Genomic DNA, 55,675 nt, shown 5'->3' with positions numbered 1-55,675 from the left:
AAAATGGTATGGTGGAATAAAAGCACCGTTATCTCCTCGAGGTTGCACACACTTTACGGTTCCAAGCTAACTTACGTTTGGAGAGTGTATTCTCACAAGTATACATTTAATCAATCGCATCCCTACCCGTATTTTACACAAAAAGACTCACTATGAAGTTCTTTTCAAAAGAAAACCCAACTATGATAATTTGTTGAGTATTTAAGTGTTTATGTTATGCTCTAAATTTAAGCCCTATCTGAGACAAATTTTTTTCAAGGTCTCGAAAATGTATTTTTATTGGATATCCATACAATCAGCGAGGATACTCTTTTTATGATCTAGACACTCATGAAAATTTTTCTAGCCAAAATGTTTTATTTTATAAAAAAGAATTTTCTTTTCTTACCCAACCTCGGCACGAGTCTACTCACATCACACCCGTCATACCAAAACCCATTGAGGATATATTCACCAATTATGCACCCATGGTAGCTGATGATCATAATGACCACCCACCACCTCCAGATCCACACATATCTCTAGAACTCGATCCCATTACACACCAAATAGCTTCATATCTGGATGCGAATACACATACCTCTCCAACTATCATTTTCAACACCCGACAATCTACAAGGGTTCGTACCCGCCCCCATACTTACTCGACTACATATGTTCATCAGCAATGGTGCAGCAACAAGTCTTATCCATGCCTCTTCGAGTAAACCTTATCCCATTCAAAATTCTCTTTATCTTTCTAAATTTTCTACTTCACACATGACCTTCCTGCCTACTGTTCTAAATGATGTTGAGCCTCGCAACTATAGCGAAGCCACTAAGAATCCTCATTGACAATATGTTATGCTCAAAGAAATCTAAGCTTTAAAAGTGAATAGCACTTGGACTGTCGTCCTACTACCACCGAGTAAACAACCTATTGGATATAAATGAGTTTAATTATAAGGTCAAGCATAAATCTGATGGGTCTATTGAGCATTATAAAGCCTGTCTAGTCATCAAAAGATATACTCAAGTTGAAGGGTTTGACTATCATGAGACGTTTGCACTGATGGCCAAACTCACCACCATGCATTGTCTACTTGCTCTTGTCTCCATTCACAATTGGATGATATACCAATTGGATGTTAAAAATACCTTTTTACATGGAGATTTTCATGAGAAAGTTTATATGAACTTGCCACTGGGATACAACCATCAAGGGGAGCATCATCATGTCTTCAAATTAAACAAATCAATTTATGGATTAAAATAATCATTCAAAAATTGATTCAATAAACTCATATCTGCATTTAAAAAGCTGGTTTTATGCAGGCATCATCTGACTACACTCGCTTTACCAAGAAAATGGGATAAAAATTATAGTAATCTTAATCTATGTAGATGACATCATTGTGGTAGGAAATGACAGCTATACCATATCTTGGATCAAACACTTTTTGAATTCAGCTTAAGGACCTGAGCCGATTAAACTATTTTCTAGTAATTGAAGTTGCTAGAGCATCATCAGAAATCTTTCTAAGCCAAAAGAAATATGTACTTGATTTATTACCTGATGCAAGACTCATGGGTGCAAAGCTGGTTGATTTTGAACGACAACATGTGAGTTAGTTTGGTTGAAAGCACTTTTAGCTGATTTTAGAATTATCCACAAAAGCCCAATGATATTGTATTGTGACAATTAATCCGCTATCCATATTGTGGCAAACCCAGTATTTCATGAGCGAACCAAACATATTAAACTAGATTGTCATCTTGTTCGTGAAAAAGTGCAATCATAGGTCATATGCACTAAATATGTTCATACAAAATTATAACTTGCAAACGTCCTCACAAAAGCTCTTGGACAAGAGCAGTTTTAAATTCTCATAAGCAAGCGGGGAGTCATAGATCTACACTCCTCAGTTTAAGAGGGAGTATCAAAATGATAAGGTTGATACAAATCAGGCAAAGTGATAAGGTGATAAGGTTGATACAGATTATGCATGATTTAAATCATGCATGGTATCTAGTAAGGATAAGATCTTCCAGATAAGATCATGCATGGTTCTAGCTTAGCCATCCTGCCTTATTTGGCAGGATCATATGTTTGTTGTAACTCTTGATATTTATCCCTATTATCAAGGGATCTGACGTGTGTATCAGCTATATAAAATGTATATTTTATATTCAATAACAACGTGAATCAATTTTATGCAAACCAGTTTCTTTAATGACAACTTATAAGAATTTATGCAACAATTTAACCATACTTTCTAAAGCCTTGATCCATCTAACCATTTACTTCACACCCCCTGATGATGCGTTAATTACTCATAATTATAATATATTTTTATTGCGTAAACACATCATTTATAGATTTAGAACCTACACTTAGATGCATTTAGATGTCATTGAGCTACGACTCAAATTTCATTCAAATCAAACTTAAAACGAGAGAGATATCACATTTTTAGTGAAACGGGTCAGACCTCGGGGCGAAATGGGTCAAATCGGATTCAAAAGGCCCATTTGGGCCTTGGATCTGGGCCAAAACTCCATGATCCACCCCACATTAGCCCAAACTCGATTTTTGCAAAATAATTGCTAAAACCCTCTCATAAGTTTTTAAAATTGAACTTTGTTTGCCCTTTCAATTTCCCTATTTGCAAAAACCTATCAGAATCTATGTTGCACTACAATAAGGTCAAAGTAGTCATTTAGCTAGTTCATTGATTTTTCATAGTTTTAGTGTTTTCTAGCATGTAGTTAATGTACTAACAATAGTTAGACTAGTTAGAGTTTATTTAATTAGTTAGCTTAGTTAAAAATTACAGTTTTAATTATCGTTTTTTTTAATTATAGTTTAATTCAGTAATTAGTGCAGAGGTGGTTGTAGATGTACTTTAGAAGTAATTATTGATTACATACTGACTGTTTACTTTTGTTGTGTTAGGTTGATAAGTTAGAAACAGATCAACAAGTGTATTTAAAATGCGAGTGTGAATGCACGTGTGGCGAAAAGATGAAATTACCCCTGGCGATCCAGAGAAGACTTAGCAATCTATTTCAGTTGATTTTCATTTTTAGCTTGTAATTCAATTAGAATTATACTGTTAACTTAGTTGTAAACATCTTTGTTATTAATAAATTGAAGTTTTAGATTCAATTTGAATGTATCCCGTTTCCTGAGGATTCGACCCGTACTCACCACATTCGTGAAAAGTCAGCTTTTATTATTTTTGGTTGACGATTTTCCAAAAGATTTCATTAAAAATAATGTTTTAAAACTAGCACTACAAAAAGATCAACCACCTCAACCAACTACATGGCATCCATATCTTTCTTTTATCACCTAGCTAGGTCCAAATTCTGTTCTTTTTTTTTTTGAGAGAGAGAAGCTAGGTCCAAATCCTGTTATAGATATAAGTCACAGCAATTTGATAAGAAATGCCCGGCTTCATCTACCGATGTCCTTCACACAAAGACGACCATCCTCTTTAGGTCAATTAAACCCTCCAAGGGCACCAAATGAATTTTTCGATTGTTCTTTCCAGACCAAATGAATCTCTGCAGTGATTTGTGTAACCGCTTCTCAACCTTGCTGGAAATATGAAAAACCTATATAAAATGTTAGCAACACTAACAAGAACAGGCATGACAAGTGTTATTCTAACGGGAAGTGAAAGAAGAATACCCGACAAAGAATTTATCTTCTCCTTAATAGAACTCCAATGTCTATCTCTGGCTATCCCATAGCGGAGTAGCAAACCAAGGTATCTTAGTGGCAGAGAACCAATAGGGCAGTTGAAAATAACTAAATCAATTGTTAGACAAATTCCCATTCACATCATTGAAAACCATCAGTTGGCTCTTGCGTCCATTAAAATTAAGACATGACATTTCAAAAAACCATTGTAGCAACAACCATAAGCTCCAAAATTTTTGCTCATCCACATGCCCAATAATGTGAGAGAACATTTTAAGGCTTGGAAAATCAATGCCAAAAGACACAACTTCCTCTTTCTACTAAGAGCTTCCATAACTATATGATGGATAGCAAGGGGGAGATCGGATCTCCCTGCCTCAAGCCCCTGTGTATATTGAAATATGTACCTCGTTTGCTGTTAATTGAAATTGCCATGGAGGCGGCTTGGAGAAGTTGTTGGATCTACTCACACCAAGTACTTCCGAAGACACTTTTTGCACACTTCAATAGAAACTCTCAACTGACCGTATCAAAGGCTATTTGAATGTCAAGTTTCAAATGAAATGCCTTTCTTTTTTATGAATATATGCAGTGCACTGCTTCATGAGCCAACACAAGCCCTTCATGAAGCTACCTTCTTGGAATGAATGCAAAATGAGCAGGTGATATGTTCTTCTTGTTCATCACTCTTTTCGATCTTGAAGACAACAATTTGGTTATTATTTTGAAGACTGATCCCAAAAGTAAGATTGGCCTGAAGTTGTCAATAGAGCTTTGTGATCCATCTTTCAGGATAACTGTGATGGAGAGACAAAGTTCTTTAGGGACCCTGATATTTATATGAAATTCAGTAACAACTTGAAGCGGGTCACTCTTGCAACAATCCCAAATGCATCTAAAAAATTCAGCTGGGAAACCATTGATGCCAGGAGTCTTTCTGGAGGGTAATGACCAAAGGATGACTCTAATATCTTCTTCTTCGAATGGTCTGATCTGCCATTGGTATAAATCGGGATCAATTGAATTAATTTTCATACCATTGATGTCAAAAGACGATGGAGTTTGCTGCTAAAATCTTGATTTGAAGATAACTGAGACTATTCCAATGAGGTCCGAGCCTTGAACCTTTGATTCTTGAAAAAAATAAAGGATATATGGTTGAACCTTCTCCTGGTCGATGAAAAACCATGGAAATATTTTGTATTCAAATCTCCATCATGAAGCCATTGGATGTGGGCACGCTGCCGCCATCACATCTCCTCTCTCACTCTCAATTCTGCAATATCCACCCCAATCTTTTCTTGCCTTTTAAATTTGCCAAAACCTCCAAGTTGTCTAATTTAGCTATTTGTTGCTGGATGTCCTTTATTTCTGCTTCCCAACTAGAAATTTGATCAGATTTTGCCTTGCCTTGATATCTACCCCAAAGCAATAATATTTTTTCTTACAAAACCAATCTTCCTAAGAATTCTTTGTGCAGCCCAATTTCCTGTTTGTGGCTCACAACACCTTGCTTTTAGGAGATCAATAAGGATTTTATCACTTAACCACCACCTCTCCAATCCAAAACCATTGTGTGATGCCTCTCAGCTTGAGGCCCATTGTAAGACAATTGATGCATGGTTAGAAATTTTGAAGGTTCCAACAAATGTTGTGAAAATAGTTGAGGCGAAGCGAGGCGCTCCACCAAAAACTGAGGTGAGGCCTAAAGCGTAAGCCTCAAATTCTTTTTTTTTGAAAACCTAAAAAAAAATATAAAAAATATCTAAAATTATAAATAAATAAAAAATGCTTATCTGGATCGAAATTCAATTTACATATTCAGATTATTTCTGGGTTCACTTCAGATTTGGATCAACGTTTCAAGTCAGATTCCGATTATATACAAGATGTTTCAACTTTTTACATGTGAAAACCTTGATTTTGGCCTTCTTTGATGGGTTTAGTATTTCAGATCCAGGGTTCAATCCTACATCCTTGGATCTTATTTGGATACAAACTCGGATTTAGATCTGCTTTAGAAAATTTAGATTTGGATTTGGATCTGGATCGAATATGATCTCTCATATCAAATCCATTTACACCTCTAAACTGCAATTAGCGGGGCAGTTGTGATGAGTTCGTGGAGCATGATTTATGGTGGGTCCAACTGTTAGGGCTATGGACGGTGGTGATGAAAGTTGCACACGGTGAATATATATGCAAAATCATCATCAGTGATTTAGTATTTCACCATATCCGAGCTTCTTACCACTGGGTTTTGCCACACTCAAAGAGTAAAAATAATGCAGGGAGAGCAAGGAGAGAGAGACGTAGGGAGACCGAGAGACAAACTAGAGAGAAACAGAGGAGGGAGAGAAAAAAGTGTATCTTCTTCTTCTTTGCCAAAGACCCAAGAAGACCGAGAGAGCAAGGAAGAAGATAGCCCAAAGTTCAGGCTATTTAGCCCTAAAATCGAGTCAAATGGGGGCTTTGACCCCATTTAACTCGATAAATGTGAGGCACACATCTCAAGGCAACTATGCTTCAAGCTTGTGCTTCGAGGCAAAAAAAAAAAAACCCTCGCCTTGAGGCGAGGCATGCTTTTTTCACCTTGAGGCATGTTTTTAACAACACTACGTATGTGCGTAGATGTAGGTCAAGAAAAGCCTTAGACACCAACCCAATTGCTTTCCCAAGCCATTTAAGAAGATACGACTACTTATGACCTGCCTGTATCTTCCCCTGTAGAGAGAGTCCATGATGCCTGTGGAATGTACAAACGAAATTGGTATGACAGTAGATTTAGTACCCATTATCATGCAAAAGAACAATTGACAAGACTTAAATTTTCAAATATCTTAGCATCATGTGTAACTACCAACTGTAAAAGGTTCATTTTTTTTATTACTAGTTTCCTGCCAAAGCAGGTAATCTCCTGAAGGGGTCACCGACACCCAAACTCTTACGGAGATCACCAGTGAACAAAGCAGGTTATATGTCCCCCCCCCCCGAACAGAGGAGTTAGCTACATCTCATGTTGGGGGGTCTCAAAGAGCACCACGTATGTAAGCATGTGTGTCTCGTATCCCCATGTTTGTCAGCATTAATTAGCGTTGGAGTTTGATGCGATTGCAAAGACTTAAGTACCCTCTCCTCCATTGGTACAAAAAAAATGACAATTCTTGAAAAAGAGTGGTTGTAAAGACTTAAGTGCCCCGAAGATGATTATTTAAGACCCAGTCTCTGCACTGCAGGATTATCCGAGAAAGAAATCTCCCCTGGAGGAGGCCATGAACATCAACCCTCTCACACTCTCTCTCCCTTCTATTTCTGCTTTTGTGCACATCCAGCAGAAGATCCTACATTGCTCCATCAAGCACCGACTGACCTGCATATTGACTATTGTGGAGCCTGATTCAGTGTTTTTACCCTTACAAGAGGAGGGTTTGAGGGCTCATCCCAGCGTGGGTAGCATCATTCAACTAAATGAGTTGTAGATCCTGATTCAGAGTTTTTACCCTTACAGGAGAAGGGTATGGGGGCTCCTCCTAGTGTGGGTAGCATCATTCAACTTGAAGAGTTGTGGAGTCTAATTCAGAGTTTTACCCTTACAGAAAGGGGGGTCTGAGAGCTCCTCCCAACGTGGGTAGCATCATTCAACTTGATGAGTTGTGAAGCTTGATTTAGAGTTTTTGCTCTTATAGGAGGAGGGTTTGGGGGCTCCTCCTAACGTGGGTAGCATCGTTCAACTTGATTCGTTGTAGAGCCTGATTCAGAGTTTTTGCCCTTACAGGAGAAGGGTTTGGGGGCTCCTTCCAGCATGGGTAGCATCGTTCAACTTGATTCGTTGTGGAGCCTGATTCAGAGTTTTTGCCCTTACAAGAGAAGGGTTTGGGGGCTCCTCCCAGCGTGGGTAGCATCGTTCAACTTGATTCGTTGTGGAGCCTGATTCAGAGTTTTTGCTCTTACAGGAGAAGGGTTTGGGATCTCCTCCCAGCGTGGGTAGCATCGTTCAACTTGATTTGTTGTGGAGTCTGATTCAGAGTTTTTGCCTTTACAGGAGAAGGGTTTGGGGGCTCCTCCCAGCGTGGGTCTGGTTTTTAGTTAATGGTGTTGTGCAACTCAAATAACACAAAATAATAAGGGTCTGGTTTTTAGTTAAAATAGGGAATGAAATGACAATAGAAATTGCTTAAAATTTATAAGAATAAACTAGACTTAATAACGAAGACACCACTTTTTACGGATTTGGAATATGACCTCCGGTTAGGGAGATATGACCCTGACAAGTTTGTCCTAATTCAAGTAGCGATTTACAGCGATTTGCTTACTGAATAACACTACAAATCACTATAGTGATTTGCGGAAGACACTACAAATCGCTATAGTGAGATTCAAAAATACTATAAATCGCTATAGCGATTTGTGGAAGACACTACAAATCGCTATAGTGAGATCCAAAAACACTATAAATCACTATAGCGATTTGCGGAAGACACTACAAATCGCTATAGTGAGATCCAAAAACACTATAAATCGCTATAGCGATTTGCGGAAAACACTACAAATCCCTATAATGAGATCCAAAAATATTATAAATTGCTATAGCGATTTGCGGAAGACACTACAAATCGCTATAGTGAGATCCAAAAACACTATAAATCGCTATAGCGATTTGCGGAAAACACTACAAATCGCTGTTGAAAAGCCGAATAACACTATAATTCGTTGTGGGGCTCGTTGAAGACCCGAAAATACTACAAATTGTTGTAGGAAAACTCGATAATACTACAAATCGTTGTTGGAAGGCCCCAAAAAAAATTGGTTTTGAGGGCGCTGCCCCCCGCCAGGGGCGCCCCCCCTGGACCCCCGCCCGCTGACCGCGCAGCGGGATCCGCGTTGGGGGGGAGCCCCCGGACCCCCCTCCTGTAAGGAAAAAAACTCTAAATCAGACTCCACAACTCATCAAGTTGAATGATGTTACCCACGCTGAGAGGAGCCCCCAAACCCCCTCCTGTAAGGGCAAAAACTATGAATCAAGCTCCATAACTCATCAAGTTGAACGATGCTACAGTCAGTGTGCAGGTCGGTCAGTGTTTGATGGAGCAATGTAGGATCGTCTGTTGGATGTGCACAAAAGTAGAGAGAGAAGGGAGAGAGAGTGAGAGGGTTGATGTTCATGGCCTTCTCCAGGGAGAACTCTTTGTCTCCCTTGATTTCTTCTCTAGAGAGAAAGAGAGAGTTTTACAGTGTTTTACGGAGAAAGAAGAAAAAGACTTTGAAGAGTCAACATCATTCTCGACTTTCTGGATGGAGGACATATTTGTCCTTTTTTTAAACTGTTTGTTTTTTCTTTTTTGAATAAAGGGCATTTTTGTCATTTTCTCAAACCATCACTTTATGAGAAAAATAGCAAAAAAGGGTACTGAAGTCTTTGCAACCACAGCAGACTCCAATGCTTAGTGATGTCAACATACACGGGAATACGAGTCCCATGTGCTTGTATACGTGGTGCTCATTCAAAGCCCCGAACACAGACGTGGGATTCAGTGAATCATTGGGGGGGAACATACACCACCCTCTCACCAGTGAAAGGCACCCACACACCCTATGGGAGTCAAACATAGGACGAAGGGGTGAGTACCTCCTCCCAAAGCCCGCTACCAGTCCAGCAACTTCTGGTGGGTGTTTGTAAGGGGTTGTTCTGATCTAGCATTTACCAGAAAATGTTAGATAACTGGGATATTAATGCATTCTGCTTCATATCCCCATGCACTAGTTATCCTACTTTTCTGGATAAGCGCGTTCTCGTGAACACATTCTATAGGCGCATGAAAAACCATAATAGCTCGACGAATTTTCCTGTTTCGCTCCAGTTTTCCTTACATTCTGTTCCCTCTAAACTACACAACGTGGCACATGCAGGTCTTTCTTTATCCGCAAGAAGTTGATAAGCTCCATCAATTTACAAAAGTTTGTAAGTTTCTTTATTATAGTGCTTACCATGGAGAAATTACAGAGTCAGCCAGTAATCTATGCCTAGAACTTACACCAGCATTGCATTATAGTTGTCTGTGGCTTTACATATTCAGCAATAGGCCTCAAACAAACCTCATCGCATATGACCTTTTTCTATCCTTTCCTCTTCCCCTTCACTTCATATGGATTAAAGAATCCAACCCTGAATGAAGTTATTCTCGGCAGCCACAGTCCTAGCAATATTGCTTGTGCCATCAGGAGGAACAAATTGGTGGTACCTGTTTGAAAAAATTTAATGCATGGTGTTAGGGATTCTACCAAGGTTGATCCACAAAAGGCTATGACATAATTCAAAATTTGCACAAGGCTTGCATTGTGTGAAACTTCAGTGGAGCATCTGCTTCAGGAATAAATGTTCCAACGTCTTTTTCTCCATGAGAAATGGAGAAACCACCCCCGGAGTAAGAGACCTGGCCGTGCTGGACTATGCTTGCCAATCTATGGTAGCTTCTCCGACAGTGTAAAACTGTGGAGCACACCTCTCCCCCAAGTTGTCGCCTTGCTTCAGCTATAATGTGAAGGGCTGATGCAAGATTTGAACTTAGACCACCCGTCTAGCAGGCTAGGCTCCATTGCACTACGCCAAACCCCTTTGGGGCAATGTTCCAACATCTTGGTTGGCCAATAATGATGAAGGCCAATGGGATGATAGACCATTTTCACCATAAAAGCAGTTAATTTCACTCATAAAGAATGAAGAATATAATGACAAAGAATGAAACCCTATTTGCAAGGTTGGTTCGCAGTCAATGTGGTTGGCTTGAGCAGCATTCATGTTGAGTGAGTTGTTTCCAACAACTACACCAGATTCCCATGAAGAAGATCCCGGCATGCTCCTGAACACATGTCCTTGTGATTCTAGCTGATACAAGAAGCAACAATTTTTTCACTCATTTGGGAGGTCATCAATATACAATAGAACAGTTTAGTTTATTCAGAACTTGACAGATCACAAAACCGATGAGATTATCCAGTAAAAACCTGGTTTTTTAGTTGCTTGTTCACGTCCCCAAGATGACGTTCCTAGCCAAGTTGAAGAAAAAGGCGTCCAAGTTAGTTAAAATGCAGAGTCCAAAGAGAATCCAGAAATACATGACAAAACTTGATTAAAGAATGTATCCGGGCATGCTTTTTGGATTTTAAATCCATCATTTAATTGATTGATTTGAAGTCTAGAGACAAAGTTCACATTGTACATAAAAGGACGTATGCATAGTTAATAATCTGTACATCGTGACTACAGATTTCAGAAATCAAACTTGCGGCCAGGCCGGATCAGGTGCAGTCACATCTCACAAATGCAATGTGCGGCTGCACCTAATAACCCTCCATCTGCTGTTGTAAACATTGTACATAAAAGGACGTATGCATAGTTAATAATCTGTACATCGTGACTACAGATTTCAGAAATCAAACTTGCGACCAGGCCGGATCAGGTGCAGTCACATCTCACAAATGCAATGTGCGGCTGCACCTAATAACCCTCCATCTGCTGTTGTACAGGCTGTACAACAGCAGGTGGAGGGGGTGAAAAGATCAGGTGCAATATGATGACACAAAAATTTGTGCCTTACGCACCTGATCACCCTCCATCTTCCAGATAGGGCCTGTCAGTTGTAGGACCCGAGACCTGATGGAGGGCGATCAGGTGCTTAATGAACAAATTTTGTGCCATCATATTGCACCCGATCTCGGTGGAGGGTGGAAGTCCAGCGGCACATTGCAATATTTGTGCAATGTCATTGTGCCTGATCCCAATCCACACACGACAGGTGTGGAGTAGCACTGTCGGGTGGGCCTGCCCTCCCTAACCACTATAAGGTGAAGCCAATTAGGGCTTGATCCTGGTGATTTCCTTGTCATAAAAAGAAACTAGAGTTTTTGGAATATGGGGGACCAACCATCTTTGTAACTTCATTTCAGAATTCAATCACATACCTTTTTCCTTAGCTCGTCCATTTGTTCCATCATTATCTGTGTCTGCATTGATAACAAAGGAATGATTAGAGACTACATTTCAAACCAAACTATTATGATCTAAATCCTGTTACAATGGTTTTCTCTAGACAATTCAACCTCGCAACTTGATAGGAGATTATGTAAGAATAATCATTTTTTAAATAAATGGTCTAATACATTGATTAGGAAAAACTAAAGGTTTACAATTTTGATGAAATGTTGTGACTATTGATAACCTGCATGATCGAACTTATTAGATAAGGTGAACCGTGCATTCTTGTTGATTTTCTCTTTATGTTTGATATGCATTCTGCACTTGGTTTTGGTGGCACGTTGTAATTTGTGTTAAGAAATTTGTAGTATCCATGTATACTACAAAACAGTACTTACAGTTATATATTGCATCCCATTTAAGACAGAAATGCGATGCCAGGATTCTTGGTATAAAAAAAAGAGAGAAGAAAACAAAGATGCTTGTTTCTCTTTTTGAAAGAAGAATAAATTACAGATATATGCAATGGAAACGATACCACTTTCGTGCCCCGAGGGGGGTTGACATAGTGAGATTGGGCCTTGGCCACTTACCGGCAGCTAAGGTCTGATTCCCATGACCGGGACCCCTCTGTGCAAGCCGATGGCCAACATAGGTCCTGGGGAAGGGGCCCTAGTATCGGAGTTTCATGCCTCCGGCACGATGACCGTAGGTATGGCAGGCTGAGCCAGCATGATATGGTCTTTGTGCCGGGTGCAGTTTCTCTGGGTCATAAATAAAAAGAAAAAAAAAAAACGATTCTACCTTTCTTTGCCTGGCCTGTGAGAGTGCTGTCTCAAGCTGCCTCTCCAATTGTTGCAGTTCCTTCACACTCAATGGCCCAAGATCCTCTCCCAGTAGATGCCTACAAGGAAAGATGGCATTGGACTACCCAAAGCTTGCGTGCACCACAAGAGAAATACCACTGTTTTCTATTATCCTTTACCTCTGAGAACTCTGTAGAGCTTCATATCTTGCCTTCAGCTTTGCAACTTCTTGGTACCAGTTCTGTTATCAAAGTTAACAGTACCAGATTAAAAACGCTCACTACACTATCAGAAGTCTTTTGATACCATGTAACATTCAAAACAAACGAAAGAAAAAGAAGAATAAAATTTCAAAAGCTACTGTTGCCCATGAGCTGTGGTCAACCAATGCATGAATAACACAGATATATACACACTTACACATGGATGCACAGAAAATTCTTTCTATCTTCAACGAATTTCTTTCCCTTAAAAAAATGTTTTTTTTCAACCCTGCCTATCTTCAATGAATTTCTTTCCTTGATAAAAAAAAGGTTTCTAACCTACCATTTGCTATAGCCTTTTGTTAGTTGTAGAAATAGATTTTAGGAGTGGACCACTATCTCAAGGAATAGCGTATGAATTGCTACTTACAACCATATGCATGAATAGGCATGTCTTTGGAATTATTGATAATACTATATACTAGCCTCATTGATTTTCAAATATTGCATATACTTTGTAGATTTGAGTCTACTAGCCCCATTAAGTGATTTTGATATTTAGATAGGTTTTTAAAGAATCTAAAAGCCAATGGTCCACAATACACCAAAAGTTCACAGCCAAAAAGGCAATTGTTTCATGAAAACAGTTAGACAAAAACATGTCTTCTTAGTAAGCAAATTATGACAAATGGATTTATAAAAGTTTGCTTCAGTAAATAACCTGAACCATTGTCTTTTTCGTAAGTACTGTGGTACTATAGTAGTACCCAAAATAAGCCCCACAAAGACACCAATACAGAATGAAAAATTGGCTTCAGCTTGAGCAGACTATTAAATGTTATTTAATTTGTCATTCGATGACAAAGGCATGTATTGAATAAGGACGTCTAGAATGAATTGATAAGATTTTCAATACATATACACACACGCACATATAAAATATTTAAAGAATGGGGTTTTTGTTGACATACCTGTGTTTCTCGAACAGATATATTATTATCCAGTGGATTGTAATTGCATCTCTGGTACCTCTCAATTGTTTTGCTGAGACTGTGACAAGAATAAAAAGAAAAGGAAAGTTGTACCATTACACCTTTCTATCCACAACACCATCATACAAACAAACAACTTGAGTCATGAAGGCTCTCTAAGGCAAAATGAGTTCTTTTAATTTTTCCAATAGCCATTTTCATTGATAAGCAATTGAAGGTACCAAAAATAAAATAAAAAGTCATGCCCAATCTTCATCATCCACTTACTCTTGCGGGTTATCTTCTTCTGTTCTTTCTTTTTTAAGGGAAAGCAAATAGTGTGATACTTATCTTTACATCTCAAGAATGCCAGCTGTCCCTCTACGGTGAAGGGCGATTCCTCATCACCCTTTGCTCATTTGTAACTTACTTTTCTGATACTAATTAACTTTCAGAAAAAAAAGATTGTTACCTTTTCCTCTCCATTTCACTGATATTTTATCCTCACATTGTCTTTTTCCTTATCGTGTTCGGTTTTGCTGTTCCTTCTTTAAACATCATGATACCTCATCGTTCTGTTGCTCTCGTTACTGTCTGATTTTATTAATGAATCTTCAGTTCTCTCAAAAAGAAAAAAAAGTTGATCATTATGTCGTGTTTCTTTTTTAAGGAAAAATATTCAGATTTGTATTCAGAAGGGCAAATAAAATACAGCATAAACGACGAGATCACTCCATATCAGTTTTACATATTAATATATACCAAAGTGAAGAAGAAGCGGTTCAGATAGATTTGACCACTTCAAGCGTATCCGTTGTCGAAGCTCAAGCAGGGCTACATTAGCCAAAACTCGGCTTGGCAGCACACTTTCCATGCGGCGCCTAGCATTTCTTTGCATATGTCCATGTTCGAAATGCGTAAAAGCTCCATAATCCATTGGCACTATTTTCCTTCAAAGTTTAACCGATCCGAACATGCAAGAAGGAAGTCTCAACGAACCATGTCGAAGGCCTTGGAAAGATCCAACTTGAGCAAGAATGATTTTGTACATGCTAAGTGCATGGTATGCACGACTTCATGAACTTAGACATAACCTTCGTGCAACCTCCTTCCCGAAAAAATGCAAACTGATTGGAAAACATAATCTTGTCCAAAGCTTTTTGTAATCTTGTGGCCAATATTTTGGAAACGATCTTGTAAATGGAACCACTAAGAGCAATAAGCCGAAAGTTATCCAATGAGTAACAAGACTCATCTTTAAGGATGAGAATCATCATGGATCTTCTAATGACTCTAGGTAGGGTGGCATTAGAATGAAACTCTTGCAATAGGCACCATAGGTCCTCCTTACACACATCCCACAGCACACAAAAGAACTCAATAGGAAAACCGTCTGGCCTCGATGCATTCTCAGAGGGCATGGACCATACCGCACTATGTACCTCTTGTTGTTTGAAAGGCCAAGTTAGGTCTTTCTGGGCATTATCCAAAGCCCGAATCTTCATTCGTTTCAAGTTAGGATTTTTTGATCTCACACATTTATACCTTTCCTGAAATACATTTGAAAAATGACACAAGAGAGCATCACCTTGCACTTGACCATTATCATGCATAATATAGGAAATTTGATTAACTCTTCTACGATTAGAGACAAAAGCATGCCATTCTTTTATCATGGAAGCAATATGATCATGCTTTCTCATTAAGTATTGGCCATGTTGATCGTCCCCCAACTCATCCAACTCACCCATTGCCTTCTCTAATTCTCCAAGTTGCTCCTCCCAAGATTGGAGTTCATAAAATCTGGCTTTTTCTTTTTGCTTAGGACATGATATGAGATTACGTTGCATAAAGTCAAGCTTTTGTGCAGCCTATCTCATTTCTTGTTCAGTTTGCCACCATGATGATGTCATGCCATTGAAGCCCAACTATCTTAGCCACCATAACGTAAACTGAAACCGACCCTTACCCCTTATCCAACCATTGCTCCAATTCAACACAATAGGGGCATGATCTGAAATTGTAAAGCAATCAATAGAGGAACAGACATCATGAAAAGAGTTTAGAAAGTCTCTAGATAGCATGAAGTGGTCAAGCCTATGCATAATTGGTGGGCATTGTTTGTTAGTCCATGTGTACGGTCCTCCCAGCATGTTAATGGCATGAAGATAATTAGCAAGCATGAAATCATTGAATCTTCACATGAATTTGGTAGATGGGTGCATCTGATTTGAATCATTAATCGGCAAAGTGACACGGAAGTCCCCTCCAATTATCCAAGGAAGCAAAGAACGTGATACAAGGCTGTCCATTTTCCTCCAAAATAGCCTTTTAAAAGGGCTTGTAATAGGTCCATAAAGAAAGGAGAGTAAACTTTTGAGTGGATCCGGCAATATCAATATCCATAGTAATTGAGTAGTCTCATGAGCTACATTATCAACCAAGATACAATCCTTCAACATGATCAATAGCTCTCCCCGAGCAACCCTTAGATGGTGAGAAGACGAACTTGGCTTCTCTCCGGATACCCTGAATGAATTGATCCCCCATTCGTTCCAATTTAGTTTCACAAATACAAACAATATCAAACCCTTCTTGCTTTATCCAATTTGCAAGGAAAGTTTGTTTTTTCAAACCACCCAACTCCTGTATGTTCCACATAGCAAGCTTCATTGAGAACAAATTGATGTGGCCCAAGACCATAATGTAGGACTAAAAAACCTTATGTGGCAAGTTCCATGGCCTTGCCCACAATTTCTACTTGTATTTGTTGTTCGCCTTCCGAGCAAAGATTCGTGCCCGTACATGATATAATTGCATCCAAGGAATCATTCAAGGTTGAGGTCTAATTGATTTGACCTGCACTATTTCCCGCATCATTTCCCAAACCGGGCAATGCGGTCCCACCCATCCTTGCCACATCATTTGAGCCACTACACGGGAGATTGACCCACACCTGAAACTCGCCTGATTTGGCCAAATTTGGTATTTCTTCCTATTGATTCTCTTCATAAAATAGTGCATTGGGTACCTTTTTAAAGTTCTCATCATCCAATGCTTGGTATTAGATATTGGTAAGGAATTTAACTCCATGAGTGTGCCAAAGAAAAAGAACCCTTATTGGTGATGATATGGCATCCAAGTAGGCACTGAAGGGCCTCGTGCTGGACTCCTCTTTTCCTGCTGCTTTTACATAAGACTCGAGCTTAACATATAAAAATGAATTAATACTAAGAATGTACGATATTGATGAAAAAATTACTCATAGGATACAAAACGAGAAGGATGAATCAAGGTTCTAGAGCTTCTACATTCCTGATAGAAAAGATGAAGACTCCAAATCTGGTGGTTGGATTCAGCTGACATGGGAATACGATCAGAATTGACCTCTTCTCTTCTTTCAGGATGTTCCTTCACTTGATCTATAAAAGAAATTTCAATGACATTTTCTTGTCTTCTTGAGTAGGTTTGTCAAAACCAAATCTCTCTAGGTTGGACCCGCTCTCCTTGAATCTCCACCATTTTATTCACATCTTCTTTTTCACCAAAATGAACCAAGAAGGACAAGTCAGTCTCATTTTCAAACCGGGCAATGTGGTCCCACCTATCCTTGCCACATCATTTGAGCCACTACATGAGAGATTGGCCCATAGCTAAAGCTTGCTCGATTTGGCCTCATTTGGTATTTTTTTTCATTGATTCCTTTCATAAAATAGTGCATTGGATACCCTTTTAAAGTTCTCATCATCCAATGACTAGTATTAGATATTGGTAAGGAATTTCAGGTTCATGCTAGATCCACATTAACTCCATGAGTGTGCCAAAGATAAAAAAACCTTATTGGTGATGATATGGCATCCAAGGGCCCTATGCTAGACTTCTCTTTTCCTGCTGTTTTTACATAAGACTTGGGCTCAACATATAAATGAATTAATGCTAAGAATGCACGATATTAAGAAGAAAATTACTCATAGGATACAAAACAAGGACAAATCAAAGTTCTAGATCTTCTAAGTACTTGATGGAAAGAAGGTAGGAAAGATGAAGACTCTAAAATCTGGTGGCCGGATTCAGTTGACACGAGAATAGGACCAAAATTGGCCTCTTCTCTTCTTTCTAGATGTTCCTCCACCTTAGTTGTCATGGCCGCTAGGCAGAGCCTAGGTGGTGTACCCCTAAAAAGCCTAGTCAAGGCCTAGGTGGGGTCTAGGAGGTACCCCAAATAAAAAAACAAAAAAACATACAAATACGTATAAAAAACTATAAAATTTAATAACAAACATTCATACAACATAAAATCAATCAACAATAAGCAATAGACAAAACAAAATATGTCACCTAGCACTTACAATTATATACATATATAATTGCTTAAACATATATTATTGGTAGTTCACTAATTTTTATGGAATGCTTAGTTACTAGTTCAAAGTATTTATTTTGACTAGAAAATTTATATGATAAAGTTTAATTATGTCTATCTTTGGTTTCATAGGTGCTTATATTTGTAAGAAAAATAGGAGTATTTAGAGCCACATATCCATACATCTTTCTCTCTCCCTCAAATTACTTCTGATATTTATATATTAGATTATATTCTTTCTATCTGGTTTTTAGGCAAAACAACACCTTTTGTTACTGTGTTCACAAGAAATTGGAAGGAGGAGAGATCTTAGCTCACATGCAAACATTGAGAACATTGTTATAGAGTCATTTCAATCACCATTTAAAGGGATTAAATCTACAACTTCTTATGCATTAGGGAACATTATTGTAGGGAATCTATCAAAGTACCTACCATTTATTCTTGATCAAATTGATAACCAACAAAAGAAACAATACCTTTTGCTCCATTCTTTGAAAGAGGTTGTTGTCATTATGGTATGAACAACTTTGATCCATGTAGTGAACTTGGCAACCTGAAGTTGAAAATCTTATTATCCTTTTGTTGGTTATTACAAGACAGACAATAGATATAAAGATAGAAATGTTGAGAAATTTTTTAAATTGCTCTTTACTCACTGTGAAAGTGACGAGGAAGGAGTTCACAATGTTGTGGCTGAATGTGTTGGGAAAATTGCTCTTATTGAGCCTAAGAAGCTTATACCTACATTGAACATCTTGTATCTTGGCTTGTCTAAGTCTTGAGTGGGAGTATGTGCCATACTTATCATTTTTGTAGCTTGTTTGTTTTCAGATTTTATACCATTTTAATATGAAAATGTCTCTGCTTTTTAGTTTGTCAATTGCTTTCATGTTTTAATGTTAATGTTCATCTTTCTGATACTTCTTTATCCATTCAGGTCCGAACAACAAGCCCAACTGCCTTTACTAGAGAGAGAAAAAATGAGAGAGAGGCGTATCTTTTTTCTTTTTCTTGCTGCAACAAACCAAGAGAGAAAGAGAGAACGAAAGGATGAGAGAGAGAGAGAAAATGAAAAAGGGCACCACCCTTTCCATTTTTATATTACCTTTTTGGAAAAAGGTTGACCAAATTAAAAAATAAATAGTCAAAAAAGGCTTTTCATCCTTAGCGGTACTAGCCTAGGCATCACCTAGGCGATAAAAGAGGGCCCCACTACCCAAACTCAAAAGCCTAGGCGATGGGGCTACAACTAGATTTCCTAGGCCGCCTTTGACAACAAAGTCTTCCACTTGGTCTTTAAAAGAAATTTCAATCACATTTTTTGTCTTCATGTGCAGATCTGTCCAAACCAAACTCTCTCTAAATTGAACCTGCTCCCCTTGAATCTCAAATATTTCATTCATATCTTCTTTTTCACCAAAAAAAATCAAGAAGGACAAATCAGTCTCATTGCTTATCTTTTCTTTATACTGGATGAAATATAACATATCCTCATGAAAAACAACATATTGGGATACTCACACCCTCTTTCCAACAAGATCATAACACTTATACCCTTTTTGAACATTAGCGAAACCAAGAAGGCAACACTTTACAATTTTAGGAGACAATTTATCTCTATATCTACCAGGTAATAGAACAAAATATATGCATCCAAATACTCTCATCAGATCATAATTTGGAGTTTATCTATATATTTTTTTAAAAGAAGATATACCCTTAAGCACACTTGAGGGCATACGATTTATCTGATAGATACCCAGTTGAATTGCATCTAACCAAAATACATTCGGCACTTCACTCCTAAAAAGAAGAGCTCTTGTTGTTTCCAGGATATGTCTATTCTTTCTTTCAGCCACTCTATTTTGCTCAGGAGTGTAGGGACAAGATCTTTAATGAACTATACATTTCTAGTGCAAGAAATTTTCAAATGCACAATTGACATATTCACCACCAGCTCAAAGTGTCTTAATCTTAGTACCAAACCGGTCAATCATAACACAAAAGTTCTCAAAATTTTCAAAAAGTTCACTTTTATTTTTTATAAAATATAACCAGATAAATCTTGTATAATCATCTATGAAGGTAACCAAATATGATAATGTTTTTTTTAACAAAACAGGTGAAGGACCCCATAGATCCAAATGCACTAAATCAAAAGGACTTTTTAATTTACTATTACTAGATCCGAATGACAATACATGATCCTTTGCCAACATACAACTCTTACAATCTTTAATATGATTTGATCCAATTAATTTAGGCTCACAAAACTTTCTAAAGATACCAACTTCTGCAACCTAGAGATGAAAATATCACCCAGTCTTTGGTGACACAAAATAGACTCATCTATGATAGAAACTCCTAATCTTATCTCAGGCTTCTTCTGCTCACTCATATTCATGCAATCCAGGTAGTATAAGTCTCCCTGTCTATGACCAATCCCAATCTTTTTTTCTTGATAATTAATCATGTACCACACAACCAAAAAGAGATAAAGTAACATTACATTTAAGCTTGGTACTTTGACCAACAAAAATATAATTCATAGCAAGGGATGAAATATGTTAAACTTGAGAAAAATTAATCTTAATATTGAGATAAGAATCAAAAGTGATGGAACTTACTTTTAACACAAATACAGAAGAACCATCTATAGTGCAAAAAATGATACTACAAGGCTGACAGTTGGTTAGAATAGACTCATGGGATGTCATGAATCTTCTGAGTCTATTAACCAACCGGAGGAATAACCTGAGATACTTGAAAATGTAGAAAGTTGAAAAGAGGCATGAGTAGTAGAGAAAAGGGCTACGATTGATTAGGCAGAAAGTTGCAATTACTGAATATGCTATTGCATTTTTTGTTGCACCTTTCCAACAACTGAATCTGACCATCAATCTTGCAGCTAAAAGACCAATAGACTGAGCTTCAATGTTAGAGTGATCATTTTTGGGCTTTATGCCCTCACCATCAGAAGATATTGCATAAACTTCACCTTTATTTTTCTTGAGAATTGAATATTAATTTTTATATGATCAAAATTCTTACAGTAATGACATTGAATAGAGCTCAGGTCACCTCTCATTCTAAAACTCAAATTACCTCTTCCCTCAGCTCTTCCACAACCTCTGCCACCCAGTTGTCGAGAAACCACCATGACATTGTCACTAGATGAATAGGCTCCAAGAGACTTCATCCTAGTTTCTTCTACAATCAACTCTACTATGAGTCTGGTGATAAATGGTAAATAAGAATGGTGCAAAATAACACTCCTTGTTCTATCAAACTCTGGTTTGAGCATCATAAGAAACTCAATAACCCTCTCATTTTTTTTTATGTTGGTTAATAAGTCTCAAACAAGTTTGACATGAGATACATGTCTGACACTTCACCCATTTTTCATATTTTGTTTGGCCCTCTATAAGTGCAAGGGCATCCTGGATTTTTTGCATATCTGAATAAAATTCTTCATTTGGCTTACTTTTTGGCACATACTCTTTAATTCTTGAGTGAGTTGATAATGCCTTGCCCAATTCTCTTACTTGTAGACTTGTCTGAGGTACGCTCAAGCTTCTTTGACCTTTTAAAACTTAGAGAGATTCATAGCTATTCTCTTCTCTACTGAACCCAAAATTCATGCCTTGAACCTTGTATTATTTATAACTCATTCCTCTATTCCTTTATCAAAATCTGCATTAGTGGACTTGGGTTTCACCTTCGAGCCATCCACATATCCTTCAAACCTTTTTTTACACAATTACGACGGTCATAAAGTTTGCTTAATAAGCATAGTTTGTCCCATCAAGTTTCATAGAAATAATATGTATGTCCTCTTTCTCCATACCTCACACAGTCCCTAAACTACAATATGAATTGCATATACGAATACCAATACAATAAGTAATACCAAATGTGTTGTAACAAGAAAGGGTAATTACGTAGTTCAACACAAATCCACCAGCCTGAGATACACATAATGCAATATATAACCAACCACCAGCAACTCAAGCTATAAACACCTAAACTTTAAGCCACACAAGGCAATATATAACCAATGACTAGCAGCTCAGGTAATATCAAGACTTTCAACACTTAAAATAAGAGTAGCATAACACCAAATTTCAATGCATAGTTATAACACAATCACAATACTCTTTACATAAAACCAACTTTAATAATAATAGAACTCAAAGATCACCAAACAACCCATCGGCTAACAGTCTAAGCCCAAAAACACATCATAACATCCAAAATACTCCATCAAAGACAGCCAAGTGTAAACACCTCAAATTTTTCAAGTTTACTTCTGGACACCCCTTTCACAGATGTCAACCTCTTTAGTACAGTATAGGAGTCTAACCCCTAAGTTGATTCCAATTTAGGTGTCATTTTATCCCATTTTACCAGAAAAATTATCATTTTACACCTAGGTTACCCTAGATCCTTGTCAATTAGACCAAACCAAACTCATTTTAAGCTTAGAAGAGTTAGAATATTAGTCATTTCCAGCTCCCCTGAGCTCATGATGAGTAGACCCTATTCATTTCAACTAAATGTGGTTCATTTAATGTAAAATGACCTCATTTCTAGCTCAAATTCAATCTAATTATCCCAGAGTTAGTCAATTCTAGTTGATCCTATTCTTCTGTGTTTAACTTGAGCTCATTAGAAGTTCAAGTGGTCCAACTTTAGTTTAAATTTGTTTTTCCACATTATTGGAGTGTATTTTTAGCTCAATTTAGCTCATTTCAACTAGAATTGAGTTAACCTTTGTCAGACCAGCTATGATTTAGTGTATTTGAGCTCTGGATTTAATTCATCTTAGTTCAGTTGATCATGGTTCTAGTTCAAACCCAGTATTTTGTTCACTACACCTAGTATATTCTCATTGCTTACCTCACTTTGTAGTGAATTTCTCACCATTTCACTTACAATTGTATATGTTTTCGATTATCAGGTCTAAGAGCCTAGTTGAGATAATGTCGTTTTAGTTCATCTGAGTTCACAAACCTTAGAGCCCTATTTAAACTAGTTCAAACCTTGTCTTCTAAGTGTCACTCTACTTCACTACTTCATGCCCCTGCTCAGGAGGGCAAAATCATTTATAATCTTGGTCATTTCCATTCAGAGAGGCAGTTCAGTCAATTTTTAAGCCAGGATGATTTTCAGTTTGGACTCAGATCAATTCTTTTTCCAAGACTATATTTACATCCGAGATCCAACTCATGTTTCAATTCAGACATTAGATCCAATGTTGGATCTGATGACCAATACCCATTTTCTATTCTAGACCTAGATTTTTATCCAGTTCACTATGTTATCTGTATCCAAGAGCCATCTTGTTTTCAGACCTGGATCTTTTATCCAATTTGCTTTGTTATCTATACCCAGAGTCCAATTTGTATTTTGAACCTGGATGATCTCATCATATATCCAGGGTCCAATTATTTACTATTCAGGATTCATTCTTCAATTCTTATCTAATATCCATGATCCATTTCCACCATATTATCTTGATTCAAGATCTGCTTCTATAAGCTCATCATTGATTCAGGATCCAGGTTACCCTTTTACTATCTAAGATCCATTTTAAATGTCTTATCTTTGATCCAAGATCCGCACACCATTTTTAAGTATGAATTATGCTCATTGTTTGGGATCCAGATCCATTTGTCATTTGAAACTTTAGATCCAGATCCGAATTCAAAACTTTATTCTAATTTCAAACTTGGGTTCAAAATTGATCTTTACATTTTCATTTAAACCCAGTGTTTTACATTTGATATTTCAAAATATATTTTTCAAAAATAATGTGTACCAGATCTAGATCCAGATTGGATTTTGATTTGGATTTTGTTAGGCTCGAATTTCAAAATGAATCCAGTCTACATTTGGATCCAGTCCACATTAGATGGGACCCACCCAGGTGGTGTCACTTATAGATTAATTTTTTTATTTTGTTTTATTATTTTAGACAACTTGTTGATTTAGGAGTTTGTCTTTACTTGTTTTTATCTTTTAATTTTAACCTTTTATTATTTATTTTAAAATCAAATATGGACCCCACTCAAATGGTGCCACATTTAGACTTCTAATTCTAATTCTTTTCTTTTGTTAAGTGTTTCAATTAGGTTAAAAAAAAAGTCAAAAAAAGAATCAAATATGGACTCTTCCAAGGAGGTCAATTTCTTCTATTTTGCTAATTTCTTGTTAATTAATTAAACAAATGTGGGACCCATTAGGGAGTCCCTATCCGCTTCTAATGTTTTCTATAAATTGACCCAAGGGACGTCCAACCAAGGCATGCAAGCAAGGCCTCTCTCCTTCCTCTTGATTTTCTTCTTTTCCTCCTTCTTCTATAGTTGTCGCCCCTCCTTTCTTCTTCGTCTTCTTTCTTTTTTTTTTGTTGCAGCGAAGAAGGAACCACAGGTAGCTCCTCTCCCTTTCTTTTATTTTCTTTTCTTCTATTTCTATTATTGTTATTGTTGTGTTTTCTTTCACAGCCATGAGAATGCTGGAACTCGGTTTCTCATAAACCGAGTCCCTCCTTCCAATTGGCTAGAGCAAAATAAATTCCATGCATTAGTTTTACTTTTTATTATTTATATACATTATAGATCTAGATCTACATCATCTTTGCATCCACATACAGAGTCAAGAACATTCAATCTTTTTCTTTTCTTTTATGCATGTTTAGATTAGATTTTATCTTGTTTAATAGCTTGTACTCTAAATCTTGATTTTGAGCTTCATGTTAGCATCGTTATTTTATGTATTTATTTTTATCATTTCAAGATAAATTTTTTATGAGTTATACATTTATATTTTACATGAATTTGGCCAAGTTTTATTATTTTTTGGCATCTTTTGTCTTGTTTTTAAAAATAAAAACCGAAACCTGTTTCCTGTACTGTCTAGCGGCTATTCGCAGCTTGGGTCAACTTGACAGATTCATATCTCCCTAATAAAAGATGATTTTTTAAATCCGTAAAAAGTGACTTCTTTGTCTATATGTCTAATTTATTTTTGGTGAGTTTGATAATTTTTTATAATCATTTGCTATTTTATTTTATCCAAAAACCAGAACCTATTTTTTTGCATCGTCAGACCGTTGTTCATAATCAAGGTCATCTTGTCAGAGTCATATCTCTCTAACCGGAAATGATTTTTCAAATCCGTAAAAAAAGATTTCTTTGTTGTCGTGTCTAATTTATTTTGAGAAAGTTTTTTAATTTTCCATATCTATTTGGTATCTTATTTTAACCCAAAATTGTGATAGGTACATAATATCCTGTTCTGGAACCCATTTCTAATTGTTAATTTAATATCTTTTATTTGAGTACTTATTAAGTTTATTTCTTTATTACATGATGTCTTTAGAGTTGTTAAGAGTGTTCATGTCAATTTTCAAAATTTTAGAAGGTCATTTGATATTTTATTTTGCTATTTTTCAAGAATAGATTTCTGTAGAATCTTGTTCTATAGAAATAAGAGAAGATTCAACCTTTTCTTATTTATATTATCATTTTATAAATAGTTTTTATAGTCTTAAAATTTTATTATTTTCTTGATTATGTCAGGGTGCTCTCCACCCGATTTGGTGTCGATTCAAACTCATTTAGCTTTCGAATTAGACATATTTTAAAACTCATTTCTAAAACCCTGGTTTTTAATACTGTTTTTGCAATTAGTCTAAGTTTCTGGGGGTATCTTAGTCTTTTTACCTTTAATTCTAAAATTTTATTTCATAATAAGTTTAATTTTATAGTCTATTAAATCATACATTTTCATTTAGATTATTTAAAAATTTTGATTTTATGAATGCATGGGAAAGACTTGTTTCAGATGATATCCTCAAATTTTAGATATTATTAGATAAATCCCAAAAAGCCTACATATTTCTACTAACATGTGTGCTGATTTTATAGGAAAATTCAAGACTTTATTTTTTCCTTTTTTTTATTTTATTATTCAATTTCTCAATATAAATTGCAATCAAAGACCAAAAATAGTGGAAATTTTCTTTATTTATGCATAGCTTAGGATTGCATAAGCATATAGTTTATTTTTTTGATATTAACTACTATTGATTGTCATGCATATGCACTTTTTAAATTCCACAATGGTGAAACATGAACGACACGTGCACCTTCTTTTAAGAAGTTAATAAACTTAGTAGAATTTGTATTTATGACCATAGTCAGAATACGAATAAAATTTAAGTTTATTAATCTCTTTTAAGCTACAAAAGCCTGAACATTTAAGTTATTTTCAAAATCATTACATACTTTTAAAATATTTTCCAAAAACTTTCTCTTAGAATTTAAATGAAGTATATTTAAAATATATTTGTGGTCATAGTCATAAATATATGGCAAATTTATTTCATTTGAATTATATAAAGAACAAAAACTCCCTTTTTATCAAAGGAGTTTTTATAAAATGAGAGGATTTATTAATGGTTTTTCTCACATTTTCTTCTTAAAAAGGATTCTAGCCATGCATCATTTAGACTTAGGTTGCATCATGCATGAGCCCACAAGGCCACACACCCCATTATTTGATTTATTTTCAAAATATTTTTTCAAAAAGTATTTTTGAACAATTCCAAGCATGCATCATGTTTTTAATAATTTTTTTTTCAAAATCATGTCATGTGTATTTGATTCTTTCTGCATTCTAGGATCTAGAATAGTTTTTTAGACATTTGAATAAACAAGATATATCGTTCAATCCTTGGTTTAATTACCTCTGGTTAAAGCGTCAGGAACGGTTGAACCTCATACCGACAGGTGGGTCCCCTCTCTTAAGTTTTTCCATATTTTTTAAAACGTAGGCGAGTTTTCAAAAAATGTTTTCAAAAGGTTAGTTGAATTACAAAAGTAAAATTTTGCATGATAACACCAAGACACTCTCAATATCTTTTAATAGTAAAAATGATACAACCCAAACATATATAAAGCATCCAAACCCAAGCAATCAACTTGAATGAAAATACTTCCCAAATCTAGATAAATGCATAAGCTAAAACTAGAAAATATTGAAAAATCCTTAAAAATTTCAATACCTCACCAAATCCAGTGTCATTTAGTACACAAATCTTCTAAAATACTCCTTTACTAAATCAATGACTCATCTACCACAAATCTGGTCAAGGCAAGTCTGACGTGAATCCCAAATATGACATCAACATGCTCCTCACGTCCACCAAGAATAAGCCGATGAAGATGAACAAGTACCTTCTTCAAATCTCCCTTTAGTGATGAGAACATGGTTCTGATACCATGATAAAATTTGATTCTCATGTTAGGGTTTCATAAGAGAGGCACAAGAGAGGAGTTCAGGTAAATACGAGTTTTCGTTCACTAACTGATTAAAAGGAGAGTCCCCCTTTTTTATGTAAACAAAATAGTGCAACAACGAAATAAAAGAAGTGATTAAACTACCATTATAATTATATAAAGTACATAAAACTTCATAATAAAGAGGGGTAGTATACATAGTTTAATTACATATAGTACATAAGTCTTAACATGCGATAAACTCTTCTTTTTCCCTATGGGCTGTTGTTAATGGTCTTCTTCTAGAATCAACACTCCACCCCCATCATGTTCCAACCACATTGTTGCCACTGTATGACCCCCCATGCCCAAAACCACCCAAAAAAGGTTTGGAAAACATTCTCTTCAATGTTGCTCCTCTACCCACACATCCCACCATAAGCTCGTTGAGCACCCATCACCAATTACCATGCTTATCAATTCCATAAAGACAAGCAAGACCAAGATAAGACCTTTCCAAAATCTAAACATTTTTTCAATGCATGTCATGTTCCCAATGCCATGGCCACCGCTTAACTCTGTATTTTGCCTTTTGAGATTTCAACACCAAACCCTCTTTCATGCAAACCACCCACCACCATTTCCTGAGCAGTGCTTCGTTAGCTAGACTGAGCTCCCGAATACAAAGTCCTCAAATTTTGGTTGGCATCCAAATATCTTGCCAACTAACTAGGTTACATGAATTGCCTTCCTTCCGACCCACCCAAATAAATTTTTGGAATACTTTTCGCAACCTCTTTGCAGTTTTCTTAGGCATTACAATAAGTGATCATAAGGTGTTGTGCAACCAAGGTAAGAACATGCTTCACAAGAGTAACTCTCCATGCATGCTAGAGAAAAAAACTTAGCCGACCACATGTCTAACCTCTTATTGTCCCAGTTCTCCACCCCCTGCCCAGTAATTGTCCTTAGACACCCCTAATGCAATGGTGTTCCTAGGCATTTCAAAGGTAAAGTCCCCTCTCCACACTAAAAAAAAATACACGTAGCCAATCTCCCCAGCCGCTCCTCATCATCATTAAAGACCACTACCTAACTCGTGTCCCCATTGATCTGAAGACCTGCCATTTCAGAGAAGCATGTTAAAACCAGCCAAAGTGACGGAAAGTTGGACTCTGAAGCTTCACCAAAAATAATGATATTATCAGCCAAAAACAAGTGAGTGAAGTTGACGAAGCCAAGAAGTGCTAGGCCTTTAATCAATCCCTGCTCACATGCCTCATTCATAAGACATGTAAACCCTTGCATAACCATGATGAAAAGTAACTAGGATATTGGGTCCCCTACCTGGGCCCCTTGGTGGGTTGAAGAAACTCTACTCTCTTACCATGTATGTTCACTGCAATAGAGGTAGAGGATAGTATTTCTCTAATCCATAATCTCCACTTAACCTTGAACCCCAAAATTTTAAGACATTTAAGGAGATAAGACCAACTTAGTGTATCAAATGCTTTCCTCAAGTCAATCTTAAGGAGGAATGACTTCTTCTTTGATGTATGAATAGAGTGAAGAGCTTCTTAAGCCAAAACCACATAATCATGTATTCTTCGTCTTGGTAGATAAGCACTTTGCATTGACGAGACTATAGAAGGTCGCACACACTTCATTATGTTGCCAAGAGCCTTTGTAATAAACTTAAAGGTGGTATTTAATTAACAACGAAATTGGTCTAAAGTTTGTGATCTCACTAGTACCTCATTCCTTAGGGATGAGAAGGAGAATAGATTGCCCCATCTACGAAGCAATTTTCCCTTGGTGTGGAACTCTTAAAACACTTTTAGCAAATCACTACTACATAAGTCTCAAATGGCTTTACAAAATTCAATGGAAAAGCTGTCCGGTGATTTTCCCTGAGGGCAGCTCCCCAACGACCTTTTTGATGCCATCTAGGGTAAGAGCTTCCTCCAGTTTGGAGGAGGTCGTGCCCTCTAGGCCAGGCATGTTCAGCTTGGTAAAAACAAGAATTTTTTTAAAATATCACAAAATATAGTGATAATATTGTGATATTTTTATTTTGACAATGTTTTGAAAATATCACTATTTTTCATCAATATTATCAGCCTAGCTGAAAATGACTATAATATCACAATATTTTCAAAATATCAACAATATCGGTGACAGTCATTAAAAAAGTAAAATTAGGTAAGCTTATGCAATTCCTTAATTAGCCAAAAGATCAAAAAAATATAATTCATTAGGGCTATGATTGAGAGCATGTTTTTCATATTATAGTAAACCTGATCCTCCAAATTACAAGCTTAATTAAATGAAGGTCATACATGATTCGACTCCCTTACCAAATTTAAACAGGATAAAATATCCATCTATACATGAAAACAACACATGAATCATTGACGTACATGCATAATCTCATTGCTAAATGTTTAAACTTGCAATGTTTTTCTTTTTCTAATTAGCAATATATATTTTTTTCATTTTTAATTAGCAAACTAGGGTTAGGCAGATACCTACTTGACCGTCAGATGCATCATTAAAGCTTTGCAAACAGTTGGGATCTAGAAACCACTCGGTTTGTCTTTCAAATTCTATAATAGTTTAAGGTACTGCACTTAGACAACTAAGTACATATGGTTACAAACATTTATTAACAAGCCTACACAGGAACCAAGAAAATCTAAAAATCAAATCCAAAAAGGTCAGCCTCCATAGGAAAGAGAATCCATCATCTTCCAAGAAGGCTGTTTGTGGCTGCTACAGTGTCCTTTCTCAATGACTTAACATAGCATAGCTTTTATCAAGAAGCACCTTAAGTATGTCTATCCAAGTTTCTAGCAATTGTTATGCATGTACGGTCACATGGATACATTTATAGGCACTCTATCATATATAAATACATATATAACAAAAATCAAGTCTGACAAAAACAATATTTTTTTCTTGGATTGAATTTGCAAATAGGGTCATTGACACTTATACTAGTCCTCTAAAATCGATGACCCAAAAAAGAGAGCCCCTTACAATTTTTTATTATCATGTTCGGTGAGTTGTATTCGTAGAAACTCTCTCTCTCGCTCGCGCGCACACACATATAGAGGACAAAATAAAAGGTCAAAGAACACGAGCACGCAAAGCAATGCATGCAATGTAATGTGGTTCTGCTCCATATAACCCATACCCATGTCCACGATCAAAGGTCTCACTTTCTTAGGAGTCCAGCATAGGAGGCATTGACAAAGGCACACTGAGTTCACAAAGAAGATATTATAACCATGTATAAACGCTGCCACATTGGCTAGGGCCCAATATTTATATACTGCATTGAATATGAATATTGTGGGTTGCTTTTCAGAGCTCCATAAGACTAAGTAGCATCCAAAGAAAATGGCATAGCCCTTTCAGAATAAGTCCACAATGCAATATGTTTTTAAGATAATGGAAAATCCATTTTATAGCAATTTCATGGACATTAGTTGGTACATACATATACTAACATACTTTGTCTACATTAAAAGCTATATCTGGCTTTGTCATAGTTGCATATTGCAATGACCTACACTAGAAATAGTATTGAGTCATCAAAGGTGGATCCTGAATATATTGATAGAAGAGAGGCCAAGGGCTATAGGAGAGCACATGGATTTTTCTCTATCTATAAAGGCTTGCATTAACAACTCTAAATTATATTTTTGCTAAGAAAGCATGACTCCTTGTTTTTTAAAGTGTGTTTTAATTCCAATGAGAAACTAGAGCTGGCGTAGATCTTTGAGTGCAATTTTTTCTCCTAGTTTCATGATGAGTTTTTTTTTGAGAGAAAAATAAAATTCATTCATAACTATGGCAAGAAAGACACTGTATATTTTCTTCATATTTCATTATGGTTTCTCATATCCTTGCTTATGTATATTACGAATTCATGTATGGACACTGTATATTTTCTTCATATTTCATTATGGTTTCTCATGTCCTTGCTTATGTATTTTCTTCATCTTTTGGTTAGTCTTGTTGCTTGTCTAATGCAATCAAGATTCCTGGGGATTATGGTAACAACAGGAATCTTGATTGCATTAGACAAGCAACAAGACTCTAACCCAAGATATCTGAATACGTGGCTGCACCGTGAGTTTTGAGAGTTCTTTAAAAAAAAACTCATATGAGAGAGAGAGAGAGAGCTAAATTGATGATCATGGTGATGGTGGTATATGAGAGTTGCCACCATCACCATGATCATCAATTTAGTTCTCTCCCTCTCTCATATGAGATTTACCACCACCAGCATGATCATCAATTTAGCTCCCCCCCCCCCTCTCTCTCTCTCTCATATGAGAGTGACCACCATCCCCATGATCATCAATTTAGCTCTCCCTCACTTTCATTTGAGAGTTGCCACCATCAACATGATCATCTCTCTCTCTCTTTGTACTTTTCTTGCATCAGTCTATAAATCAAAGTATTAGAGAAAAGCAGAGGATGGAACGAAGGAGAAAAGCAATGGAGGCTCCCCACCACATAGATCATGTGTATTAAAAGAGATGGAGAGAAGGAGAAAGCAAAAAGAAAAACTCACCCAGCACTCCCGAACTCATAGAGCTTCCCACGGCTTGAGAAGACGATGAGTGCAACCTCCGCATCACACAGCACGGACAGCTCGTACGCCTTCTTCAGCAGCCCGTTCCTTCTCTTCGAGAACGTCACCTGCCGGTTTATCTTGTTCTCTATCCTCTTCAACTCCACTCTCCCTCTCCCCATTTCAAAAACAACCAATAACCAACCTCACTCCTCTTCTTCTTCTTCTTCTTCTTACTCCTCCCCCGATTTCCTCGGATTTAAACAACCAAAGGGAAAGTTCTATAGCGGGGAAGATTTAGAAATAAATTCTCTGAACCCTTTTCCTTTTAATCCTGAAGCGTAGAAAATAGTAGGGAGTGACTAGATGGAGCGTCTGATAATTCACTCTACTAAAAAAAGGAACAAGGCTAACACGTCCACTAAAATAGGATTGCCTACAGAGGCCCTCCTTCTCTCGACTTAACCTAAATTGTCTATTCCGTGGCCACCACCATGTTGTTTGCTCATTTTTTCGCCTATTCCTTTCTTGCAGACACCTCCTTTTCTCCTTGCCAAATGTGAAATGGAATACCACTTGTTTATTATAATTGTTGGGGTTTCACCCTTTGCTTATTTTACCATTTTCCCAGCCTCGTCGATTTGATGGCTCCCCTACCCTCCCTTCTACCTCAAGTACTGTTTATAAATAAATAAACCAGGCTACGTGTCGACCATCGTACACACCCTTCCCTTCCCTAATGATACATCTATCCGTCCATTTCACACTTCCCCTCTTTGATATGACACCAACTCCACCTTTTTTCCCGCTTAGGTAACCTCTAATTTTCCTCTTGCACCCCTCTATTTGATCAGCAATGACATACCCATCTTCGTTTTTCGTTTCTTTTTTAGGGAAAGGAGTAAAGAAAAAAAGGAAAGATGGGGTCGCAACGCAACACAAACTAAGAAAAAAAATGGATTCCTTTTATATTAAATTTCAGGAAATGGGGTTCCTTTACTGGTCACGTGAACGTGTCGCTGTGTAAGCCTTAGGCTCAAAGAACAATTGAATCCACACACTCGCGTACACACACATCACAACCCCATTTTAGAAAGAAGCAATTAATGAGTCCCCCAAAGGTGTCAATTGAGGGTGCTATTGCCATTTGAGATGGGGAACACGGGTACTTGTGGAAATTTATCATGGGGAGGAAATGGTTTGTACTGTTCTGTAGTTGGCTATAGCTATATGGCTTTTATGTACGTTGTCATGATGAACATGATGCTCGCTGCTTGTGAATTGTTACAGTTTCCCACTGTGAAAATGGTTACCATGCAGAGAGAAGAGTCGCTATCAATGGACCACAGATATACAGAACATGTTACTCTGTATTACCCATAGGGAAACCTCGGACAGTAAAAAATAATAATACCAATAATGATTATAAATTTATAAGAAAGAGGAAGTTGGGGTAGGTTATAATTTGAAGAATCTAAAGTTTTTTTATTGAGATGTTAGTAGGATTTCCCTTATATTCTCGTAGGATTCCTTTTATATTCTCTTGCAGGATCAAGGGGCAACCTGAGGTCATTCTTTTTCCTTCTCTTTCACACTTTTCTTTATATTCCTAAGGATGGATGGACAACTTGCCACAAGGAATTGGAAAAGACGTGACATAGCAGAAATCACCAACTTTAAGTTACCATATAATATACTAGGGAATTTGGATACCGTATTTAAGGCTGTATTGAATTGATCCATGGACAATCAAAAGGATGATGACTGCTAGCTTACCAACATGAATGAGAAACACGATACATCAAGGAGATATCTCAAAGATTGTGTCCTCCAGCAGATGCCCAGTTTTGGGAAAAGTTCTGCACGTCTTTCGAAGAGGAAAGTGACAAGGCGCTGTAATTTTTTATTAGAAACTAGCTTTTCTTCATGTTTCATCAAGTCTATGCTGTATGATTCTTATTCTTTTGGAGCAATACTAATATGGTTCTAATGAAAGGTTAGAGAAGGTATGTGGGTAAACGGGTGACAACTATAAATATATTTTGGTGAAAGAACAAATTGAATTGTTGCCTACTATTAGTGGTCACACATACCACAAGCTCGATCTGTGCCACGGAAACGTAGCAAGCCCCGGCCCAAACAACTTGTGTCTGTATTTTTCTTTTCACAGCATATCATAAGAAGGGGAGAGAAAATGATAACTCTTTGAGATGGACCGCCGGTGGGTGGCTCTAATGTTATTCTTAGCTTTACGTGTATTATTATCTAACCTTTTTTGTTTAGAGGAAGAAAGCATGCAAAATTAATCTATATTATAAAGGGCAAGGCAACGTTTGTTTTGCGTGCATTAAGACCATAATTCTTTTAAGCAAATCGTAGGTAGATTCAAGGGGTCCCACCCCACGTAAATTCAACAAAACTGAAGCTGAAAAAGATTGGCAGAGGCACATGTTTTTTTTTAAAGAAAAGGCAGAGGAACACTTAATATCTTGAATAATTATAATCTTTTTGAAAGGAAATAATTATATATATTTTTTGAGAGAATAAAAGGAAAAAATTATATATATAGTTTGTTAACACATTTATAACCCATGTGTAGTAAAATCACAGCTACTGCCAGTCATCTAGACCTGCCACATGCAACAGTCGCAATGACGGGATCTCTCTCTCTCTCTCTCTCTCTCTCTCTCTCTCTCTCTCTCTATATATATATATATATATATATATATATATATATATGATTTATTGGTTTAAACAACAATGGGTGTAGGGTAGAATAGTAATATGTAAGGGGTATCAATGGATCGGGTTTGGCCCGGATCCCACCCCTACCAAACCATATAGGGTCAGGGTTGGTGCTAAACAAGGAGGTTCAATTAGGGTCTGAGTCAAACTCAAAAGGTCTGATTAATATTTGGAGCCAAGTATGGTTTGTGAAATTTCACAACAGACTTGAGATCGAGCCAGTTCTGACAATTTTTCAATGTAGAAAAGATAAAAATATCGGATATGATTCAGGTCTGGTTCATGTAATCCTTATAGAATCCAGGTATGGTTTCTCTTATAATGAGTCTGAGCCTGAATCCGAACCTGAACCAGCTTCTCAAATCAAATCTGGGTTTGGTCTTACTTACTCCGAACCAAACCCATTGACACCCCTAATATGTATAACATCCTTTGCACTAGTTTATACAACCATGAATGCTGCTGCACCAATAAAAAGTTGGAAGCCACTCTGAGTGGAAGGCCGGTCCTCGAACAAATGGCCAGTGAAACCTGCCTCCGATGTTCTCACGCTGTCATCAGCATTGCATGTTAAACCTTAAAACCTCATTATTCTTAACTTGACTAGATCTTCACAAACATACAGGAAGGAGAGACATACAGTTGTTTTAAGCACCTAGCTATGACAAAGTTACTTTTAGCCATCTCAATTTTCTAATATTTAAGATAAGTACCTACCCTTTCTAGAAAGTGCTCAAATGACAGCTTGAGTTACTTTTTTATATCATTAAACTGTAGTTAACTCTTTAAAATGACACACTTAACCTTTTTCTTTCTGTAAATTATTCAATGTCACTTTTATTGTTCCTCATTTTGCAGTTACAGTTAAGTGTAAACAAATAATTTCAATGGGTAAAAGCAAGAGGTAGTCATCTAAGTAATTTCTTAAAGAGGCAAGCATTTATCTTAAATAACCCAAAACTGATGAGCTATACCTAAATTCATCATAAATTAGGTGTCTACATGCCTTTTATTGCTTAAAAGAAAAGAACATAAGAATATTTTTCCAGCTCAATGTCCATCACCATCTTCCCTAACTGAGGTTTTTTTTTTTAAAGAAACCTAACTGAGGGATTAAGACGGGTTAAAATAGCATGTATGCTACAGATGCCTAGATGCCTGCGATTTAGCTGTTACCTTGTTCATCTTCAAAACCTTGAGATTCGAGAATGAAGCTGTTCAAATTGTTTTGATTTGACGTTCATGCTCCTGACGCAACTATGGTACAAACTAATGGGTTTCTTTGCAAGTACCATGAAGCATAAATTGTGGGGTGTGCAGTCAGGACCATAAGGAGTTTGCCTTCTCAAAAAGAATCAAGTGAGGGGGTACCCATGATGGTGTCTTTCATGCCATTCAACCATGGTGAACAACGGGAACAATTTAAAAAAAAGGTGCTTCTCCCGAGGGGGATAACAGGATGTCACATCAAGAAGGGTTTGCACAAATGAAAAGCGAAAAATGACCTAGCAAAAAAAAGATGCATTTTCTAAAATGCCTTATAATTTTTTAAATCCCCTTATGCTCAAATTCTTAAACTTTTAGATGTAAAATAACTTTTTTATCCTTTGCACAAGCAGATTTCTTTTAGATATGCAAATTTCCTCTCAAATATCCAAATATACAAATTTTATCTTAAATGTATGTTTTTTCTCTTAAATATGTGAAGTTTACTTTTAAATACATAAATTTTCTCTCAAATATGAAAATATGTGAATTTTATTCCAAATATGTAATTTTTTTTAAATATATAAATTTTCTCTTAAAGGCTTTAGTGACACTTTCAAAGTGATGCTAAAAGATTTAGTGACACTTTACCAAGATTGCTAAAGCTTTTTTTTTACCTTTAGCATCACTTTTGCAAATACAAAGCAGGAGACCCTTTGTTTGACACGTCCTGATATTTAATTAAAAAAAGTGCACTCATTTTGAGGACCTTTGCAACTCATGATTGCGAATGTTGCCAAAAAATGTGTGAGCCTCCTTTTAATAAAATCACATAAGAGGCACATGACAGCATCCACAAATGTGTGAGATATTTAAGAAAAATTCACATATTTAGAAGAAAATTCATATATTTCGGTATTTGAGAGGAAGTTCAGATTTCTGAAGAAAATTTGCTTGTGTGAATGGTAAAAAAATCCTTTTATGGTCAAAGATTTGGACATGGGAAGGATTGTATGTCATCTCGAAAAAATACATAATTTTTCTGATGGTCATTTTTCGAATGAATAGCTCTAAGGGAGATATACTAGTAAGGGAGGACGTTTGAGGGACTGGATATGTGATCGTTGCTCATTTTAGAATTTTAGGAAAAGAAGGTTTTGTTGGCGAAATGGGAGGTCATTGTAGAACCCTAATACCCAGTCGTCAACTCAAACTATGCTTAAATAAGTGGGGTTCCTAGTCGGCAACATCCCAATTCTCCCACAAACCACAGAGAAGGGAGAAACCATGGTCTCAGATGCTAGGGGATCGATGGTGGCCAAATAAGGGATTAGTTGGCCCCATCGCCTTGATCATTTAACAAACGAGAAAGGTGAACGAGGCACTCTCAAGTGAAGGGAGTATCTAGGAATGGCTGGCTTTGCTTGAGGGGATCTACATAACACTTTACCATGAAACCGATCCTATGAAATATTCGGGGTTTGGGAAGCCCGACCAAACAAGAGTATCTGGCTAACTACTTGAGGCAGAGAAAAGTGGACATCATTGGGATTTCAAAGACTAAGCTAATGACCATCGATAGAGCCTTCATGAATAAGGTTTGGAGGAGTTGTTTCAAATGATTTTTGTCTATTGGTCGAGCTGAGGGAATGCTGGTAGCATGGAAGGAGGGTAATATTGTCTCTAACTTGATTGTAGGTAAGTTCTCCATCACTATAACATTCGAGAGGGACGTTGTTCCCTCGCCTTTCACTCTAACATCAGTTTACGGCCCCACAACCAGTGGATTAAAGACACTTTTTTTGAGGGAGATGCATGAACTGGGTGACAGGTGGTTGCTGAGATGGTGCATTGATAGTGATTTTAATACGATATCGCATCTGGAAAACAGACTCTCACCAGAAACATGCACAGGTTCATGGAATTTATTAAATGATGGGAGCTAGCTGATATGCATTTGACCGAGAGACACCTCACTTGGTCCAATAAGCGAAGCGAGAAACTCCATGTTTGAGAAAGTTGGACCGATTTTTTGGTTGCCAAAGAGTTGATTCAGAAACACCATGACATGCGTATTATATTGATTTGAGGATGATCTCAGACCACATTGCAATTTCATTGCAATGGGGCGATGCATGGCAACAAAGACGGACGAGATTTCGGTTCGAATGGTGGTGGTTAGCTAAGTTCTCCCTTGTTAATACCTGAGAAGATAAGCTGCTTAACTTACAATCTTTCAATCATGAGGGTCAAGATGATGAAGGGATCATGCTTGCAACAACAATAGGATTTGATTAATAACATTAACGGATGTCAGATTCAGGAGCAGGTTAGGTGGAAACAAAGGGACAAAACACATTGGTTACATGATGACGATGCAAGTATGAAATATTTCCACATCTATGCATCATCCAAGAGATGGATGAAACACTTCCCATCAATCGCATCAACAACATTAGATGGGAGGGTGATGAAGTTGCCACGAAGGCATCAGACTTGTCAAAATCGCGTTTTGCAGCCGATGTTGCACCTGACTCTTTGGATTTTGATATCGTAGATGAGCTTTGTATCCCTGGATGAAGTGACCAATACTCCCTGACAGTGCAGTCCACTCTTGAGGTGATTTGGAGTTTGCCCAATGGCAAGACGCTGGGGATGGATCGTTTCTCACCTGAATTTTTTCGTGTCTGGCCTTATCGAAGTCATGTAAGAGTTTAACCAAAACACATGTATACTTTTCAGATGGGGGGAGTGTTTGTTAATCCTTATTCCTAAGGATACAACCTGTGAAGACATTAACAGATTCAAGCCTATTTCTCTGCTGAACACATCCCACAAGATGGTTTTGAAGGCGCTTACAAATAGGTTAAAAAAGAGTGAGAAACATCATTTCACCTGTGCAAACAAACTTTTTTGCTGGGTAGGAGGTTACATGATTATGCATTGCTTACACACGAAGCATTGCATTTAATCCATTCAGTGAAGAAAAAGGCCTTCATACTTTAGATAAATCTTGAGAAGGCCTTTGATTCCATTCAATGACCCTATATCATTCGAAGCCTTCAAGTGATGGGACTAGGTCAGAAGTGAATTTCTTGGATAAAGGCATTAGTTCATTCCTCTTCTATTGTCGTGAGTATCAACAACAAGAGAGGTTCATCATTCAAACCGGGTGGAGGACTCAGATAGGGGGATCACCTGAACTCTCCCTTACTTTTTATTATGGGAATAGGTCTTAGTGTGATGCTCAAATCGGCAACCATTCAAGTTGTATTCAAAGGGGTGTCGCTGCCGAGCTTTCGAGATTTTCCTACCCTTTACGCTTGTTTGAAAACACTTCTTTGAAACAAATCAACTCCGCTTGGGCTGAGCCGAGCTAATCTCAAACTTGAGCGGAGCCAAATTTTATTCATTGGGTGTTCAGAACACACTTTTTTGAACGCCTAAGCTCGGCTCGGAAGCACCCCTAGTTGGGACGTTGCAAGTTTGAATCCCAATGCTACATGGTTATATAACTGGCAGGGGTCTGCGCCTAATCCCAGCTTTCTGTGTAAAAAAAAAAAATTCTTTTGGCCATTACAACTTACATTAAAAATAAAACAAAACGATGGGATTTGAACCCGGACCTTTGTTTTGAAAAGCAAAACGCACCATCCATAGAATAACAACAGCTTACATTAGTTTAGTGAAATCCGTTTAGCTAAATATGATGGGGTTTGAGAATTGAAAAGATGAAATCGATTTGTGTATGGGATCTTTATTTTTATAATCAATGACTACCCAAGCCCGAACTCAGACGGTTATTGTTTATCTGAATGGATCATGGTCGACCACAACTTGGCCTTAATTCGACCGGTTGACAGCCCTATCATTGGTATTCTTAAAAAAGAGTATGGAATTGGATTCAAATCCAACTCATATAACAGAAAAAATTATGGATTTATATAAGATCTAATTATTTAGTTGTTTGGGATTGATGGGAAAATTGGTGAAACCTAATATTTTTTAAATGAAAATGTGTGTTTTTGGATATAAGTTAGAGAGAGAGAGGATTAGGGGTGGCAATCGGGTCGGGTTGGCGGGTCAGCATACCTCAACACGAACCCGACCCGTTTATTAAACAGGTCGACTGTGGCAAACACTAACCCGACCCATTTATTAAACGGGTAACCCGTTTAATAAACAGGTCGGGTAAACGGGTTGACGGGTTAGCGGGCGGGTTGGCGGGCAGGTCGGGTTCGGGTAAACGGGTTGACCCACCCGCCTAACCCGTTTATTAAATGGGTCAGCCGGGTTGGCATACCCCTAACACGAACCCGACTCGTTTAATAAACGGGTTAGGCGGGTCAATCCGTTTACAACACGAACTCGTTTAAGCCAAACCCGAACCCGCCTAAGAAGCCGGTTGGCGGTCCTGTCAGATTTTGCCACCCCTAGAGAGAGGATTAGGATGATGAGAAGTAATCAGTGGCTCATTAAATGATGGTTAAAAAGGTTTCCTAAAACCTAGGCCCTGTCGATTGAGAAAGGTGTATTGGTAGCATGGTCATTTTAATAAATAAATAACCAAATTTATTAGAGGTAAGTAAATTTTGGGATACGTTTGGTTGTGTTTTTGAAAAGTGAAAGTACAGATTCACACGAATGGGATTCACTTTTTAAATGTTACTTTTGGGTTCTGCGCCAACTAATTTTTTTTATTTTATGATTGGTTGTTTTTAGGTACTGTTCAAATGAGATTCACTTTCTAAAATTCTAAAATGTATTAGGAAGTGAATCCCATGTAATTGAATCAAACGTACCCTTGGTGTTATTAGATTAACCTTGGCGAAAACTTTGGTGGGAAATTGCAAACTCTGAAATTTTTGGTGGGCATATGAGTAAGACAGAAAAGTTCGGTGGATTTTTAAAAAAAATTCCGAACATAAAATTTGAAGAAGAGGGGCTTATCAGTCAACTTAAAATGAGGGGCTTCACCCCACCATCCTTTGTGATGGTCTCACCTGAAGCTGAATGATCAACCTGATGAAATTAGATGGAGAGCTACAAAGAATGAAGATTTCTCTATTGCACTCTGCTATAGGTTTCTTAGCCCACCTTAGGTGCAGTGGCTGCCAAAAAAAAGCTGTGGGATCATGGTTTACTGGTCAGAGCCATGTAATTCTTCTTGATAAAGTCTTAACAGAGTTGAATCTGAATAAGAGGGACTTTCAACTTCCAAGATACTACCTTTCATCTTTTTTGGAGCTGCCTGGTTGTAGTAACGCTTATGACCTTTGCATGGGGTGATAAAAATCTGTATTGGGACACTAATTCCTCTTATAGACCACTTATTGTTGTTAGAGGTGGGCAATACGCTGGGCAGCTCAGGCTTGAGCCTATAAATTAGACCCAAGGTTTGCCTGAACCAGGCTTTCTGGCTCAGCCCGATCCAAAGCAAGCCAACATCAGCTGGCTTGGCCCAGCCAGTATATATAGTAATGCTACGGTGCTTTGAGAGCACCTACTCCTGCATACTAGAAATCATAGTTGTGGGTTGCATCTTATAGATGTATTTAACATAATTTATTTGATAGGAATCATGCTTCAGATCATATTTTTTTAACATAAAAATAAGATTTTTTAATTCATGAAATTTTGATACAATGTAAGCCACTGTTTTTAAAAGTCTTAAAAAAAAACCCACATGTATGCTATAATTATTCAAAACTTGTTTTTTTACTAAATAATGCTCGTAGATCATATCTATATGGTTTGATCAACAAAAAAAGTTTATTTTTTTTTTAAAATCTAAAGCTTCTATTAGGTGCAAGTAGGTGCTACAAGAGCACCCCTATCATTACTAATATATATATATATATATATATATATATATATATATATATATATATATATATATATATATATATATATATATATATTTATTTATTGGCTCAGCCCAATTAAGCTCATGAGCCTAATGGGTAGGCCGACGTTTTTTCAATGGGCCAGCCTAAACCAGGCTAGGCCTGGTTAAACCTTTTATTGCAAATAATTTCTTTATTATTTGAGTCTGTTCTTAGCCATTGGAACTATTTACAAATCATTAAGTTTTTCATTCAATGAAGAGATTGAAAATCATTGAAGCGAAGGCATCTAAGTTGTTTCACGAGTTGAACAATGAAAAACTCAATGATTGTAAATAGTTTCAATGGCTAACACCAAACTCAAACAATAGAAAAATTATTTGCAATAAAAGCTTTGAATGATTTTAATCACCGAGTTTTTGAAAGATTATGTGACCATGAATAACTATAAATTTTTTTTAAGAGCTATAGTAACAAAGTCACTATTGTATGCACGTGAAAGAACCTGCAAACTTACTTTTCAACTTATTTAACTAAAACCAGCCTCAACACATATCAACTTACTTTTCTTTAATGTATCGACCTTGATCTACCCCACATAATAAAAAATTAAACGTTATTCATTACAAGAAAAATGTGTATTAGCGATGGACATTTGCGACAAAAAAAATCTGTCGCAAAGTGGCGACGGATTAGCAAGAGAAAACTATTTGTTATTAACATTCAAAATATTTGCAGAATTAGCGACGAAAAAAATTCTGTCGAGCATCCGTCGCTAATTAGCACAGATTCTCGACAAAAAAATTATGTCTCAAATTTCATCACAAACTAGCGACAAAAAGTTTTCCGTCGCTAATCCATCACAAATTTACGACGGATGCACGACAAAATTTATTCCATCGCTAAATCCCAATACAAGAAAAATGTTATCTGTAGTAACTTTACACGACAGAATAGCGATGGATTTTTTTCGTTGTGAATAGATTTGGGGATTAGCGATGGAATAATGACGGATTTTTTCCGTCGCTACTTTTTGATTTACGCTAAATTCTCCCTCGCCCGCTTTCCATTTTGTTCTTTCACTGCGGCCTCTCTCCCCCATTCCTCCGTCTTCGACCTCGCCTTCGGCGGTGACGACTCGCTCGCCGCGGCCGACAATGATGCCTCCTTTCGGCTCGTCAATGGACACCCTGTGCTGCGCCACCCTCGCTTCGTCCCCAGGTGGCGCTTCCAGCAGCGGCAGCAGCTGCCCCAGCACAAGGATGAGGAGGTGGAGGCCCGGCACCGTGAGGCCGAGAAAGAGCACCTCTGCCACGACCGCCTCTACCATTGAACCGCGCCGGAGGGGGGCAGCGCCGCGAGGCCGCTGCCTTCCGCTCCTCCATCGACATCCAGCTTGAGTGGACCATGCTGGACCAGATCCTCTGCTCCACCTTCTCCATGATGAGCTACGCTGTCGACGATTCTGAGGACCTCGTCACCTGCGGCGCCGTCGAGTTCTACGATCTCGCCTTCGACAGGGTGAACCCCAAGAGCGACCGCAAGCTTGAGAGGTTCAAGAATCGAACCTTCTTCAAGGTGACCACCATCGACGACCTTGTGATCCGGCGCCTCGCCAACGAGGACAAGGCCACCGTCTTCGCCACCGATGCGATCCTCGTCGCGCTCATGTGCGCATCTCATTCGGTCTACTCGTGGGATGTCATCGTGCAGAGGGTCGGCAACAAGCTCTTCTTCGATAAGCGGGACGGATCCCAGCTCGACCTTCTCTCTGACAATGAGACCTCGGCAATTGAGGTTTACCTTGCCGCCCCCCTGTTAGCTCAATTTGCCCTAAAAAAATCATGTTATTTTGATCACAATGTTTGGCTTGCGCTGGATCGTGTTCAGGGGTTCATCTGGAATGCGCATTTATTCAGATACTTGGAATAGTGCAATCTGCAGTGTGCTTCATCATGCAAAAATCCCAATTTATCATGGTTTTGTGAATCTTCATAGTTCCACATTCTGACTTATCGTGGTTTTTTCTGGATAAGTGGTGTGCGTTCAAAATACACCCATGAAAACAATTTAAAGCTTTGTTATGTATATTATCTGTTTTTCCAGTAAAGATACTTATCTGTTACTAATGATTATTGACATGATGAAATTACATGTAGATAGCTATATGAGTTTTCAATTCTACAATATGCATTAGCAGTAGATAGCTATATGAGTTTTCAAAGATCACCTATGTCTAACCATAGATTCTGTGCAGACTTGTCCAGCTTATCTGTCTGGTAGAGAAATGCCAGAATTAAAGGGATTGTATGTGTTCTTATTACATAAGAGTTAGTTGTTGAGTTCCTCTGGTAGTGGTCTAGAAGATGCCATGAGTTTTGTGCTCTAAAACTCTGTCAAAAGTCCCCAATTTTTATCTCCTCCATATTTATACAACCAAAGTATTCATTGATCAAAACAAGGAATATCTAAAGCAAAGGGGATAGAAGATGCTGGGCTATCAGTTTTGTAGTCTATTCTGATCATTTTCTGGTTAATTTTTATAGTTTTTCCTTTAAACATTAGCTATTACTGAAACTGTCAGTACATGAAAAATTGGAAAGGCAAAATGCCTTCAATTGATTTGTGTGCTTGGAGATGTTATACTGTCGGTTTTTGCTCCAAACACATCTCAAAAGGGGATAGAAGATGCTGGGCTATCAGTTTTGTAGTCTATTCTGATCATTTTCTGGTTAATTTTTATAGTTTTTCCTTTAAACATTAGCTATTACTGAAACGGTCAGTACATGAAAAATTGGAAAGGCAAAATGCCTTCAATTGATTTGTGTGCTTGGAGATGTTATACTGTCGGTTTTTGCTCCAAACACATCTCAAAAGGTCCTGTATTGTTGCTTTGTTTTTGCTTCTTTAGTCCCTCTGCCATTTTGATGATTTCATGTTCCTGTTACAAACTATCTGAGTTTAGTTTATAATGAAACAGTTTTGGAACGAAAATGAATGAATCTAGTTTGGTGGGGTAAAATATTTATAATCAAACATTCAGTAAAATTTTTTGGTCTGTGTGCCATTAACTCATCTTTCTGTGGGTATGTGATCTGTAAACACAATTCAGAAATTTCTATTGAAATTTAGGACACATTAGGGGACACGTGATGAAAGACTCGGTCAAAGTTGTGCCCATTAGGGGACACGTGATGAGTTGTGGAGCCTGATTCAGAGTTTTTTTTTTCTTACAGGAGGGGGGTCCGAGGGTTCCCCCCGGCGCGGGGTCTAGAGGGCAGCGCCCCCGGACCATTTTTTTTCTTGGGCTTATGTTTGAGACCCAGTTTCTTATGGATCATACCCGATTTTTTACTAGCAGCTTAGTTAAAACTGCGTAAAATGAAGACTTTAACCTTCATTTGATTAAAAAATTCAAGGCGTGTACGCCTCGCCTTGAGGCATGCGCCTCGAGGCTCTTTTTTTTATTTTTTTTTAAAATTTTTGCGACGGATATGTATCCATCGCTAATATCCGACGCCAATTTAAATCAGTCGATTTTTGCGATGGAATTTAATCCGTCGCTAAATTGACGACAGACATTAGCGATTGATACATATCCGCCGTTAAATTGTAGCGATGAAATAAAATTTGTCGCAAAACCAAATCCGTTCTTATTTAGCGAGAGATTCGCGACAAACATAATCTGTCTCGAATCCGTCGTTAATTAGCGATGGTTTGACAACAGATAAATTCTATCGCAATTTAGCGACCAGGATTATGCGACTGCCGCTTTCCGTCGCTAAGTCATCACTAATCCATTGCTAATCACGTTAGCAATGAATTTTGTGACAGATTAGCGACATAAAGCGTCCGTCGCTAATGCACATTTTTCTTGCAGTGATTCTTCTTATCCCCATTATCTGAAATGACGACCATGATCCTCGACCTGTTTTTAAACTAGTCCAGAAGCCCAAGAAGCTCATCTAGCGTACGAACAAGGAAATAAAACAATCACATAATTTGGTGCAAGGGCTTGGTAATAAAGTTGAAGTAGTTCAAGCGTCAAAATAGAAAGGTTCAATTAGAAGAAAGGCATTCCAAGGAATTTTAATGTTGTTACCAACGGGAGCTCTGCTTGTCTGACAAGAGTAGTTAGTGCACTACACGTTGTACTGGGACGTTGCAAGTTCGAATCCCAATGGTATAGTTGTATAATTGGTAGGGGTCTGCCTAACCCCAGCTATATCTGTCCAAAAAAAAGAATTTTAGTGCGGCCAATCAGGTTGAACAACAGATGCCAGGGATTGATAGCAGCAAATCCAGTACTCGGGGCCAAGTATTTTGTTAAAGCACTCAACCCACACAAAAACACAGAAAATTGGCGCATGCAATGGAGAAAATTGCTGTGTATTTGTATGTTTTATGTGAGCCAAGTACTTTGTTAAGGACTCGACCTGCGTACTGGACTTACTCTCCGAAGGATCTTTGTTGTTTTCCTGTTGCTAATTTTTGTTGCATTTTTCAAGAACCTTGAATCAATTATTTTCTTTAAAATAGACTTCTCGCAAGAAAGGCCACATTTAGTTCTGCTAGATTTAGCTGGTGTATAATTGACATGATGAGGTGAATTATGGTGCTCTACCTATGGCATTTTTGTATATTGCCCCCTCTTGAATAAAAATATCAAACTTACTAGCAAAGGAATAAGGGGGGAGGGTAACAGCTTCTTACTCTTCTAGGAATACATAACCAACACATAGGGTCCCTTGTGATGCTGAAATCACCAAAGTGTCGTCACCATCAAGGCATATCACATTTGTATGTGTTGAACTGGTGATGATAGAAATTGGCAAAGTTTCTAGGGCCTATTGCCCATGTGATACTAATCCTCTTTGTACATGGGGCCAAGGACTCGCGCAAGTAAATATCGCCTAATTAAGTGTAAAGCATTTGAGGTCCGAATCAGATTAAGTGTAAATATTGTGTTTTGGACTAGTTGGATCCGGATTCGGTTCTAGCATTTTTTATTCGATTCCGGATCCGATTAAGTCAGATTCGGTAATGCCAATCAGATCCAACCGGAATCCATGGGTATCGGCAACCACAGCTTCACAACTCGAAAGCAAAGCAGAAAAAGCAGGAGAAATTAGGTGGATGAGGTTTCGGTAATCCTGACCCCATTTAGAGGCAATCACACTGCACACATCGAACATGATATGTGTGCAGATGTTGGGCAATTGTTGCAGCTCATTCCGATGTAGTCTGTTATTCCTCTCTTTCCAGAGTGCCCACCATGAGGTGATAATCCAGCAGCGCGGCCCCTTAGATTTTACGATTCCAGCTGGACGGGCCCAAGAGGAGGGGTTAACATGAACTGATATAGTGCCCCCAAAACGAGGTGAAGAAACACTGGGCAGCGAATCTCCCCCCACAAGAGATGGTGAGTCGATTCTTCTTGAGAGTGACAGAGATAGCAAATGCTTGCGAGTTGAATGCATGCCCCAACTCCGGATATGATTATGAGTGAGAAGTCTTTGCCATAGGTGCAGGGCCGGGTCCCCAAATGCATGCTGGAGGTAGGGGTGCTGCGCCGGGAATGGTAACTGATCGGTGTGCTGAAATGACTAGAGTACTCACCACGCTTGGTGCAGTTCCAGGATACTACAGTTGGCCCACCCGTTGGAAAGGAGATCCTGTCTTCGAAAAGGGACCAAAATGACAGTCAGTCCCTCCAAATTGCCGATTCCAAACGTGGTCCCACCCCAGTTGAGACCTAGGTGATCAGGCGATCAGGTCATCGGGGATATTGTATTTGGCCTTCAGGAAATTAATGAATCGACTATTAGTGGGGTATCGAGTAACCAACCATAACCAACGGCATTGAAAGATCTCATATATTCTAATGCCGAGGCCTCCGCTTTGAATCAGGATGGAGATTACATTCCAGTTGACCAACTGATTTTTTTTTGCTGTCCTCCACTCCGCACCATAAGAAATCATGAAGGATGCCATTGATCTCTCTATCTACAACAACCGGGAGATGATACAAAGACACGAAGTAAATGGGTATGGAGGAAAGTATCGTTTTGATGAGAAGGGTTCTCACGGCCAAGGAGAGGTACCTGCACCTCCAGTTTTGAAGCGTGGATCTGATCCGATCAAGCACAGGCCGCCAGAGAGGAGCCTTGGCCTTCTTGTCATGCAGAGGGAAGCCAAGATAAGTGGCAGGCAGGGTGCTGGATTTGCAGGGAAGGAGGAATTCCGCCTCGACTTTGGTACGAACATCCGCATTGAACGTGAATATTTGACACTTTTGATCATTGATATGTAAGCTGGATGCTTTGAGGCTTTGAGGATGAAAAGAGTCCTAGTCATTTATTGAGCGTCAACATGGCGGAAGATGAGGAGCTCATCGGCGTCTCGGATGATATTGGAATCATCAATGTCGCAGTCCCGCTTTCCTAAACATCGAAGCAAGCCCTTCACCTGCAATGTCAAAGAGCAGGGTTGAGAGTGCGCAGGCTAGGCGCAGTCTCCTACCAAGGGGAAACTGGTCACCGGCCTTGCTGTTGCAAAGGACGCAGTGGTGATCAATTGCTCAATCCGTTTAATCCACCAGGATCCGAAACCCATGTCCTTCATAGTTTGTAGGAGGTAGGTCCAGGAAATGGAATCAAAAGCTTTGGCGAAGTCCACCTTAAGCATGAAATAGGGCTGGGAGGAGGTGGAAATGTCGTGAAGCAGTTCTGAAGCAACTGCAACACATTCCTGAATCTGACAACCAGGGATAAAAGCTCTTCGGGTCCTGCCTACGACTTTGCCTATTACAACATTCATGCGGGTTGCCAAGGCTTTTGCCAGCACTTTGTAGACAGAGCCTACCAATGAGATAAGCCTGAAATCACGGATGTCTAAATCCCCCTTGCTGCTTAGGGATTAGGATGATAAGAGTCTGATTCAAAACTCCTAAAATGATGCAGTTTTGGTGAAATTCGCTTAAAATTTGGCATAGATCATCTTTGGTACAACTCCAAAACCACCTGAAGAAATACACTGGATAGCCGTCTACACCAGCAGCCTTCAGGTTAAAGAGGTCCCACAATGCATCTTGAATCTCCTGTGGTTGGAACAACATCTTCAATGAGCTGCTGTCATGGCCTGATAATTTGCAGAAGATGAGCGGTGAAAGGGCGCAAGAGTCCGAGGGGGCTCTAGCAAACCAGGATCTAAAGTGATTATTGACTGAATCAAGGGCATCACCCCCCTCAAACAACTGTCTGTCAATCTATATGAGGGGTATATTATTAATCCTTCTTCTTTCAGAGGCCGATTGATTGCAGAATTTGGTGTTACTGTCTCCCCACTTAAGCCACTGAACCTGTGACCTCTGCTTCCATCTTAGCTTGTCCCTAAGCCTCCATTATGATATTCGCTCAGCGAGGTGGTTGTAACGTTCATTAAGTAGGGGACCCAGGGGGAGATGACCCCTAGCTTCATCATAGATATCCCGGGAGAGATTAAGAAGCTCGCTCTCCCAATCTGCAATCTGTTGGAATTTGGAAAGATTAGTTTCCTTGTTCCATTTTTTCAGCAGTGTCCTTAAAGTGAGCATTTTCTTGTAAATTCTAAAAGCCGCCCAATCTCCATTAATTGGCGAACTCCAAAATTCAATAATCCAGTTACATAGTGAAGGTTCTCTGATCCACCAATGTTCAAATCGAAAGAGGAGCTTTTGAAGTCCCTGTTCACAAGAAGAGGGAGATGGGATAGAAAGACGAAGATTAAAAGTTCCTCTCAGAACTTTTTTTTTTTTTTGGCCATCGTAGATGGTCCAAATACGACAACCAAAGTGAAAGGTTGCAATTTAAGCTGCTTTGGAAGGTGATTGAAAGGAAATATCTCCCTACCTTCGTGGATCCTCAAATTTTGATAACAAAAAAAAAGGGTATTATCTGAAAAAGAGTCTGGATTCTAAAAATTGGACCCTAATATTCAAAACAACACACGTGGGATTCGCTCTTAATGTTGCACACATTTCCTTTTCTGTCAAGTTGGGATTGGACGCACCAGGAGCTTGAAATCTTCAATGCGGGCTTTAGCTGCGAGTGCTCATATCTCATAAAAAGGTTCTAAAAACAGATAAAGCACATACTATGAACCACAACCAAGATTCAGAAAAAGCAAGAAACACAAACAAATATATGAAGCTTAGGAAAATCTAAGCTTATAAATGAATGAAATAAACAAAAAATAAAGTGAAATTTGGGCAGCACTTCAGCTAGGTGCTAGCTTTAAAAGTGGGTGAAATAGGAGATCTATGTTCTAGGCTAGACTAAGTGGGATTAGCTAGGCTAGGGTACTAAGTTTGGACGAGTAGGGATTTTGGCAGAGTATGGGCATCTCTAGATCTCAAAAATGAAGAGATCAAGCTCCTATTTATAGTTTTTTCCATAGATTTTAGCACAATTCTTACATATTCGAGATCTAGAGATCCAAATCTATCCAAAGATGTCCAATTGGCCAGATTATAAAATGTCCCTTTATGATTGGTTAAGAGGTTTCTTAGCCTAAAATCTAGGGAAGGGATAGGTTAGAGGGTACTTTAGAATTTTACGAATAGGTTAGGTGTATTGAATCTTATCTCATGACTTTGTGAGACAAGGATAAAGGTTTCAAAGGCTTATCTCCAAATGGCTCAAGTTTCTAGATCAAATGAGTCGCTAACGACACATGCTACTAATGACAATCAAGATCTACTAACGATAATCCATGTGCCATTTGGAACAAATTGACGACACATCCTGGATTCGGTTAGCTACTGACAACAATCCATGTGTTAGTAGTAAGGTACTAACAATATATCATGGTTTTGTTCAACTGTTGATGACAATGCACTTGTGCTTGCTAATGACTCTTTAACACCTCAAAATTTTAACTTAAAAAAATTTATAATTTTTTTCTTTTAAAATTAGCAGAAACAATATTTTTTCTTTGGATTAAACATTCTAAGCAGGTTATATGAATAATCATCATAATTGAATTAAAATGCAAATAACATTCACTATTAAAGTTTAGTTTAGTGTCAATAATTTAAAATTCATATCAGAGTATTTTTAGTTTAAAATAACAATAAATATTTGTTCAAAACTATCATCGAGAAAGAAAAAAACTAGCTCTCAATGTCGTCCTAGCATTTCTCATCCGCTCCACAGCTATACATCATACTTCACCTAAAAACCCATAAAATGAGTTAGACTCATGAAAGCCTGGTAGAGAATACCGACACAGTTAAATTAAATGAATATACATGAACATAACATTAATTCAAGTAACTATCCACTTTAGGTATGCATGATATTATAATTACATAACATGATTGGCATTCATAAGTAACAACAATTTTATGCATGTATAAGGAATAATGCATGCACTTAACAATGCAAAACGAATAACCTTCTCATGCAATACAGAACAAATAATATTCTCATACATGAGTGACTTTTAATTGTCTTTATTTAAGTTTTCTTTTTATGTGATGCATGCTATGGCTATATAAATGCATAGCCATTTGGGGTTTCACTTCTTAGCCTTGTGGGTACTACACAAGCTTAACCTAGATCAGGAACATGGCTTAGGAGGGTATATTCAAACAATTTGTAACTTAACCCTAACTGAGTATCTTTCGCCAATACAGAGTGAGGGACGACCTAGTCAAGAGAGCTCCCAACACACCATCCTGATGCATCAGATTTCACTTATGAGTTCCTTAATCTACCACCACATGATTAATGTTGAGGCTTTTCCTATCTTCATGGTTAGGGAGGAGCAGCTTTCTGTGCTCAAAAACTTATTCTACGAAACCTCGAGTACCACTTACCCTCTCATTGTAAGTCTCAATAAAATTAATGCTTATAAAATACTATTTCAATTACATTAACTTTATCCCTTTCATGCATACATACATGATGAATCTATATCATTCAGATTTGGGCCTCTAATTTGGGCATATAGATACATGGTTCAATGCCAATAATGCTTTCATATCATGCATGATAATTTTAACACATTTTTTTTCACATATGAATTCATTTACATGCATTAAACATTTTAATATGCATCCATACACAATCACAAGCAACATTACACTATGCATGAACATGCAATTCAGTGGTAGTGTCTCATTAATCATAAGGATGCAAGATAATTCATCATAAGTCATGCTCATATAAACTTTAAGGCATACATGCACCTCATTACTCTTCATAATTCATGTTGTATGCACATTCATATATAGACATTCTTATAAAGAATCAATACTTTATACAGCTTAGCCAGTCTATCCCTGGTTCGAGAACCGGTTAGGCAAGAATTTGCTCTATTGTTCTAAAAGTTATTGTTTTGTATACAAATAGAGAACAAAGCCCAATTTTTTGTAAAATGTGTAGAATTTTGTCAGCTTTCACACGTTGTAAGCCGTTCATGAAACTTCTCCAAACGAAAAAGATATAAATGTTTTATCAGGTAGTGGTCAGAAGTTATACATGATGATGAGTTTGCTTGAACGAGTGAACAGTCAAACCAATTCATGTGCAATACCAAATTTTGTTTTTTTATCGATCATTACCAATGAAACAAAATACATTTAATTGATATAAAATCATTTATGAACTATTTTAATCTAAACAAACTATCAAAATAAATTTTAAAAAATTAAGATTACAATGTATGCAATATTACACCTTTCGGGACATGATTTACAATATTGAATACTGATTAACCAAACATGAACTTCATATATGAATGTTTATAGGACTTAAATCATGACTGAACAACAAAGGATTCAGGCCTGTATTATAGGTTGAGGCCATACAAAACAATGATATACAATAGTTCAAAAATAAGCATGCATCTCTATCTAATTATTTTTCTGTATGAATAAGGATATACATATTTTTTCTCTCTTTCTGGAAATCCACAATCTCATACATATATCAGGGTCGATCTAGTTTGGTTCATGTCAAGAAAACACTCAGGAATGACCTGGGGTTGGTCCATCCCCTTGCATCACATCCCTAGATACGCACAAGGATAAATACCCATACCTGATTATCCCCGGGTAAATTTTTTGAAAACTTTTTCTTTTCTTTTCTTTTCTTTTCTTTTCATAAATTGAGAAACACATGTATATTGTTTTTGAAACCAAACCCATCCATAACACCTTAGGACTAAACTGAACCATAGATGGAGTTGGAACATAATCGATCTATAAATAATCAGTTATTGACCCTACTCAGATTCGTATCGACGAAATTGCTTAATCGCATAGGTCCGATATACGAATCTGAAGCCTAAACGACTTAATCTTTGCCTTTAAATTAAATTTTCATATCTAGGTCTGAGTCAATCTTTATAAATCTGATCCACCATTTATTTTCGGAAAAACCTCAAATCCTTGATAAAATTGAGTTTTTTCTCAAAAACATTTTTGGGTATTTGTGGGATTAAGATCTATATCAAATCCTAATCTCATTAGGACTGATATAAGTCTCATATACAAATCTTAAATCCCAAAAAATATGCACATATATACAAATTCTAATTTATATGGATCGGATTAGAACCCCCTACCTCGATTCACCGAAATTGATAGATACAAAAAACAATTGAACAACTGGTTCGTAGGCTCAAACTGCACCTCCTTTGGAACGTGGCTTCAACTCTTTGGTTGAACTCTCTCTAGTGGAGTTTCAACACCCCTCAACAACAATGGAGAAAAAGAAAAACAATAGATAAGGAAAGAGAGAGAAGTTGGAAAATAAGAAAGGCCAATTGGGAGGGGGGCGTGAGCTCCTCTTTGGGTCTTATATTATTTTTTTTAAGCCTTTAAACCTTCCAAACCCTTCTCAACTCCAGCACTAACTTTCTAAAATCTTATTTTGAAAATTTCTAAAATCACATCTCTTGTATTTACTTAGCTATATTGATATAACTAAGTATCAAACCTTATATTATGTATCTACTCAATACACATGTTAATATATCCCAACCTACCTCTTAAAGAGGTTCCAACCATCCTCAAGAGGGCCTACAACCATGGGACACCCCCTCTCGAGCTTTCTAACTTACTAAATATCATATCTTATGGCTTAGGTTTTAATTCATTAACCTATCTAACTTTTTTTTTGTAAGTTTTCACTTTTATTAACATTGCTTTTGAGATATTATTCCAACAAAAAGAGCTCAGTAGGATGGGATGTCCCAACCTAGGGAGCTTCCTCTCTATATCTCAAAAGTCTACACAAAGTTTTTTTTGTGTTTTCTTTTTGATATTTTTAGTTTTCTTATTTTTTTACATTTTACCTAATTCTTTTTAGGAAACTTAAAAATAACATTCAACTAGACTTTTAGCTAGGGTTTAACTTACAAAACTTTTAAAATTACACTTAATTGGCATGCCACATAGGATGGGCCCCAATAGGGGGACGCCCCACCCTATAGACCTCTACAATTTATAAAACTTATTTTAAGTTTTATTTTTCATTCCATAAAATCTTTATTTAATATTTTTTGTAACTTTTAAAATTTGGATTTTAAATCCAACCAAAACCAATTTTAATTTAATAAATCATATTACATCTATATCAAATTAAGCCTAAATTTATCCAAAATCATGTTTGATTTTATTTAGATTAAATTTACCAATAATTTTATTAAATTTCATCTTTTTCGTAAATTTGATTTTAAATATGAATTTCACTAAAATCAAACTTTAATTCTTCATAAAATATATTTTATAAATCAACTTAGAATAAATTATACTTTTATGTTTCTTTCACATAAAATCCTTATTAATATTATTTTATACATTAAAAATTCTCTGAAAAATCATAGGTGTTATACACTCTATGCGTCATTAGGAGTTCTCAACTTGTTTTGGCCGTAACTTTTGATTTTGATATTGAATTGACATGATTTTTGGCTTGTTTGAAAGTTGAAATTCTCTATTTTAATTTATCTTTTAGATAAAAAACCTTATAGAAGTCATTTTGAAGGGCAAAAAGGAGATTGAAGTTAGTTGTATTTTATAATAAATTGAAAAGTATGAAATCTTGATATACGAAATGACTTGGTGAAAATTGGGGTGTCAATAAATGCCCCTCTTTATTGTTGAGTATGTGAAGCTTGATCGATAACAAACAAAGTAGACACACTGATTTTTAAAAAGAGAAAAAGATTACTTTGACATTATACTTTTTAAAAAAGTTTTGTAAAAAGATAAAGTCATTGATGGCTAACAGTGCAAATGATAGCTAAAGGCATGTATATAGCTTAACATAAGGGTCTCTCTGTGATGCTTGTTTCCCTGAGACGTGTCTACTATCCTAAGACACACCCTTACCATACGCCCCCTCCATGTCATCTTTGGTTGTATTCCCCATCTAGGATATACATCTCTCTCCCTCTCGCTTGACTGTGTCCTCCACCCTGGAAAACACGCCCGACCTCATGTATGCTATCGTTGCTGCATGTCCTACCTGCCAGACATGCCTCTATATTCGTGTTAGCTATTGAAATACCACAACCTGCTGAGTGGGCCATGGCTAGCCCTAGCCGATCAGGTGCAATTGCCTTCCAAGTTTTGATCTGCACTACACAAGCATAGGTCTTTGGACTGACCACTCCAAAAATCAAGTCTTGATATTTGGTATTGTATGATATGAGCATTTTCCCATTTTGGAGAGGGTTCAGACACCTCATCTCTGGCCAATCAGGATCCTTTCAAAGAGAAGGTAGTGGAATGATGGTTTCTTAGTCACAAAGATGAAGCATCATGGAAAGAGGAAGACCATATAACTGCTCAATGTCTGGAGTTTTTGCCCTGAGGACAAGGCATATTTGAGAGGGGTGGATTGTTATAAACTCTTTTATGCTCTAGATCTAATATACCCCAACATTGAATTCACCCAATCCAGGATCAACCCTATAGGAGCCCCCCAAGAGTTTCCCATGCCAATAAGGAC

General features: G+C 37.4%; 1 protein-coding gene across 1 annotated transcript; it reads right to left on the bottom strand.

Moving 5' to 3' along the window:
• Nucleotides 1–9,836: 9,836 nt before the first annotated feature.
• LOC149836027 (agamous-like MADS-box protein MADS3) lies at nucleotides 9,837–32,057 on the bottom strand. The gene is made up of 8 exons (XM_090008942.1): nucleotides 31,876–32,057; nucleotides 13,641–13,719; nucleotides 12,646–12,707; nucleotides 12,465–12,564; nucleotides 11,648–11,689; nucleotides 10,691–10,732; nucleotides 10,432–10,571; nucleotides 9,837–9,927 (listed from the first exon to the last, which is right to left on the bottom strand). Exons 1-8 carry the CDS (start codon nucleotides 32,055–32,057, stop codon nucleotides 9,837–9,839), a joined length of 738 nt encoding a protein of 245 aa, XP_089865068.1.
• Between the last annotated feature and the right edge of the window lie 23,618 nt (nucleotides 32,058–55,675).

This window comes from Nuphar pumila, chromosome 6, assembly GCF_984573655.1.
Source record: "Nuphar pumila chromosome 6, dmNupPumi1.hap1.1, whole genome shotgun sequence".
Lineage (NCBI taxonomy): Eukaryota > Viridiplantae > Streptophyta > Magnoliopsida > Nymphaeales > Nymphaeaceae > Nuphar > Nuphar pumila.
Note: the sequence above shows the minus strand (reverse complement) of the source record. Positions and strands in the feature narration are given on the sequence as shown.

Excerpts from the sequence above, each read along its gene's own strand:
- LOC149836027 (XM_090008942.1), bottom strand. The coding sequence starts at position 32,057 with ATGGGGAGAGGGAGAGTGGAGTTGAAGAGGATAGAGAACAAGATAAAC. Across the intron at positions 13,720-31,875 it reads TATGAGTTCGGGAGTGCTGG|TCTCAGCAAAACAATTGAGA; the intron begins GTGAGTTTTTCT and ends TTCTTGTCACAG. Across the intron at positions 9,928-10,431 it reads GAACCAACCTTGCAAATAGG|GTACCACCAATTTGTTCCTC; the intron begins GTTTCATTCTTT and ends TTTTTCAAACAG.